Source organism: Physella acuta, unplaced genomic scaffold (genome assembly GCF_028476545.2).
Source record: "Physella acuta isolate Inbredline_101_S28 unplaced genomic scaffold, ASM2847654v3 ptg000473l, whole genome shotgun sequence".
NCBI classification, from domain to species: Eukaryota; Metazoa; Mollusca; class Gastropoda; family Physidae; genus Physella; species Physella acuta.
This window is the reverse complement of record NW_026731992.1, coordinates 302,324-364,564: the sequence shown is the minus strand read 5'-3', so window position 1 is coordinate 364,564 and position 62,241 is coordinate 302,324. Positions and strand designations below refer to the sequence as shown.

The following is a 62,241-nucleotide window of genomic DNA, read 5'->3' as shown; positions in this document are numbered from 1 at the left end:
GAGACGATATGGTCGAGTGGTTGGGCACACGATTGCTATCCCACTCGACACGGGTTCAAATCTATGTGTTCTAGTCAGTAACGTATTCAAACAACGTGTTTTTTACGAGTTGTCTTTTTACGAGTTGTCTTTTTACGAGTTGTCTTTTTACGAGTTGTCTTCGTTTACCCAAAAAAAGTGAAAAGATAAAATCGATAGCAAGATTTTAATGCAAACAAACAGACAAAGACTAAAAAGTAGAAAATAATAATCATTAAAAAAGTTTTAAAAAACCCACGTTTTCTGATTGAACTAAAAAGTAGAAAATAAATGCTATAGGCCCTACATCACAATAATGCAAGCGATCACTCTACTATAAGCGAGCAAAAACGTGGGGCGCCGTGATTTTCTTACAGTTTCTAATACTGTTGACTCTCTACAAGCTCCCTAATAAAAGTCAATAGTATTATCTAATCAATAGTAATATAACTTTTACTTCGGCGCCCCACGTTTTTCATCGCTTATAGTAGAGTGATCGCTTGCATTATTGTGATGTAGGGCCTATAGCATTTATTTTCTACTTTTTAGTTCAATCAGAAAACGTGGGTTTTTTAAAACTTTTTTAATGATTATTATTTACATTTATTCTTTGATTCAAGTTTGAATTTATTTTCTAATTTTTTTACTTACAATGTACTGTATTATACACTATATTATAATGTGCCATTCCCATATCATAAATAAACATTTATATTCACTTCCTGCACAGTTGAAAATGAATTGTATCAAATGTAAGCTGCTGACGTGCTAGTAATGCTAGTATTTATCAGAGTTTCTTCAAGGCATCTCTTCTGGGGGGGGGGGGGGGGAATAGAGTAAGGTTTGTTTATATAACGACTTAAATTTATTTTATAGTTGCTACAGTTTTTATTCTTTCGCATAACGTAAAGAAAATGTTAAATGCACGCACATTTCTAAAACATATTAAACGGATCAATGTCAAATATGATTTTCGTTTTGATTCCTAGAAAAAGTGGATACATTTTAATAATAGTAGGGTCGAAATAATTAATTAATTAATTAAACTGTTTTGTAATTTTGCCAAGGGAGGTAATTAAAAAACAAATTCAACTCAAGCTAATGCAAAAATGTGAAGCAAAATCTCCAAGAGGGAATAATTGTTGGAATAGTATAATTAGCAAAATGTGAATGAATGCAAATCTGCAGTGGACATTATTGTAAGAGGACAGTATTGTTGGAATATTATAATTAGCATGTATTGATAAAAGGCTATCTTTTATTTATTTTATTCACTTAACGTCCTGTTTACTAATTATAATTTTTAATAAACTATTCCGCATTGTTATAGACGCGTCATCACGTTCATTAGGTGCGCAATGGTTTTAGTAATGAAACTCTATTGTACATTTTTAAAATTTAAAGTACTGAAAAAAATGCACGACTTGATAGTGCAATATGGTAGGTAAAACACGGATATTTTAAATACAGCCTTTTATTTATTTTATACACTGAACGTACTGTTTTCTAATTATTAATCTACCTTTCCGTTTGCGGACAAGCTGGGGTTTTTATAGTCATTCAATGAATCAGGCGCGTCCGTCGGTGCTCGGGCAGGGTGCGATTTGGCGCCACGGGCTAAACTGTGAGCACTATGCGCTTATGTTTGCATTTAAGTTGTGTTTAAGTTATGAGGGTTGTGTTTGTTTTTTCGTTTGTATTTTATTGCGTTTGTGTTTGCATTGTGTTGGTGTTTTCATTTGTGTTTTCATTTGTGTTTGTTTTTTTCTTTTGTGTTTGTGTGTTGCATTTGTGTTTTTCTTTGTATTTTCGTTTGTGTTTGCTTTGTGTTTGTTTTTTTTTCTTTTGTGGTTGTGTTGTGTTTGTGTCTTCTTTTGTGTTTGTGTTGTGTTTAGTTTTGTTCTGTTCCCAAGTTGGTACATTTAAAAAAGATTTGCTGTGGCGAAGCACGGGTATGCAGCTAGTCTAGATATATATATATATATATATATATATATATATATATATATATATATATATATATATATATATATATATATATATATATATACAAACAGTTTTAAGCAGTGCGATAGACTATGGATACAATGTGCCATTGCAGTCGTTTACTAAACTAAATCAGGCGCGTCCGCCGACGCCCCGGTAGCGTGCGATCTGCACCGGGCTACCCTCGGACTTTCCTTTAGCCCTGGTGGGGACGGGCACGCTTGTTTCCTATACAAACAGCACATTTTCGCAAAAATCTTCTGCAAGTTTTTAAAACGTTTTTCTGGTACCTCTACTCATTAAATGGGGTTTATCTTTTGAAAGTGTCTCAGTAATTCAGCCGGTCACGTAGGAGAAATACGGACCAGCCACTACGGCCTGGCCTAAAATCTGTCTGAGAGTAAACACCTTTTTATATGATTTTGAGTCAACACATTTTTAAAGACATCAACCACAAACAATAAAACTTCGTGAGGTCAGAGAATAAAGAAAAAATAATTTATACAAACGGCTTACATTTTTTCTCTAAATATACAGCATTTTTTGTCTTGGTATCACCCCCCTAAAAGGTGTCACCTGGTACGGTCTGCATTTACACCCCTTACCCCTCCCCCTTTGCGCCGCCCCTGTATCTTTTCACGTGCTAATCTATGATGCCAGTGTGTAACAGCATCAATAATTCCCCTGAGTGAGCATGGAAATGTCAACTATTTTTGTCCCATAATCAGCCGCTGTCGTCATGACACGCCCTGATCAGCTCTCATAGGTTGATAAACATTTGGTAAGTCAACAGCTTTAGTCACACTGGACAGCTTTAGTCACACTGCACAGCTTTAGTCACACTGGACAGCTTTAGTCACACTGGACAGCTTTAGTCACACTGGACAGCTTTAGTCACACTGGACAGCTTTAGTCACACTGGACAGCTTTAGTCACACTGGACAGCTTTAGTCACACTGGACAGCTTTAGTCACACTGGACAGATTTAGTCACACTGCACAGCTTCAGTCACACTGGACAGATTTAATCATAGTCAACAATTTTAGTCACAACCAACAATTATAGTCACAGTCTATGTGGACATACACACACACACACACATATATATATATATATATATATATATATATATATATATATATATATATATATATATATATATATATATATATATATATATATAAATAATATATATATATATATATATATATATATATATATATATATATATATATATATATATATATATATATATATATATATATATATGGGGGGGGGGGGGGTGACAGGAAAATGCGCCAGGAGAAAAATGAGCAAAGAGAAATGTGCACAAGCTAAAAACCCACCCACTTAATCATCTACCAACCCGTATGGTGCGAATAAATGTTGGTGCGAAAGATTATAGCATGTTTGATGACGCGGATGAAAGAGGATGAAGTTTTAGAAAGTTCGGACAAGGGAGACAGTCCGCTTAATGCGGATATCAAGGATAGTTTTATGTTTATTTAAACGAGAATAGTAGTTGAATATTGTATCGTTGTGATGTGAATGCTCATGGTAGTGGCATTCTTTAAATGGTAGTAGATCGCGTCAGGTCAAACACGACACTCTCACAGCAGCCTTAACAATCGTGTATACATGTGTCATCTAGTCCATATATGTCTTTGTGCTAAAATTTCTCTTTGCGCATTTTCGGTGTGCGCACTTTTCTCGGTGCGCATTTTTCTGCTTGTGCAAATTTCTCTTTGCGAATTTTTCTGTATATTTTTCTCTTTGCGCATTTTCTCTTTGCGCATTGCTCTGTGTGCGCAAATTTCTGTTTGAGCATTTTTCTGTTTGCGCAAATTTCTGTTTGCTCTTTTTTCCTTTGCGCTTTTTTCTGTTGCGCATCTTTCTGGGAACCAGTGACGCCACTGCGTAGAACTCAAAAGTTTGGGGTTATACATTGACCAATGGCTGCTTAGAAATCAACACGTTAATGCTAAACAATCGTTATATCCTTGAGCACTTCTTTGCTTCGCTAGTGGTACTACTTGCCCCCCCTGTGCGGGTAATAAGTACCGTTTTGTAAAAACTTTCGTCTTTTACTGCGCCTTTAATTTTAATCATTACACATCAAAACAATGTTTTTTGGTCCAATTTACAAGAAAGATTACTCCAAGTTAGAAATAAATAATATATATATATATATATATATATATATATATATATATATATATATATATATATAGACCTACGTTTAAATTGACATCATTTTAATCTCTACCCCCATCCCCCCCCCCCCCCCCCCCCGACGACAAAATTTGGTGTTTGGTGTCAATGTTGTTTTAGGTAACTGAGGTGGCCTGTTCTTGACCTAGTTAACGCATGTATATTTGACCTACTTAACTCGTGTAGGCCCTCTACTCGACCAGGAACCGTTTAGATTACTGGATGACATTTAACGCAAGTTGACATTTATCACTGACACACTGGCACTGCCTCCGTCACTGAATTAAACACACGCCATTAGCCAGCAACCATTTTACTCACACTAGGCTAGTTGGAAAAAAAACATGGCTCGCTCCATCGATCGGCCATGTTCTGCACGCACGCGCTACGGCCGCGCTCAATAAGTGGTCGATGGCTCTAACTGCTTGAGCGCGACGCGGCAGCCAGTAGGTAGTGAATCTGTTCAAAACAAAGCCTACTTGACAGAGATAAGCTATTAGCTTGACGCTGTCCGGATCAATTCTTTCTTCGTCAATTTTCTGAGCAAATAGCAAGTGCTGGCAATTAGCCGTGACTATATAAGATGATGGAGAAAGAGGAACCCAACTCGACATACAGAGGGAACGCTACACAGAGCGGATCTAAGGGGCCGAGCTTCACGGCAGATAAAAGCAAGAATAAAATGGCGGCCAAGACAAACAAGAAATGGGTTCGGCTGGCCACTGTGTTGGCCTATGTCCTAGCGGTCTCACTAGCGGCCATAGTGTTGGCCACGTACTACAGTCTGATCTGGGAACCACGACTGAAGAAAGTGAGTCCCACAGCTGATGGTTTAAACTCCAGTACGATATCATCATTGAATGTGAGCACATCAAGCAAGTAGCACACCAGGAGGTGAGTACTTCATTCTTAACTTCTTAAATAACTCGTGTTAGTCTGATAAATGAGAGGGGGGATTTACGGTAGGGAAAATCTTTAAAAAGGTCTGCTAGAAATGAACTAGATCTATACATAATATTAGGCTACATAATACATATTATAGATCTAGATCTACATCTACATGACAATACAAAAATCTAGATCTAGCCCTAATTAGTAATTTCTGTGTCCTATGTTTATCTTGGCATCCTACACTACAAACTCTAAACCTGGCAAAGTTAACTCCCCTTGTAGCAGGTTTGTAAACATAGAACATGTCAAGTTGATGGCCTATGTACTATGTGCCATTACTAGGCAGCCCACAATCAAATAGGCCTATGTATTCTTTTTCTATTTCTTTACCCTTTACATCCTAATATTACACTACATTGAATATTACAATACAGTAATTACTATAAATATAATATGATGAGAAGTTAGGTATGGTGATGAGGGTACTGTTAGACAGCTGGGAAGAAAATCATTTCTCCATTAGCCTTGTTTGGCTTCTATCTGGGCTAATGTGAGGAAATAGAGGTATTTTCCAAAGGGCATTACACTGCATTAGATCTCAATAGAATGTGCACAATAGAATAAATCTAACAACATATGCTGATGATGAACTATGCCTCCACTACTGTCCATGGCCTGTGCCACTAGGTATTACCATATCAAGAATTTCTATAATATTGATATAAACACCCCAGTAAAACAGTTTTTTCAGTATTTTCTTTTTGGTTACATATATAATGTCAGCTGAAAATAGCCTTTCCATGCATCCCAATTCTCAATAAGGCATCACTGCTGTCCCCAGAGGTACTTCATTACACTTTGTCCCTGATCATGTTGTCCACTGAGGTACTTCATTACACTTTGTGTCTGATCATGTTGTCCCCAGAGGTACTCTATCTTCATTACACTTTGTCCCTGATCATGTTGTCCACTGAGGTACTCTATCTTCATTACACTTTGTCCCTGATCATGTTGTCCGCTGAGGTACTCTATCTTCATTACACTTTGTCCCTGATCATGTTGTCCACTGAGGTACTCTATCTTCATTACACTTTGTCCCTGATCATGTTGTCCACTGAGGTACTCTATCTTCATTACACTTTGTCCCTGATCATGTTGTCCACTGAGGTACTCTATCTTCATTACACTTTGTCCCTGATCATGTTGTCCACTGAGGTACTCTATCTTCATTACACTTTGTCCCTGATCATGTTGCCCACTGAGGTACTCTATCTTCTTTACACTTTGTCCCTGATCATGTTGTCCACCGAGGTACTTCATTACACTTTGTCCCTGATCATGTTGTCCACTGAGGTACTTCATTACACTTTGTCCCTGATCATGTTGTCCACCGAGGTACTTCATTACACTTTGTCCCTGATCATGTTGTCCACTGAGGTACTTCATTACACTTTGTCCCTGATCATGTTGTCCACCGAGGTACTTCATTACACTTTGTCCCTGATCATGTTGTCCACTGAGGTACTCTATCTTCATTACACTTTGTCCCTGATCATGTTGTCCACTGAGGTACTCTATCTTCATTACACTTTGTCCCTGATCATGTTGTCCACTGAGGTACTCTATCTTCATTACACTTTGTCCCTGATCATGTTGTCCACTGAGGTAATCTATCTTCATTACACTTTGTCCCTGATCATGTTGTCCACCGAGGTACTTCATTACACTTTGTCCCTGATCATGTTGTCCCCAGAGGTACTCTATCTTCATTACACTTTGTCCCTGATCATGTTGTCCACCGACGTACTCTATCTTCATTACACTTTGTCCCTGATCATGTTGTCCACCGAGGTACTCTATCTTCATTACACTTTGTCCCTGATCATGTTGTCCACTGAGGTACTTCATTACACTTTGTCCCTGATCATGTTGTCCACTGAGGTACTTCATTACACTTTGTCCCTGATCATGTTGTCCACTGAGGTAATCTATCTTCATTACACTTTGTCCCTGATCATGTTGTCCCCAGAGGTACTCTATCTTCATTACACTTTGTGTCTGATCATGTTGTCCACTGAGGTACTTCATTACACTTTGTCCCTGATCATGTTGTCCACTGAGGTACTTCATTACACTTTGTCCCTGATCATGTTGTCCACTGAGGTACTTCATTACACTTTGTCCCTGATCATGTCCCTTTCTGTTTCTTTGGAATCTTAAGGGATAAGACCATTCCACTCCATAATTAGTCCCAGTTGAGGACAGTGTGACTGTATTGAATTCAATTGGTATTATCATTTTTTTTTACATTTTTGGGAAGACTAACTTGTTTATTTAGTATTTTATACCTACAGGAAGGATGTATTATATTATATATATCATGAGTATGTTGGGACAGCATATGTTTGGACAAGATATGTTGTGACAGCATATAATTATAAAACCATCAAGTGATTCTTGTTAGCTCTTGCTGCACACATTATCCAGTGCATAAATAAAACATTTCCCCAACACTTGCCCTTGCCCCAAAACATTTCCCCAACACTTACCCTTGCCCCAAAACATTTCCCCAACACTTACCCCTGCGCCAAAACATTTCCCCAACACTTACCCTTGCCCCAAAACATTTCCCCAACACTTACCCTTGCCCCAAAACATTTCCCCAACACTTGCCCTTGCCCCAAAACATTTCCCCAACACTTACCCTTGCCCCAAAACATTTCCCCAACACTTACCCTTGCCCCAAAACATTTCCCCTACAATTACCACTGCGCCAAAACATTTCCCCAACACTTACCCTTGCCCCAAAACATTTCCCCAACACTTACCCTTGCCCCAAAACATTTCCCCAACAATTACCACTGCGCCAAAACATTTCCCCAACACTTACCCTTGCCCCAAAACATTTCCCCAACACTTACCCTTGCCCCAAAACATTTCCCCAACAATTACCACTGCGCCAAAACATTTCCCCTACAATTACCCCTGCTCCAAAACATTTCCCCAACAAATACCCCCCCCCCCCCCCCCCCCCCCATTAAAAATTGATCCTGAGCCATAGTTCCAACATCAAACATAACACTCACCATAAAGTAATGGTAAGGCTAGAGCAGGGATAAGAGAATTTCTGGGATGGAATAAATGAATCAAGAAACATGTTCTCCATTATGCTGGCTCCTGTTGACATTGTATGCCTAGGGAGAAAGTTAACCACTGGCTCCTGTTGACATTGTATGCCTAGGGAGAAAGTTAAGCACTGGCTCCTGTTGACATTGTATGCCTAGGGAGAAAGTTAACCACTGGCTCCTGTTGACATTGTATGCCTAGGGAGAAAGTTAACCACAATTTCTATCTTACTCTTTGCCTTTAACTTGTATGATGGGTGTTCTCAAGCCAGGGGATATTGACAGGAAGGTCATGTCTTGGACCCATTCAGAGCATCTCCTCACAACTTTGGTGTATCAAGTCTTTCCCACACTAGGGAACATTCATCTGGGGCTGCAGGGAGTTCTATTATATACAATAATAATATAGCTAAATGTTGTCGAAACATGTCAACATATTAACTGTATCAGTGGATGTTTTGTGGGGTTTTAACCTGATTGCTCTTGTTTAATTAAGTTTCTCATGTTCACCAAAGTTGAGGTAGTGGACTAATGATGTATTAGAAATTTAAGTTTTCTTAAGTACAAAAGCATGCACAACATAGGCTAAGATAGCGACTCCTAGAAATATTAAATAGTTGTTTAGAGATTAAGTCAAACAACTAAATCCATGTTATCCTTATAATTTTAGAACTTACACATGATTAACTTGGTCTTTTAACAGTGGCATAGGGAATGTTATAATGGGTTACACCCCCCCCCCCTCCTCTGCCCCATAAAATGTCCACTATTGGTGCAACAGTTTGATGTTGACAGTGCACTATTGGTGCAACATTTTGAACTGTATCACAAAACAACCAGTTACACCCCTAAAACAGTTTTGGAATATATGTATGTTTTTGTATATGTACATATATAAACATTAATTTAGGCCTACTTGGATTTACATATATATATATATATGTTTACATACAGTCCACCCTCCACCCTCTGACTACACCACTGTCTTTTATTAGGCAAACAAATTGTTATATGGATGATTCCATCAGATTTCCAACAGTTTAGTAAAACTAAAAACCCATATGGTCAAGAGCCTTGGCCATTTTTAATTTTCTAAGTCTAAGATTTTGCAAATTTGATTTTTAAATTTTGTAAATTGCAGAACAAATATTGTTAATAAAAATATATTTTGCCTATTACACCATGATATATGAGGACCACAACTACTTTCTAACCTGCACTATTAAAATATACCTAATCTAGAAGACCAGAATAGCGTTGGCGTTATTATTAGAAACGGTGTAATAAAGGCAGATTTATGGATGTGATCGCTATTTACTATTGCAAATAGATAAGAAACTAAAGAGAAACGCTACAATAAATTGTACTTTTTCTCCCCAGACATTTGTCAGTGAGGTGCAACTCCACCACTATCAACACAAGCTTTATTCTTGGATGGAAACTTTTACATGTTTTGATTGGTGGATATTTTCTTGACTCTTCCTCTGGTGTTCAAGTCACATCCTGTTCACTGTGAAATGACCAATCATTTGTTGGGCAGAAAACATTGTGATAGACTAGTTACCTAGAGTACAGCTTCTCTGTACTATTTCATGGCATGTGCAATAAGGTCTACCTAACATTGTAACCACCTTTTTTTTTTGTTTAAATTTTGAAACTTGCAGTGATATGGTTGGTCATGGGATATGTTTTCCATCAAAGTTGATCAAAACAAGAGAACTTCCCTACATTTTCTCAGTGCCATCATTCACTGAGAAATTTTTTTTTTTCAACTTAAATTTGTCATCAGTAAAATTTTTATATGTATTTTCTGTGACCTCCACAGTCTGTGCAATGTCAATTCAGCATATATATATATATATTTGTATGTTTTAAAAATTTTTTGTGAATATTTCTGAAATCAAATTTGGCTGGACCAAATTTTGAAAAGCATTAAGATGATTAAGTCCATGAAATCAATGAAGAGGGGATCTAATTTCATAGAACACAGTCAGCTAACTTAGCAAATAAAAGAATAGAATGCAAATAATTTTTACCTGTTAAAATGTCTAAAACAGGCTTGAATGAAAATAAGGATATTTTTTTAGTCTAGGCATGTTAATTCTGTGTCCTTACATTATAAATCTTGGGACTAGCTGTGTCTAGAGAAAAGGTTTGACGTGGGGTGGCACCACAGTACACTTCTGCCTGTACTATGATGAAAGCAACACACAAAAAAAAACTCAAGAGAAAATTTGAACAGAAGGAAGGCTGACACTTGAGTTCTATATTGGTCACAATTTTGTTATTTAAAAACAAAAATTTAATTTATTTATGTTGGTAAATATTGATGGATATAATATAATAAGTATGATTAAAAATTTTATTTAATTCTTTGGGGTACTTTTTTAAATGAGGGAAAGGAAACAGACACTACTGGTGGAGTGGACATTTAGTCAACAGTCTCACAGATTTGTGTAGACCATTGGTCAACAGTCTCACAGATTTGTGTAGACCATTGGTCAACAGTCTCACAGATTTGTGTAGACCATTGGTCAACAGTCTCACAGATTTGTGTAGACCATTGGTCAACAGTCTCACAGATTTGTGTAGACCATTGGTCAACAGTCTCACAGATTTGTGTAGACCATTGGTCAACAGTCTCACAGATTTGTGTAGACCATTGGTCAACAGTCTCCCAGATTTGTGTAGACCATTGGTCAACAGTCTCACAGATTTGTGTAGACCATTGGTCATCAGTCTCACAGATTTGTGTAGACCATTGGTCAACAGTCTCACAGATTTGTGTAGACCATTGGTCAACAGTCTCACAGATTTGTGTAGACCATTGGTCAACAGTCTCACAGATTTGTGTAGACCATTGGTCAACAGTCTCACAGATTTGTGTAGACCATTGGTCAACAGTCTCACAGATTTGTGTAGACCATTGGTCAACAGTCTCACAGATTTGTGTAGACCATTGGTCAACAGTCTCACAGATTTGTGTAGACCATTGGTCATTAGTTTGTCTCACAGATTAGACCAGTGGTCATCAGTTGGTCTCACACTCATGTCCAAGAAGTGAATGCCATGAGCCACCAGGCTGCTGGATAGCCCTTGTCCTGGCTATCTGTTGAATGTACTTAGTAACCCCTTGGTTTAGCACTATGCATTTGACATTATTTTACTGTGTAAACCAGGAGGCATTTTAATCATTGCTGAAAAAATCAAAAAAGGGTATCTATTATTGTGCCAGTATTTGTATAACCTTTAAAATAATTAAACAATTAATAGCTCAGTTCTTGTCTTTTTATATATCATTTGAATGGTGTGGGCAATATGTTCCAGATGTGTGTAGTATTTGTACAAGTAGTCTAGGAAGCTTTTAAGTTATGATAAATCTACAAGAAAACTTGACTGACACCAACAATTTTAGAAGTGTATAGAAGTAGGCTAAGGAAGCTATTAAGTTATGATAAATCTACAAGAAAACTTGACTGACACCAACAATTTTAGAAGTGTATAGAAGTAGGCTAAGGAAGCTATTAAGTTATGATAAATCTACAAGAAAACTTGACTGACACCAACAATTTTAGAAGTGTATAGAAGTAGGCTAGGAAGCTATTAAGTTATGATAAATCTACAAGAAAACTTGACTGACACCAACAATTTTAGAAGTGTATAGAAGTAGGCTAGGAAGCTATTAAGTTATGATAAATCTACAAGAAAACTTGACTGCCACCACACTAATTTCCTTGTCTGATTTGTAGATTTTCTTCCAAATGAAAATTTGGATTTCTTACGAATAAAGAGGGTCTTATCTCCCTTAAACTTTCTCGTATAATTTTATGTATTTTTTATGTAATAGTAAAGGGTATGCACTCCCCACAAAATCAGACTATTGAATTATTTTTTAAAAATACATTTTTAATATTTCAATTTTTAAAATAGAATCAAGGAGAAAAAAGAAGTATGCAGCAATGAAAGCAATAAAGTGTGTTTATTTTAATAGAGCGGAAAATGTGTACTTTTTTTGTAAAAATTCATGTTTTTTGCCTGATTATGTGCAATACTTCCTGAGAAAAAGAAAAAGTTAAGTCTGCTACTAGTAAGCATGTCATGAATCTAAGGGTGGTGATGACAAGGCAAAAAAAAATTACCAGGAATTTAAACTAAGAAATAACTACTTTCTGTTCTAATAGTTCTATGGAAAAACATCTTAAAATTTTAAAATAAGATTTTTGTTTAATCTTTAGATTGGTTGTAACAGTTCATGTTTCTGACCTTACATACAGAATGTGTACATACAGAACGTGTACATACAGAATGTGTACATACACAAGGTTAAATAAAGCACATGGATCAACACCAATCAGAGGCCTAGTGACCCAGGCGCATGGGGACAAACTTTCGATTTGCACCCCCTTCAAACTTTCGATTTGCACCCCCCCTTCAAACTTTCAATTTGTTTTTCCAACTCATTTTGGCACCCGGGGACATATGCAACCATTGGATAGATGTGACTGCTGACTCTAAAGGTGCAGGACATTCACTTTTGGATTCTAATTTTTTCTAACGATTGACTGGGTTATCAGAAGTAATGGCATTTTATTCAAAGCACGAATCATTCGAATTTCCTGATACCAGTCTGTCTCAGTTTTCACATATCAACAAATACAAGCCTAGTAAAATAATATAATCATGTAATCCAGTTTTGTATACCAACATAGTTTGTATGAGAAGTGATAGCAAATGATAATGATTGAAACATCTATGTTTTTGTATTAAAAGTAGGTAGTCCAAACTGGCGAAAAAGTGCGTTTTAGGGTCAGTTTTTGCGGTTTTCAAAAAAATTTTTCACTACTTCTAGTTTTCCTATAAGAATAAAAATTATATGTCAATAAAGTTTAAGTCTTTATCTGTCGTAATCTGGTATTTTTATATCTGTAACACATGTTTGAATGTGTTTTATATTTGTTTGAAAAGTATCAGTTACGTCAACAAATTTCACCGTTTTGCGAGTACCGATCGACCCCACACTGTTTCATTTGGTTGCGGCTTCGCAACGAAGCATCGTAGAAGCATAATCTTAATGTCATTTTAAAGGGCGAATTCTAGTCTATTGTTTGATGTAAAAATTGAAAAAATAACTTGCTTATTTCATTTTAAAAAATCCGTTTATAAACTTTATATACACGAAAACAAACTGATTCTGTTTCAATTTTTACACCGATGTAAAGTTCACTCTTATAACTACTTTGTGTTGTAAATTCAAGTATTTCTGATTTACGGTCGCGAAGCCGTGCCCTCAATAAACATATAACCCTCGAGTCAATTTCCAGCCCCGAGTGAGTAGCTCGCCGAACGGTTTTAAATAAAGGTTGACGACCGATGATGCTAAACGGATTTTACCCTTGCTAGAGCCTTCAAACAAGTTGTATCATTTTTAAAGTTTCATTTCCATTTTAATAAATGAATTTTAAGTTTGAATGTCAGTTTAGTTTAATTAGTAAACGTTATTAATGTAAATTTGAACGCTACTAGTCCACGGTTTTTAGCGTGTGAACTACGCTTGTACACAGGGTGTGTTTAGACGTGAAGCTATTTAATTCAGGACATTCTAGGGACTTAAAATATGGATGCGCTTAACTATTAGATGCTAGTGTTTACTAATTCTTTAAAATCTATCGAATGGGATTAATGATATGGTCGTATTACTACAGTTTATCTGGACTATCACGTCAAAATTATGAATCGACAAATTCAAAATGGCCACCTGACAATCCTGTTTACTATGTGGACGAACTCAATTATTTACAGGGAACGAATGTTAAATACTTATAAAATATTAATGAAACACAAAAGAAATGTATAATTATAATAACTATACATCTTTATCGATTTATTTAAAACAAAAGACACTAAATTTTAAGGACTAATGTGATTATTTTTTTTATTTTCTGTTGTGCACAATCTGATTCTGATTCCCCTGCTGAATAATGTGAAATGGCCTGCGCCAGTCTCCGTAATAAAATGTACCAGATAAATTTTTAGATGGTGGATGCAATTTATTAAGATTCTACATGTTGTGACAGTTTTAAATGTTATATTAGTTGTAAGTGTAAGTAGTACTAGTAGTATTTCTCACGAGAAAAATGGCCCGTTGAGGAAGGATACAACGGGCGCTAGGCTGATAGTGCTGTCTCTTTTCTCTAAACTAAAACCACCCCACCCCCCCCCCCCCCCCAAAAAAAAAACCATGTCTACCGTCCCATTCAACGAAATATAATTATATACTTTTTCCAGTGTCCGCCCCCACGCCGAAAATTCTACCCCCGCCCCCGAAAATTTCAAGTTTCCCCACCCCTCTCCGGGGAGGAAAAAGTCTGAAAGAAACACTGGTGTCGCGCTTAGCCACTACCCGAAGAATTGCATTAAAGAAATTGCGAGAAAACCATTTTTTAGATTAGACACATTAATTAGGCGGTAATTTTATTATAGAGTATCGATGAGGAAATTTCTTTTGAGTTGGGGGTGGGGGGGGGGGGGGGTGGGCTCAGACGTTCTTACGCGGGGGTGGGGCTTCGCCCCTATCCAAAGAATTGTATGCAAGAAACTCTTCACAGCAAACCATTTAGATTAGACAAAATTGCCTTTTTATTCAATGTTTACTCGAGAATCAATGACGTCATATTACTGTGTGCATTCTCCGGCTTAATATTATTGTCTACTCTATGCTCAATACGTACGACGTCATATTTCGTTTCACTGTGCAAGTTTTTAAATTGCTTATGTTTTCTCTATAGCGTTCTTGTCAGATAGATACACTGACAGCGAAACTATTAGTATTAACGAGAAAAATGGCCCGTTGAGGAAGGATACAACGGGCGCTAGGTTGATAGTGCTATTTTCTCGGTACTTTAATTTATACAAAATATAGTCATAGGCATATCCCTAAACCATGCACCTAATCTCATTCAAGACAAAAGTCGCATTTAGAGTTTCTTTCAGGCAACTCTACTTGGGAGGAGGGGGCTTCGCCCCCCTCCCCCCACACACACACTCCAAAACATGTCTACCGTCCCATTCAACGAAATATAATTATATACTTTTTCCAGTGTCCGCCGCCTCCCAGAAAATTCTACCCCCGCCCCCGAAAATTTCAAGTACCCCCACCCCTCTCCGGTAAATTAGGCGGTAATTTTATTATAGAGTATCGATGAAGAAATTTCTTTTGAGTTGGGGAGGGGGGGGGGGGGCTCAGACGTTCTTACGCGGGTGTGGGGCTTCGCCCCTACCCGAAGAATTGTATGAAAGAAACTCTTCACGCAAACCACTTAGATTAGACAAAATTGCCTTTATATTCAATGTTTACTCGATAATCAATGACGTCATATTACTGTGTGCACTCTCCGGCTTTATATTATTTTCTACTATACGACGTCATACTTCGTTTTTCGAATTACTATGCATGTTTTTGATGCTTGTGTTTTCTGTAGAGCGTTCTTGTCAGACAGATAGATAGATACACAGACAGCGAAACTATTAGTATTAATTATTTATATACATATAGTAACAATGAAGGACAGTTAAGTTGTCCTATAGGATGTTGAGAACCACAGTATGGCATCTTCATCATTGGATATCTCAAACAGTGTTGCACAAGCTACGAATATTTCATTCAGTAGAATTACTATTAAAAATATACTATCAAGTATACATTACTTTTAACAAAAAGGTGTTTTCAGGCTTTTTCATATGTTTCCAGTTATAGTCATAGGACAAATAGTAGGCCTACACCAGTGGCGTAGGCAGGGGGGGGGTTAGGGGGGGTCATAACCCCCCCCATAGACCCCTCGGTATATAGAAAAAGTATGAGGGGGGGGGGGTGCAAATCGAAAGTTTGAGGGGGGGGGGTGCAAATCGAAAGTTTGAGGGGGGGGTGCAAATCGAAAGTTTGAGGGGGGGGGGGGGGGTGCAAATCGAAAGTTTGAGGGGGGGGGTGCAAATCGAAAGTTTGTCCCCGGGTAAAAATTGGACCCCCCCCTTGAGACGATCCTGGCTACGCCACTGGCCTACACAATAAGCTAGTGGTAAATTTAATTATATTTTATTAATCACTAAATCAATTATTTATTCCATAGCTGGAGACATTTATGGTGGCCTATCAAGAACTTTCCTTACAACAAGGGAAGAAGGCCAAGCCCTCCCCCCCCCCCCCTACAGTTCCCAAAACTTATCGCTTACTCTTGATGCTCTACATTACTCTACAAGATCAAGGTTGAGGGAAACAAGACGTACAAAAATGTGGAGCTGTCGTTTTAAAAACTATTCCCCCAAAGCAGTTATCAACCCGATAGGTTTGAATGTAGCATCAACTGCTGCATCACTTGTAGACATCACGTCTTTATTAGATTACATTACTACAATAAATTTTGATTCTGTTGCTCCAGAACTAGATAACTGTGGCATTTTTAAAAATAATATTTTAACTCATGTGATTTTTTAAAATAATGAACACATTCTTCCTGTTAATATTACCAACACAATAGTTTTAAGTTATTCTATGTCCAAAGCAACAAAAAAAAAATTTGATTTTTTTTTTTTTTGGTGTATGAAAATGAAAGTGACCAAAACGCATTTTTGTCATTTTCAATTATTTTTTTACCTTAGAAAGACTCATTTTAGATGACTGAAAAAAATTGGGCATATATATTGCAAACTTTGCAGTAACTTTACCAATTTCTACACTTCTATGTTATTTAGTTTAGAAAATATGGGTTCTCAAAAATAGCCCTTTTTGAAAATCATTTTTTTTTACCAAATTTTGCTTTTATAAAAATCGCATAACTTTTTTATTTATTGAGATATTTTCATAAAATTTGTGGCATAGAGCTTACAATTAAAAGTTCTTTCATGACATAGTCACTCCAGAAGTCTGCAATCAATAGTTAATTTCAGTTTGGACTACCTATTAAAAGGTTCAAATAGTTAAGATCATCATTGCACCATAGCAACAAATTGATGATTGAAACATCTATGTTTTTGTATTAAAAGGTTCAAATAGTTAAGATCATCATTGCACCATAGCAACAAATTGATGATTGAAACATCTATGTTTTTGTATTAAAAGGTTCAAATAGTTAAGATCATCATTGCACCATAGCAACAAATTGATGATTGAAACGTCTATGTTTTTGTATCAAAAGGTTCAAATAGTTAAAATCATCATTGCACCATTGCAACAAATTGAGCTATGTTCCACTGAAGGAGTGATTGTAATAAATGGGCTAAACTTGGATTAACCACTGTCTGGTTTAAAAACCACATAATACCTCGCCTTTTCTGCAAGACTACATTCCACTTATGTAGTGATTTAATAAAATAACCATCACTTTATTGATTTATTTAAAATAATTAGCATGAATAATAATTATGTTGGTGTTACAGTAAATATTGCACATGGCTAAAATAAGTATATATACAGAGTCAAAAAATATTCGTAGCACTTTCTCCAAACAATTGAAGTCAAGCAACTTTTATACCACTTTTTTCTCCAAAATTTAAGTCAAGCAGCTTTTAAACCACTTTTTTCTTCAAACAATTTAAGTCAAGCAACTTTTATACCACTTTTTTCTCCAAATATTTTTTATTCAATTTGACATACCTGCACACAATTTCAGATAAAACAATTTTTTTTTTTTCTATTTCGAAAAAATGTTAAAAATTCCTCTTTGTGATCTGTGGAATAGAACAAAATTATTTGACCCCAATATTAAATATAATACAATCTGAAAATTTTGGCTAGTAAGTATTTGACCCCAATATTAAATATAATACAATCTGAAAATTTTGGCTAGTGAGTATTTGACCCCAATATTAAATGTAATACAATCTGAAAATTTAGGCTAGTGAGTATTTGACCCCAATATTAAATATAATACAAATCTGAAAATTTAGGCTAGTAAGTATTTGACCCCAATATTAAATATAATACAATCTGAAAATTTTGGCTAGTAAGTATTTGACCCAATATCAAATATAATGCAATCTGAAAATTTTGGCTAGTAAGTATTTGACCCAATATTAAATATAATGCAATCTGAAAATTTAGGCTAGTGAGTATTTGACCCCAATATTAAATATAATACAAATCTGAAAATTTAGGCTAGTAAGTATTTGACCCCAATATTAAATATAATACAATCTGAAAATTTTGGCTAGTGAGTAACACCTTCCACCCACCCCTTCTGACTGTATGCTACTTTACTGATCAGACAGCGATATAAGAATCAGAGATATTTATCTCTCTGTAATACAGTTGACCCAAACAAGATGTAATGCAAGTAAGTCAGAGTATTTGATCTCTCACATTGAGGTTGACAAAATTGCACAACCTTTAACTACACAGATGTAATGCAAGTAAGTCAGAGTATTTGATCTCTCATGTTGAAGTTGAGAAAATTGCACAACCTTTAACTACAAACAACTAGTCGCATCATTTCTAAAAAAACAACAACTGGCCATTGAATTAGTACATCTCTACTTGCAAATCCTTCCCATTAACCTCGGCGAAAAAATAACTCCCCCCCCCCCAAACATCTTTTTCTTATTTTACTCCTACACAATAAGCTTTAATACAACTGGTTTTTCAATTTTAAGTATTAAACGAGTTAGCTACTCACAATCTAGTGCAAAAAAGCCATTCCCCCCCCTCCCCCCCCATCTAGGAAAAAGCTGGAAAGTGATTTTTGCCTGTCACTGTTTCTTTAAGTTAAAGGTATTTATTTTATTTGACAGTTACACAATTAAGGTAAACAGCAGTTCAATCAGTATGTAAATAAAGGTGTGTAGCAGTTTAATTTAAAATATTTTTTTAACCCCTTTTGGTGCCCCACCCCTTGGCTCAATGCCCAGGGCTTAACTTTGATTAGAATAGGGAACATCAGGTGAGGCAGCACCTGGATCATGTGACATACCTGGAGTGATCTCAGGAACCTGATGATATCATTTCAGCAGTGGGATCTTTGGTGATAGAAGACTGGGTACATAGTGGGGCATCTCCTAAAACATTAGCTTCACATCTCTCAGTCATAGAAGACTGGGTACACAGTGGGGCATCTCCTAAAACATTAGCTTCACATCTCTCAGTCATAGATGACTGGGTACATAGTGGGGCATCTCCTAAAACATTAGCTTCACATCTCTCAGTCATAGATGACTGGGTACATAGTGGGGCATCTCCTAAAACATTAGCTTCACATCTCTCAGTCATAGATGACTGGGTACATAGTGGGGCATCTCCTAAAACATTAGCTTCACATCTCTCAGTCATACAAGGGACATCTTCAGCCACTTGCTCCTGCAGCTGTGTATCTTTCTCTGACTCCTGCAGCTGTGCATCTTTTTCTGACTCCTGCAGCTGTGCATCTTTCTCTGACTCCTGCAGCTGTGCATCTTTCTCTGACTCCTGCAGCTGTGTATCTTTCTCTGACTCCTGCAGCTGTGCATCTTTCTCTGACTCCTGCAGCTGTGTATCTTTTACTGACTCCTGCAGCTGTGTATCTTTTTCTGACTCCTGCAGCTTTTTCTCTGACTCCTGCTGCTGTGTATCTTTCTCTGACTCCTGCTGCCGTGCATCTTTCTCTGGCTCCTGCAGCTGTGCATGTTTCTCTGACTCCTGCAGCTTTTTCTCTGACTCTTGCAGCTGTGCATCTTTTTCTGACTGACTCTGTAGGTTGTTAGTGAACTGCTGTGACTCATCCACAGGCAGAAGGGAAGACTAAAACAAAACAAAAATTTGTTACGGAGTCATGGTGGGATTTGTATGTACAGCAAATGGAATAAAAGTACGTTTTTGCTAGGAAAAAGTCACAGAAAAAAGTTACAAATTTGTTTAAAGATATATTTTGATTTACTTTGCAAGATATGTAAAATTTTGAGTGTTTATAAAATATGAGTTTTGTTTTTAGTGACATTTATAAATTTTAAAAGCATTAGGGTTTTTAATAATAATCCTGAATTTGATATTGACAACAAGTAAAAGTGCACATTTATTTGAATACCTGGTAGAATCATTCATTATAAAAGAAATGCAGGCATGGAGTTGTGTTTTGTGTATTTCTTTTTACTTTCTCGTATATACGAAGTATAGAGAAAGTCTTGTAATCATGCAAAAAAAAAAAAATCGAGATTTTTGCAAATCTCGACGTTTTACATCTCACTGATACGGAAAAACATAATTTTGCAATCTTGTCCGTATGTCTGTGTGTGTGTGTGTGTGTGTCCGTGTGTAAACACGATAACTTGAGTACCGTTACAGCTAGGTTGATGAAATTTCATATACAAGTATTTTATCAAAATCGTAGATCCGTATCAACTTTTGAGCGATTTCGGATAACCGGAAGTGGTACTTTTTCTACTTTGAATTTTTCAAAAGCCTATAACTTGAGTACTATTTCAGATAGATAAATGAAATTTGATATGTAAGTAAAAGATCTAATTCTCTAACTTCTGTCAAATTTTGAGAATTTTTCGTTGACCGGAAGTACTTATTTACGCTACTTCCGATTTCTCAAAAAACTAATGTAAATTTTAAAAGTACTAATAATATTGCGCACTATTATGCGCTTTTTTATTCGCGTTTACTTGGTGTGCAATTAATTTGTCTACGAGATTTTATTCTATTTTTAAAACTTTAAGTATTTAAAATGGATTAAAAATCATGTCTATAGCCCGAGTTCCCATCCCCTGTTATTTTATATAAGAATATTCGAGAAAGTTTAGGGGAGATCACTCCCGGTTTATTTAAAACCATGATGAAAACTGATGTAGCATTCTACTTAATTCTATTTTATAATGGAATTAAAACCTACATACTTTAGCCATAATATTTTACATGTGTTAACAAACAAATACAATATACGCACATCTATCTAAAATGTTTACATTACTTTTAATTAATTGCATGTATATTTGCAATTTCTGAAAACAAATTCCATGCAAATACACTTTTTTCTTGTGACTTTTTTCTGTGAAATTTTTTTCCAGTAACTTTTCCTACAATCATATATGGCATGCTAAAATATTATTGACGCAGTCATGTTTGGTATGTTCATTTGATTATTCATTTACCAAATTATTTGTACTAGTCATTTCTCCATGTTTAAAACTTTCTTAAGACTTGAATATTTAAGTGTAGGGCTTGTATCATGCCATACTGCTAATTGGGGAGCCCAGGTGTCACTCAACTTTGACACCAAAATGCACCCCCCCCCCACCCCCCCAAAAAAAAAAGTAAAAAATTAAATTTTCTTAATTGCAGAAACCTTCCCAAAGTATTCTCAAAAATGTCCCAAAGTTGCACGGAAATAGCATAAATAGTGTGGTATGGATAAAAGACCCATAGACATACTTTTATTTACATATATATGGATCTGTTGGTTTTATATTAACAGATTCAAAGATTTGAGTTATTTTATGAATACTGAAAAATTTGAAGGGGAAGATAATTCTGGTCTTAAAGAAATTTTGTAGCATGTGGTCTGACAGAGGTGATACCTTTTGAGATTCCACAGTATCATGAAAATTATCTTCTTCTTCTTCTGGGCTCATGTGTTCATTCTCAGCTGGGATAAACGGTTCATCTGCAACAGGCACTGTATCTTCTGTCTCCTTTGATGGTTTGACCAGTGCATCTGCAACAGGCACTGTATCTTCTGTCTCCTTTGATGGTTTGACCGGTTCATCTGCAACAGGCACTGTATCTTCTGTCTCCTTTGATGGTTTGACCAGTGAAGCAGCTGAAGGAGGGGAGTGAGCAGAGAGCTTAGGTGAGAGATTGTGTGCAAGATGTGGAGAGGATCCTTGAGAGAGGGGAGAGGTTGGGCTCCCATCACTGGCCCAGTTTAATACTTTCACATGACCTGGTGGGGTCTTGAGGAAATCAGGGGAAGTGGGCAGAAATTCTGGGGCCTCTGGGTTTAACCTACATTCCAGATGCAAGTCCTGTCCTGCAGTGTCTGTCTCCTCCTCCAAGGCACCTGAGGACTCCGTGCAGTCCTCCCACTCTTCACTGTCTCCATAGCTGTGTGAGTGGGAGGATGTCCTGACACGACTCTCCGTGCTGCACGGCTCCACTGGCAGATCAGCTGCTGGGCCAGTCAGCTCATGATTGGAGGCACTTTTTTCTTTCTGGGGAGATTTTCTTTTGGGTGGATGTCTGCGCTGTTGTTTAGGTGCTTGGTTGGGTGTGCGGCCAGTGGGCCCCTTGCCTGGTGTACTGAGCGGTTGAGTGGGGTCGTCGTACTCTACTTCCACGCTGTTGTCTCCTGCTGTGTTGTCAAACTTGACCAGCAACACTTCCTTCTGGCACTCAACAAAACGATCATCTCCACCTGACCAGGTTCTGGGCCGAGGGGACTTTTCTCCACGCCCCCTCCCCCTCCCTCGACCTCTACCCCGCTGTGGCTTGCTGTCCACACCAGCTGGGTGATGCTGGGGTGAGGCTGGTGTGACAGGGTGATGTTGAGGTGAAGTGGGGGGCTGCTCCAGCCGCGCTGGTGTACCACTGTTTTCTGTGACTTGAAGACCACCTCAGAAATAAGAAACTATTATTGTGACAAGGATTCAAGCTTTTTGGAAAATTAATCCAACAAAAATAATGAAGCAAGAATTAAATACACCTAACTTTAAGCCAACTTTCTTAGTTTACAATGAATGTGTACTGTAAGTCTAAAGGTATTTATGACGTCATTTATTTGTCTGACCTATTGCTCCAATGGGGGCTAGAATTGGGGCAATTATAATAGGGTTATAGTGATCATTTTATAGTGGCAGTAGGTACATTGAAATAAAAAATGGTAACTATCTAATCATTTGTTAAATACTGTCCAGAATATAAAAATACAACAAAAAAAAAACTCTTATAAAAGCTAACAAGAAAAACAAAGCAAACAACAGCAACTGAAGGGTCAACAGTAAACTCTAGAAACCAAACTGGGAAAAATGAGCAAACCATTCATCAGCAGCCTGCCACTTCGCTGTTTCATAAGATAAAAAATAAAAATTTGTAAGCAAAAACAGAGCCTGCCACTTCACTGTTTCATAAGATCAAAAATAAAAATTTGTAAGCAAAAACAGAGCCTGCCACTTCACTGTTTCATAAGATCAAAAATAAAAATTTGTAAGCAAAAATAGAGCCTGCCACTTCACTGTGTCACTTGAGTTTTGCAAATACAAAATTAAAAAAAAATGTATTGCACAAAACATATTGAATCCATGCAAGCTAGGACTTTGTGGCTTCTTTCATAACTACTACATTAGAATTAGTCACATTCTTTTGCGCTTGTTTTTTATGTTTTTCAGCAAAAATGTGCTTTGTTTGATTACTATTTTTCCTTCACTGAGTTAGGTGAATCCATCAAGTTGTAAGCTGATGGTGTAACCTAAGCCTAGGGCCAATGCCAAGCCCCTCTGGAGGGGAGACAAGCCCCTATGGAAGGGAGAAGCCCCTATGAAGGGGAGACAAGCCCCTATGGAGGGGAGACAAGCCCCTATGGAGGGGAGACAAGCCCCCTGGAGGGGAGGCAAGCCTCTATGGAGGGGAGGCAAGCCCCTATGGAGGGGAGACAAGCCTCTATGGAGGGGAGACAAGCCTCTATGGAGGGGAGGCAAGCCTCTATGGAGGGGAGACAAGCCCCTATGGAGGGGAGGCAAGCCTCTATGGAGGGGAGACAAGCCCCTATGGAGGGGAGACAAGCCTCTAAGGAGGGGAGACAAGCCCCTATGGAGGGGAGACAAGCCTCTATGGAGGGGAGACAAGCCCCTATGGAGGGGAAACAAGCCTATATGGAGGGGAGACAAGCCCCTATGGAGGGGAGACAAGCCTCTATGGAGGGGAGACAAGCCTCTATGGAGGGGAGACAAGCCTCTATGGAGGGGAGACAAGCCCCTATGGAGGGGAGGCAAGCCTCTATGGAGGGGAGACAAGCCCCTATGGAGGGGAGGTAAGCCATGCTAGAGGAGACAGCACCAGCAGACACAAGCAAGCAGAACATGCCGGATACCTTTCCCAATGACAGCACTTCTAGGACGCTCATCTCTCTCTCCCCTGTCAAAGCGGCCACTACCAATTCGACCAGCTTCAAACAGATAATGACCAAATGACAGACAAGTGTAAATTGTTCAGAGTTAAATCTTTACACATTTCATGAGAAAATAAAATACCAGTCAAACATTGCTTGGTGTATTGATGACATTCATATAATACAGGGTTTTCATACTTGGTAACTATCAACTAGCAAACACTAGGGAATAGAAGAACTCAACCAGCAAATATTTACACAGGTATTTGTAGATAATCAGTCATCCATTAGTTGCATTATGTACCACCTGACCTGTCACATGACCAGTGTCAGGGTGTCACATGACCAGACATGAGAAATGGAGCCAGAGATGAAACAAGACATGAGACTCACCTGGACGTTTGCCTGGTTCAAGTCTAGAGCTGTATGGGGACATCTCATCTGATCTATTGGATACATTTAGAAAAACAACAGCTGCTGTCAATGGTCAGACCACTTACAGATGGTGGTGTAAATGGTGAGACAGCTTAAAGCTGCTGGTGTAAATGGTGAGACCTCCAAGAGATGGACTAATTAGTGACCAATTAGAGAAGATGGTGTAAATGATGAGACCACTTAGAGATGGTGATGTAAATGGTGAGATCACTTAGAGATGGTGGTGTAAATGGTGAGACCACTCAGAGATGGTGGTGTAAATGATGAGATCACTCAGAGATGGTGGTGTAAATGGTGAGATCACTTAGAGATGGTGGTGTACATGGTGAGATCACTCAGAGATGGTGGTGTACATGGTGAGACCACTCAGAGATGGTGGTGTAAATGATGAGATCACTCAGAGATGGTGGTGTAAATGGTGAGATCACTTAGAGATGGTGGTGTAAATGATGAGATCACTCAGTGATGGTGGTGTAAATGGTGAGACAGCTTAGAGATGGAGGTGTAAATGGTGAGATCACTTAGAGATGGTGGCGTAAATGGTGAGACCACTTAGGGATGGTGGTGTAAATGGTGAGACTACGCAGAGAAGGTGGTGTAAATGATGAGATCACTTAGAGATGGTGGTGTAAATGATGAGATCACTTAGAGATGGTGATGTAAATGGTGAGACCACTTAGAGATGGTGGTGTACATGGTGAGACCACTCAGAGATGGTGGTGTACATGGTGAGACCACTCAGAGATGGTGGTGTAAATGGTGAGACCACTTAGAGATGGTGGTGTTAATGGTGAGATCACTTAGAGATGGTGGTGTACATGGTGAGATCACTCAGAGATGGTGGTGTACATGGTGAGACCACTCAGAGATGGTGGTGTAAATGGTGAGATCACTTAGAGATGGTGGTGTAAATGGTGAGACCACTTAGAGATGGTGGTTTAAATGGTGAGATCACTTAGAGATGGTGGTGTAAATGGTGAGACAACTTAGAGATGGTGGTGTAAATGGTGAGACCACTTAGAGATGGTGGTGTAAATGGTGAGATCACTCAGAGAGGGTGATGTACATGGTGAGATCACTTAGAGATGGTGGTGTACATGGTGAGACCACTCAGAGAGGGTGGTGTAAATGATGAGATCACTCAGAGATGGTGGTGTAAATGGTGAGATCACTTAGAGATGGTGGTGTAAATGATGAGATCACTTAGAGATGGTGGTGTAAATGATGAGATCACTTAGAGATGGTGGCGTAAATGGCGAGAACACTTAGGGATGGTGGTGTACATGGTGAGACTACTCAGAGAAGGTGGTGTAAATGGTGAGATCACTTAGAGATGGTGATGTACATGGTGAGATCACTTAGAGATGGTGGTGTACATGGTGAGACCACTCAGAGATGGTGGTGTACATGGTGAGACCACTCACAGATGGTGGTGTTAATGGTGAGATCACTTTGAGATGGTGGTGTAAATGGTGAGACCACTCAGAGATGGTGGTGTAAATGGTGAGATCACTCAGAGAGGGTGGTGTAAATGGTGAGATCACTCAGAGATGGTGGTGTAAATGGTGAGATCACTTAGAGATGGTGGTGTAAATGATGAGATCACTCAGAGATGGTGGTGTAAATGGTGAGACAACTTAGAGATGGAGGTGTAAATGGTGAGATCACTTAGAGATGGTGGTGTAAATGATGAGATCACTCAGAGATGGTGGTGTAAATGGTGAGACCACTTAGAGATGGTGGTGTAAATGATGAGATCACTTAGAGATGGTGGCGTAAATGGTGAGACCACTTAGGGATGGTGGTGTACATGGTGAGACTACTCAGAGAAGGTGGTGTAAATGGTGAGATCGTTTAGAGATGGTGATGTAAATGGTGAGATCACTTAGAGATGGTGGTGTACATGGTGAGACCACTCAGAGATGGTGGTGTACATGGTGAGACCACTCACAGATGGTGGTGTTAATGGTGAGATCACTTAGAGATGGTGGTGTAAATGGTGAGACCACTCAGAGATGGTGGTGTAAATGGTGAGATCACTCAGAGAGGGTGGTGTAAATGGTGAGATCACTTAGAGATGGTGGTGTAAATGGTGAGATCACTTAGAGATGGTGGTGTACATGGTGAGATCACTCAGAGATGGTGGTGTAAATGGTGAGATCACTTAGAGATGGTGGTGTAAATGGTGAGACCACTTAGAGATGGTGGTGTAAATGGTGAGATCACTTAGAGATGGTGGTGTAAATGGTGAGACCACTTACTCTGGATTAACTTTTTCAGCATCCCATGCTCTCTTCCAGCTGCCAACAGAGTTCATCTGGCGCTGGATTCTCTCCTGGTCATACCGTTCCCTCTCTGCCTTCCATTCTTCATGGTTTCTTCTTTCTTTCCCTGTCATGATTATTTCTAGTGGTTTGTTTACAGTTGGCCTTTCTTTCTCCTAGCAAATAAAAGACCATATTTTTTATACTGCCCTATTAGACAACGGCATATTTTTATCCTGCTCCATTAGACAAGGGCATATTTTTTATCCTGTCCCATTAGACAAGGGCATATTTTAATCTTGCCCCATTTGACAGTTATCCTCAATTTTTAAAGATCTTGTTAGGCAAGAAGAGATTAGCACCTTTTCTCTCAGATTTTTCATTGTCTGTTTAACTCTGGTCAGATCTGCACCTCCCCCATAGTTCCTTGGATGCCTGCGGTGATCAGTCCCTTCCTCCTTCTTCTCACTGCGCCTGCGGTCAGCTAAAGGATTGAAGGATGGATCTGGAGGTGGACCCTGTATGCACAAGAGGAAATAAAATCTTATAAATCCTAATCAACACATGTCATGTTAGCCATGGAGACAGAGAGTCAAGCAGAGAAAACTGGTCAACAACACACATGTGATGTTAGCCATGGAGACAGAGAGTCAAGCAGAGAGAACTGGTCAACAACACACATGTCATGTTAGCCATGGAGACAGAGAGTCAAGCAGAGAGAACTGGTCAACAACACACATGTCATGTTAGCCATGGAGACAGAGAGTCAAGCAGAGAGAACTGGTCAACAACACACATGTCATGTTAGCCAGCCATGGAGACAGAGAGTCAAGCAGAGAGAACTGGTCAACAACTTACTTGGTCATCCTTCAGTCGGCCTTTGTAAACTTTGCCCTGCCCATCAGACTATGTCAGCATGGAGAGAACAACACACTGTTAGTAAGGGAACATGCACAAACTCACAGGACAGGCATTCAAGTCTAGGGACATGCATCAGCAGTGACGACAACATTCACACTGACGACAACATCCACAATGACAACATCCACACTGACAACAAAATCTGCACTGGCAACAACATCCACACTGACAACAACATCCACACTGACAACAACATCCACACTGACAACAACATCCACACTGACAACAACATCCACACTGACAACAACATCCACACTGACAACATCCACACTGACAACAACATCCACACTGACAACAACATCCACACTGACAACAACATCCACACTGACAACAACATCCACACTGGCAACAACATCCACACTGACAACAACATCCACACTGACAACAACATCCACACTGACAACAACATCCACACTGACAACAACATCCACACTGACAACAACATCCACACTGACAACAACATCCACACTGACAACAACATCCACACTGACAACAACATCCACACTGGCAACAACATCCACACTGACAACAACATCCACACTGACAACAACATCCACACTGACAACAACATCCACACTGACAACAACATCCGCACTGGCAACAACATCCACACTGACAACATCCACACTGACAACAACATCCACACTGACAACAACATCCACACTGACAACAACATCTGCACTGGCAACAACATCTGCACTGGCAACAACATCTGCACTGGCAACAACATCCACACTGACAACATCCACACTGACAACAACATCCACACTGACAACAACATCCGCACTGGCAACAACATCCACACTGACAACAACATCCACACTGACAACATCCACACTGACAACAACATCCACACTGACAACAACATCTGCACTGGCAACAACATCCACACTGACAACAACATCCACACTGACAACATCCACACTGACAACATCCACACTGACAACATCCACACTGACAACCACATCCACACTGACAACAACATCCACACTGACAACCACATCCACAAAATAAGCTACAATACTGAGGCATAATAAATGTTATCAATAAAATGTTTAGAAAAAGCTGGGTTAACCATTAATGTCCCATTCATTCTACCAAAACTCCACCCATGACGGCCCAATGTAAGGAGCATAACTCTGTATGATCAAGTGAATAGTTTCACAAAATATTTGTTTTTGTCTAAATGAAATTGAAAATTAAGATAAAAACTACTGCTTAATGTTGGGAATAAACCTGGCTTTCCAACAGTATTAAATAGAATATATTATATTCGGTACAAGTACAGAATCTATATACTACTAAAAGTCAAGTTTGTTTATATGTTTGAATATTTATTTGTTTTTTTGTTTGTTTGTTTGCCTGATTGACTATCTCGCATGGTTGCACTCATCGTGGAAAGCTGTAAAATAGTATGTAGGTAGAGAAAAATTTTTGTTTTAAGACAGACTGTTAATCACACATTTATTTAAAGACGTTAATTAATTTATTGATTTATTCATACGCAGAGTAACCCATTTTTTTTAAAAAGTTTAGAACGACCACTACACTCGGCGGGACCGTGACGTCACAGTTTTTTGTTTACTCTTTAGTACAATAAAATGGCGGCGTCTACCGAAGAAAATTGTGTTCCCATTCAAAAGTTTAACGCGTTCTAAATCTAATTTTCTGTCGGTCATAACTTTAACAATACGTCCGTTTGCTGTATTTATTACGTTCCAACACTTATATCAATTTTAAACTGTCTTTTTTCATTTAGTTTTACAATAAATTTCTCTAGATCTAAAGATCAGCTGTCGAAGGAAAGTTATGAATCTAGCCTAGATCTAGATCTAGGTCACTAGACTCAATGTAAATTCTAGATCTAGAATCTATTTCAGGCCTTAATACATCTAGAATCTATTTCAGGCCTTAATTATTTTATATAAATCTTTGTTTGGCTAATTTAAGATAAAATTTAATTTGAAAGTTACTAGATTCTACTACTAGACTTAGATCTAGATCTATGCGCGGAGACTCAAAAGTATAGTATAAAAATTCATTTGTGACGTCACGAGTAAATAGCTAAGTTTGTAGCGTAGTCCGCTCTCATGCGGGTGGTACAGGTTCTAGACCAATATGTCAATGATATTTTTTTTCAATTTTTTTTTTTTTTAGATGTGAATGATAAAGTTGCCTATCTGAACTTGGCAGGATACAGGGCAGGTGAAGTAGAGTTCATCTGTTTCTTTGTCCTAAGCATATGAAAGGATAGTGTGGTCAGAGACAAGCTCGGCTGGAATCGTTTTTTAAACGATAAAAACATGTTGTCTGAGACTTGGCGGGACACTGGGCAGGTGAAGTAGAGTTGAGTAGGTCACATGTGACGTCAGTATATGAAGGGATAGTCTGAAATCGGTGTTTTCGGTGTTTTTAAAAGATAAGAAACATATTTTTGAATGTGGGGTCTGTTTTTGTGACGATAAGTGACACTGCAGTAGCGTAGCGAGGAGGGGGGGGGGGGGCGGGAGGGGAGGTGGGGGGGGGGGGGAGGGGAAGGGGAGGCGGGGGGAGGTGGAGGGGGGGGGGGGGCGGGGGGACATATGTTGGGGCGCCAAAATGGTTTGGAAAAATAAATTGAAAGGTTGAGGGGGGTTCAAATCGAAAGTTTGAGTGGGGGGGGGGGGGGGGGGTGCACATCAAAAGTTTGAGGGGGGGGGGTTGAAAATCGAAATCTTGGGGGGGGGGGGGGGGGGGGGGGGGGTTAAAATCGAAAACTTTGTCCCCGGGCGCCGGGAAGGGTCGCTACGCTATGCCTCTGAGTGACAGACGTGATATTTTTTAATGGATGACCCCCGAAACCCACAGTTATCCAACGGATGACGGGTATTCTAGTAAAAATTAAAAATGTCGGAGAAAATTCAAAACAGGTCATTTTCGGTAGTCAACTTTATTTATTTTTGTCTAAACAACTATGCATCGAATTTAACAGTTAAATATCAATTTGATTATCTTTAAGATATATAATTCATAAAATACATGCCTAGATACGTTTAGAGGCATTATTTTATTTTATTTTTAATATTAAATCAACTAAAAATTGGACAGATGAGTCTAAAATTTCGAGATGGAAAGAAACTATTATTTTTTATCTTTCAAAAGCGCCATTGAAATTAGAAGACCGGAAAAGGATGCTGAAACTATCAGACTTCCTGTTTAGTTAAAAATTAGGATTTGTAGGCCAAATTTTAATGAAACAAATTTAATTTTTCTATGCGTATTGTAAGCGGGCGGCAGCGGGCGTTACGGGACATTAACGGTGTCGGGCGGCAGCGGGCGTTACGGGACATTAATGGTTAAGATCATGTATTGTTATTTTTTTAGTAAATTAGTTGATATTGAAGATTTGTAACATGGCTACATAAGAAGCAAATAATAATGACTTCATGCATATGATGTTGGAATGCCCCAAAGAAGAAGACATTGACTTGATGACCTCATGCATATGATGTTGGAATGCCCCAAAGAAGAAGACATTGACTTGATGACCTCATGCATATGATGTTGGAATGCCCCAAAGAAGAAGACATTGACTTGATAACCTCATGCATATGACGTGGGAATGCCCCAAAGAAAAAGACATTGACTTGATGACTTCATGCATATGATGTTGGAATGCCCCAAAGATGAAGACATTGACTTGATGACCTAATGCATATGATGTTGGCATGCCCCAAAGAAGAAGACATTGACTTGATGAACTCATGCATATGATGTTGGAATGCCCCAAAGAAGAAGACACTCACTTGAGCATCCCAGACTTGAGAAAATCTCTGATCCAGATCTTTAATATCTATGATGGGTTCATATTCAAACTTGTGCTCAATCCTCTCCTGCACACAGCAGTTACATTACTTAAGGATGGGGCAAAATGTTCATGGGCATGAAAAACTGAATGATGATGAACTGCACTTTGACCCATGCTTTTATACTGGACAGCAATAAATGGTAATCGAGCCATTTGCTGTTCCAGTCCAACAGGAAAACCTGTGACAGATCAGAGAGTGATTCTATTCATGGCTAAGTGCCATCAATGGTTCAACCCTGTGACAGATCAGAGAGTGATTCTATTCATGGCTAAGTGCCATCAATGGTTCAAACCTGTGACAGATCAGAGAGTGATTCTATTCATGGCTAAGTTCCATCAATGGTTCAAACCTGTGACAGATCAGAGAGTGATTCTATTCATGGCTAAGTGCCATCAATGGTTCAAACCTGTGACAGATCAGAGAGTGATTCTATTCATGGCTAAGTGCCATCAATGGTTCAAACCTGTGACAGATCAGAGAGTGATTCTATTCATGGCTAAGTGCCATCAATGGTTCAAACAACCTGCTGAGCCTGCGGCATCTAATGTGCTGTCAGGTACGTGCATTCAGAACAAGGGTTACACTATGAGAGGATTCCCTGGGATAGCAATTAGATTAGCATACACAATGTACTGACACAAATATCCAGGATGCTTTCACAGAATTGACACAACTGTACAAGATGCTCTCAGATATTGTCATAAATGAACATGATGCCCTGATACAATCTACACAAGATGCCCTTTCTAGCTGACCCAATGAACACAATGCCCTGATACAATACAAGATGCCCTTTCTAGCTGACCCAATGAACACGATGCCCTGATACAATCTACACAAGATGCCCTTTCTAGCTGATCCAATGAACATGATGCCCTGAAACAATCTACACAAGATGCCCTTTCTAGCTGACCCAATGAACACGATGCCCTGAAACAATCTACATAAGATGCCCTTTCTAGCTGACCCAATGAACACGATGCCCTGATACAATCTACATAAGATGCCCTTTCTAGCTGACCCAATGAACACGATGCCCTGAAACAATCTACATAAGATGCCCTTTCTAGCTGACCCAATGAACACGATGCCCTGATACAATCTACATAAGATGCCCTTTCTAGCTGACCCAATGAACACGATGCCCTGATACAATCTACATAAGATGCCCTTTCTAGCTGACCCAATGAACACGATGCCCTGATACAATCTACACAAGATGCCCTTTCTAGCTGACCCAATGAACACGATGCCCTGATACAATCTACACAAGATGCCCTTTCTAGCTGACCCAATGAACACGATGCAATGTGATGACATACAAGAGCTAACTCACCTCTTCTTTTGCAGCAGGTTTACGTTTGTTTTTGGGTGTGCCAGATGTCCCATCAAGCTCTGAGCGGTTTCCCCTCCCTCTTCCCTTGTGATCATGTTTATAGTTAGCTAGATCTGACGTGTCAACTATGGGTTCATAGCTACTTGAATCACGAAAGTCCTAATCAAAGAAAATATTTGAAAAATTCCTAAAAAAACTTTTTACTAACAATCTATTATATACTTATGCACTAAAATGAAGAAAATGATTTTCTTAAATATATAATTATACACTACTATTTAAATGACTATAAAGATATAAAAAAATTGTGGGAAGCTTCCTAAATTTTAGTAAAGGTATTCAACAGATAATATAGTCACCCACACTTTTCTTTATACTTATTTTATTAGTAGTGCAGAGAAAGAAAATAATTTATTTTCTCCTTTATCATTATGCATTATTATATAACACTTGTTATTAAAACATGTTTGGTAAAAAAATATCAGTACTTTAACATTATTATATAACACTTGTTATTAAAACAAGTTTGGTAAAAAAATATCAGTACTTTAACATTATTATATAACACTTGTTATTAAAACAAGTTTGGTAAAAAAATATCAGTACTTTAACATTATTATATAACACTTGTTATTAAAACAAGTTTGGTAAAAAAATATCAGTACTTTAACATTATTATATAACACTTGTTATTAAAACAAGTTTGGTAAAAAAATATCAGTACTTTAACATTATTATATAACACTTGTTATTAAAACATGTTTGGTAAAAAAATATCAGTACTTTAACATTTTTAATACAATAGAGTTGTATGATTAAAAACTATCCTGCCCCAAAGAAACATGAATAATGTGGGTATAATATTGCATAAAATTGTTGATTATATAGTCAATTTTAATTAATTCTTTAAAAATTAATTAAGTACCCAATAGGTCCATTAGAAGAGGCCAAATTTTGTTTGGCAGTTTCAACCTATGAGCACAACAGATAGTCAGAGGAAGCAAGTTCAATAAAAGCTTGTAAATACTGGTCAACTTTTCTAACATGACAATGTACACAGTTGCTAATGAGATGACCAGTTTTCTAACATGACTATGTACACAGTTGCTAATGAGATGACCAGTTTTCTAACATGACTATGTACACAGTTGCTAATGAGATGACCAGTTTTCTAACATGACTATGTACACAGTTGCTAATGAGATGACCAGTTTTCATCTCCAGCTCACTGACTGATGAAGAGACTGCTGCTACTTAATTATGTCCCCTTTGTAGACTGCTACCACCTAATTATGTCCCCTTTGTAGACTGCTGCCACCTAATTATGTCCCCTTTGTAGACTGCTATCACCTAATTATATTCCCTATATAGACTGCTACCACCTAATTATGTCCCCTTTGTAGACCGCTACCACCTAATTATGTCCCCTTTGTAGACTGCTACCACCTAATTATGTCCCCTTTAAAGACTGCTACCACCTAATTATGTCCCCTTTGTAGACTGCTGCCACCTAATTATGTCCCCTTTGTAGACTGCTACCACCTAATTATGTCCCCTATATAGACTGCTATCACCTAATTATATTCCCTTTATAGACTGCTATCACCTAATAATATTCCCTTTAAAGACTGCTACCACCTAATTATGTCCCCTTTGTAGACTTCTACCACCTAATTGTCCCCTTTGTAGACTGCTATCACCTAATTATATTCCCTTTAAAGACTGCTACCACCTAATTATGTCCCCTTTGTAGACTGCTACCACCCAATTATGTCCTCTTAGTAGATGGCTACCACTTAATTGTGTCCCCTTTGGTAATGGCCAAAAATATTCTTTAAATTTATTCTTATAGCTAATTTACAAACTTTAGATTAAAATGTAGATGATTATGCATTCTCATGAGAGATGTACTTACAACATGCCTACCCCTGTCAACCAAAAGTAGGAACAGTCATACCTAAAAGAGGAATTTGAAGTCACAAAGAGGAACATATGCGCTGGTGCATATATAACTAGCGTGCCCGTCCCCGTGCATTGCCACAGGGTTAGAAGAAAGTCTGACGAAATATTTTAAGAGGGTTCTATCAATGCGTTACCAATTCTTTATTCTTAGACGTGTGATCTTGTTTTCTAAAACAGAGTTATTTAAATGTAAACAATGCCTGCACTATATTTCTTGGATAACATTTGCGTGATGATGAAAACCTTGAGTGTACGTTAATCGTTCTCCGTAATAGTGAGGTAGAACACACTTCATTGACCGTCCAGGTGTCAGGGTAATAGAGTTACACTACCGCAGGTTTAATAATTGAATGTCGTGTGCCACTGTGTCAATATTGTAGGGTGTTCCTATAGTGCTAACAGGATAGAGCAGGGCGCCAAATGGCACCATGCCGGTGTGCTGGCGAACATGTCACTATGTTTAGTAAACAGCTCTAAAACCCCATCTTATGGCACTGTTTAAAACAAATGTAGGCATTATAGCCCTAACGGGGTAGCCCGGTGTCCCTAATTGCACCCAGCCGGGGCGCAGGCAAATGCGCATTATTCAATTTGGTGAGCGACATACATTGTCTATTGAACTGTTTAAAATTAGGTGTTATTACGCTCACAGGAAAGCCCAGGGGCCCAAATTGCCGGAGGACACGTATGATTTGATATAGTCAACAATTATTGTTGCCCAGCGTGTCTTTAGTTTTATAATTATAGACTTTTTTTAAAACAAACATAGGCGGCATAGTGCTCACAGGGGCGCCCGGGGACAAGCAATCACAGGGGCGAAGGGGGCTGTGTCTGTTGCAGTTTTACAGCTTAATATAGTAATACCCCTTTCTGGCTATGCAGGACGCCCAATTTACAGATACAAAGTGCTACGGGAAAGAATTTTTCAGCGCAGAAATGTTCTCTGGAGTATTCTCATCTGCTTTCCAAAGATTCCTGGCACTCGCATGAACCACATCAGAATTTTGTGTTCTTATCGACTCCATGAACTCCATGTATGAACTGTGTCAAACTGCAATCAACATTTTTTTAATATATATATACTGCATAAAGAGAAGAATCAAATCACGCCCTGTCTGGGCGCCACCGATGCAAATTTGAAATATTTTTTTTCAAAGATACCTTCCAGGGGTATTCTCAACAAAAAAAAAAGTAACCTGACCACCCCCCCCCCCCCCTTTAATAAAACCATAGCTTTAACATAATATTATTGATTTGATTATTCCTGACTTGGTATATTCTAGGTCATATGAACAACAAATGCTGAAAGCTTCGTATGTAATACAATTTTAAGTTAAGAGTTAAGGCCTACCTATTCAATTAAAAGTCCTAGTTAGATAGTCATGATTTTATTGTTTTTTTTCTGCCTACATGTGATTTAAGGCATAATTTAAATCTACAATTCAATTGCAAAAACTAAAAAACAATGTTCATAACCTAGCTTATACATATTATCCATTTTTAGATTATACTTATACTTGTAAATATTGTCAATAAGGAAACAAGGGAGATAATTGCTTTTCCTTGCCCTTTTTGTCAATTCAATTAAAATTTCTTAGTTTAGTTTAATAATTATTTTTTTGAAGAAGCGGAACATACTTCAACAAAAGCAGAATGGCTAAACATTTTTTTTGCAAAAAAGCGGAACAATTTTGCTCTTGGCAAGATGGTAGGCATGTCTGCACTTCTATGATACATTTGATAGAAATTATCCCATTAGAAATGAGTTAAAATGTGGTCAAGGTATTGAAAACAAACAGATGTTAAGAGCTAAATGTTTGAATCAACAATTTACCCCTGAAGACTTTGGCCTCTCTCTACCAGGTCTGTAGGAATCTTTAGAATTGACCTGTCCTCTGCCACGTGCACGAGGTTTTAAGGCCCCTTCAGCTGGCAGGCTCTGGAAAAACAGGATCAAAAGCTGGACAATAAGCTCAGGGGGGGGGGGGGTCTACATGTTTTATGCTGAGTGGGGGTCTACATGTTTTATGCTGAGTGGGGGTCTACATGTTTTATGCTGAGTGGGGGTCTACATGTTTTATGCTGAGTGGGGGTCTACATGTTTTATTATATGCTGAGTGGGGGTCTACATGTTTTATGCTGAGTGGGGGTCTATATGTTTTATTATATGCTGAGTGGGGGTCTACATGTTTTATTATATGCTGAGTGGGGGTCTACATGTTTTATTATATCACTGGAATGTGTATATATCAATACTATCTTGAGTTAGGGGTGTGTGGTATTACCTGACTGTGAGGGTGTGTGTGTGTGTGAACTATTACCTGGCTGTGAGGGTGTGTGGTGTTACCTGGCTGTGAGGGTGTGTGGTATTACCTGGCTGTGAGGGTGTGTGGTATTACCTGGCTGTGAGGGTGTGTGGTATTACCTGGGTGTGAGGGTGTGTGTTAACTATTACCTGGCTGTGAGGGTGTGTGAACTATTACCTGGCTGTGAGGGTGTGTGTGAACTATTACCTGGCTGTGAGGGTGTGTGGTATTACCTGACTGTGAGGGTGTGTGTGTGTGTGAACTATTACCTGGCTGTGAGGGTGTGTGAACTATTACCTGGCTGTGAGGGTGTGTGAACTATTACCTGACTGTGAGGGTGTGTGGTATTACCTGGCTGTGAGGGTGTGTGTAAACTATTACCTGGCTGTGAGGGTGTGTGGTATTATCTGACTGTGAGGGTGTGTGTGTGTGTGTGAACTATTACCTGGCTGTGAGGGTGTGTGAACTATTACCTGGCTGTGAGGGTGTGTGTGAACTATTACCTGGCTGTGAGGGTGTGTGGTATTACCTGACTGTGAGGGTGTGTGTGTGTGTGTGAACTATTACCTGGCTGTGAGGGTGTGTGAACTATTACCTGGCTGTGAGGGTGTGTGAACTATTACCTGACTGTGAGGGTGTGTGGTATTACCTGGCTGTGAGGGTGTGTGTGAACTATTACCTGGCTGTGAGGGTGTGTGGTATTACCTGATTGTGAGGGTGTGTGGTATTACCTGACTGTGAGGGTGTGTGTGAACTATTACCTGGCTGTGAGGGTGTGTGGTATTACCTGACTGTGAGGGTGTGTGGTATTACCTGGCTGTGAGGGTGTGTGTGTGTGTGAACCATTACCTGGCTGTGAGGGTGTGTGGTATTACCTGGCTGTGAGGGTGTGTGAACTATTACCTGGCTGTGAGGGTGTGTGGTATTACCTGGCTGTGAGGGTGTGTGGTATTACCTGGCTGTGAGGGTGTGTGGTATTACCTGGCTGTGAGGCTGTGTGAACTATTACCTGGCTGTGAGGGTGTGTGTGAACTATTACCTGGCTGTGAGGGTGTGTGGTATTGCCTGGCTGTGAGTGTGTGGTATTACCTGGCTGTGAGGGTGTGTGGTATTACCTGGCTGTGAGGGTGTGTGGTATTACCTGGCTGTGAGGGTGTGTGGTATTACCTGGCTGTGAGGGTGTGTGGTATTACCTGGCTGTGAGGGTGTGTGTGTGTGTGAACTATTACCTGACTGTGAGGGTGTGGTATTACCTGACTGTGAGGGTGTGTGGTATTACCTGGCTGTGAGGGTGTGTGTGTGTGTGAACTATTACCTGACTGTGAGGGTGTGTGTGTGTGGTATTACCTGACTGTGAGGGTGTGTGTGTGTGGTATTACCTGGCTGTGAGGGTGTGTGGTATTACCTGGCTGTGAGGGTGTGTGGTATTACCTGGCTGTGAGGGTGTGTGTGTGTGTGAACTATTACCTGACTGTGAGGGTGTGTGGTATTACCTGACTGTCTACTGCAGGTTTAACAGCTTGGCCAGACTCCTCAGCTTTTCTTCTATCTGCCTCAATAAGCTGGAACAAAAAGTATCAAATCTCTCACTCAACAGATTAGACTAAATCTGTCACTCAACAGATGAGACTAAATCTCTCACTCAACAGATTAGACTAAATCTCTCACTCAACAGATTAGACTAAATCTCTCACTTAACAGATTAGACTAAATCTCTCATTCAACAGATTAGACTTAATCTCTCACTTAACAGATTAGACTAAATCTCTCATTCAACAGATGAGACTAAATCTCTCACTCAACAGATGAGACTAAATCTCTCACTCAACAGATGAGACTAAATCTCTCACTCAACAGATTAGACTAAGCTCCGATTCAACAGATTAGACTAAACCTTTCTGAGTTGGTCTACCTTATGTCTCTCTGTTATGGCTTTATTCCTTTGGCGTATCATATCCATTTTCTTGGAGAGAAGAGCTTCTTTTTCCTCTTTAGTGAGAAAGTCAAGGTTGACATCAGTGTCAGCCTGTTGAGTTTGGATAAGTTAACTAGTGACTTCTGAATGATCCTAGGCTACAACTACTGTTGAGTTTGGATAAGTTAGCCAGTGACTTCTGAATGATCCTAGGCTACAACTACTGTTGAGTTTGGATAAGTTAACTAGTGACTTCTGAATGATCCTAGGCTACAACTACTGTTGAGTTTGGATAAGTTAGCCAGTGACTTCTGAATGATCCTAGGCTACAACTACTGTTGAGTTTGGATAAGTTAGCCAGTGACTTCTGAATGATCCTAGGCTACAACTACTGTTGAGTTTGGATAAGTTAGCCAGTGACTTCTGAATGATCCTAGGCTACAACTACTGTTGAGTTTGGATAAGTTAGCCAGTGACTTCTGAATGATCCTAGGCTACAACTACTGTTGAGTTTGGATAAGTTAGCCAGTGACTTCTGAATGATCCTAGGCTACAACTACTAGAAGGTTTAGAGACTTCAACTGGCTACAGAGGACGATACCATTGTTTCATCAGTTGATAAATTATCCCTGGTACCATCTCGCTATCTCAACTTAAAACCAGGCTCTCTTCAACTAGTGCTAGTTTGGCAAGTACTTACAGAAACGGCTGACTTTGGACGTGCAGCCATCTCTCTAAATGAAGCTGATGACAGATGACCACTGCTGATGGTTCTGGTAGAGAAAAACGTGTCTTAGTTTACTACCACAGGAGTCCACAATAGAATCACTCACCCAGGTAGGTCAAGGTTTGTACTGGCGGACATTTCACTCAATCTAGCGCAAGCTACACATATAAGACCATAGCGACCTTTGACCCAGGACAGCACCTAAAGGAATGCGCTAGGGGCTTGGAATGTGCAGGAAGAAATGAAAATTGTATGAACAAAGGTTGTTGGAAGGGAAGTTTTCTTTCCATATCACGGAGGTAGTTTTAGTCAACAAAGGGTACATACGTGTGGAGGTGGGATTAGACCAGAGGATACCCGATCGTAGGGTCTAGCCTATGGGTTAGGGCTGTGTGTGTGTGTGTATGTATGTATATATATATATATATATATATATATATATATATATATATATATATATATATATATATATATGAGCAAACAGTAGGGTAAATGCGAACTCACTGGTGGTGATTTCAGTAGAAAAAACAAACTCTAGCAGGTAAACTGAATGAGCCGGTATAATCCATTAGTTGTATAGAGTATCCATGAAAGAGTTGAGCAGCACAGTTGGCTTGTGCCAGCACGTCTAGTGAGTGGAATATGTTCACGTGTACAGGCAGCCCGACACAGCACACAGCAGGCTCGGTGTGTCGTGGCTAGATGGGAACTGTAGGTGAGGCCGATCATAGGCTAGCTACAGTCGGAGTCATATACACGTACATCAGCTGTCAGGGAAACGGGTGTGGTTTGGGAGGGCTAGCTACAGTCGGAGTCATATACACGTACATCAGCTGTGAGGGAAACGGGTGTGGTTTGGGAGGGCTAGCTACAGTCGGAGTCATATACACGTACATCAGCTGTCAGGGAAACGGGTGTGGTTTGGGAGGGGGGGGGCGAGGATGTGTGGGTTGAATGTTAGGTGTGGGGGGAAGAATGTGAGGTGTGGGAGGGAAGAATGTGAGGTGTGGGAGGGAAGAATGTGAGGTGTGGGAGGGAAGAATGTGAGGTGTGAGGGGGAAGAATGTGAAGTGTGGGGAAGTATGTGAGGTGTGAGGGGGAAGAATGTGAGGTGTGGGAGGGAAGAATGTGAGGTGTGAGGGGGAAGAATGTGAGGTGTGAGGGGGAAGAATGTGAAGTGTGGGAGGGAAGAATGTGAGGTGTGGGGGAAACGGGTGTGGTTTGGGAGGGGGGGGCGAGGATGTGTGGGTTGAATGTTAGGTGTGGGGGGAAGAATGTGAGGTGTGGGAGGGAAGAATGTGAGGTGTGGGAGGGAAGAATGTGAGGTGTGAGGGGGAAGAATGTTAGGTGTGGGGGGAAGAATGTGAGGTGTGGGAGGGAAGAATGTGAGGTGTGAGGGGGGAAGAATGTGAGGTGTGGGAGGGAAGAATGTGAGGTGTGAGGGGGGAAGAATGTGAGGTGTGAGGGGGAAGAATGTGAGGTGTGGGAGGGAAGAATGTGAAGTGTGGGGAAGTATGTGAGGTGTGAGGGGGAAGAATGTGAGGTGTGGGAGGGAAGAATGTGAGGTGTGAGGGGGAAGAATGTGAGGTGTGAGGGGGAAGAATGTGAAGTGTGGGGGAAACGGGTGTGGTTTGGGAGGGGGGGCGAGGATGTGTGGGTTGAATGTTAGGTGTGGGGGGAAGAATGTGAGGTGTGGGGGGAAGAATGTGAGGTGTGGGAGGGAAGAATGTGAGGTGTGAGGGGGGAAGAATGTGAGGTGTGAGGGGGAAGAATGTTAGGTGTGGGGGGAAGAATGTGAGGTGTGGGAGGGAAGAATGTGAGGTGTGAGGGGGAAGAATGTTAGGTGTGGGGGGAAGAATGTGAGGTGTGGAAGGGAAGAATGTGAGGTGTGAGGGGGAAGAATGTGAGGTGTGGGAGGGAAGAATGTGAGGTGTGAGGGGGAAGAATGTGAGGTGTGAGGGGGAAGAATGTGAGGTGTGGGAGGGAAGAATGTGAAGTGTGGGGAAGTATGTGAGGTGTGAGGGGGAAGAATGTGAGGTGTGGGAGGGAAGAATGTGAGGTGTGAGGGGGAAGAATGTGAGGTGTGTGGGGGAAGAATGTGAAGTGTGGGGGAAACGGGTGTGGTTTGGGAGGGGGGTGGGCGAGGATGTGTGCGTTGAATGTGAGGTGTGGGGGGAAGAATGTGAGGTGTGGGAGGGGAAGAATGTGAGGTGTGAGGGGGGAAGAATGTGAGGTGTGAGGGGGAAGAATGTTAGGTGTGGGGGGAAGAATGTGAGGTGTGTGAGGGAAGAATGTGAGGTGTGAGGGGGAAGAATGTTAGGTGTGGGGGGAAGAATGTGAGGTGTGGGAGGGAAGAATGTGAGGTGTGAGGGGGGAAGAATGTGAGGTGTGAGGGGGAAGAATGTGAGGTGTGAGGGGGAAGAATGTGAAGTGTGGGGGAAACGGGTGTGGTTTGGGAGGGGGGTGGGCGAGGATGTGTGGGTTGAATGTGAGGTGTGGGGGGAAGAATGTGAGGTGTGGGAGGGGAAGAATGTGAGGTGTGAGGGGGGAAGAATGTGAGGTGTGAGGGGGAAGAATGTTAGGTGTGGGGGGAAGAATGTGAGGTGTGGGAGGGAAGAATGTGAGGTGTGAGGGGGGAAGAATGTGAGGTGTGGGAGGGAAGAATGTGAGGTGTGAGGGGGAAGAATGTGAGGTGTGAGGGGGAAGAATGTGAGGTGTGAGGGGGAAGAATGTGAGGTGTGGGAGGGAAGAATGTGAAGTGTGGGGAAGTATGTGAGGTGTGAGGGGGAAGAATGTGAGGTGTGGGAGGGAAGAATGTGAGGTGTGAGGGGGAAGAATGTGAGGTGTGAGGGGGAAGAATGTGAAGTGTGGGGGAAACGGGTGTGGTTTGGGAGGGGGGGGGGGGCGAGGATGTGTGGGTTGAATGTGAGGTGTGGGGGGAAGAATGTGAGGTGTGGGAGGGAAGAATGTGAGGTGTGAGGGGGGAAGAATGTGAGGTGTGAGGGGGAAGAATGTTAGGTGTGGGGGGAAGAATGTGAGGTGTGGGGGAAGAATGTGAGGTGTGGGAGGGAAGAATGTGAGGTGTGAGGGGGGAAGAATGTGAGGTGTGAGGGGGAAGAATGTTAGGTGTGGGGGGAAGAATGTGAGGTGTGGGAGGGAAGAATGTGAGGTGTGAGGGGGAAGAATGTGAGGTGTGGGAGGGAAGAATGTGAGGTGTGGGGGGAAGAATGTGAGGTGTGGGAGGGAAGAATGTGAGGTGTGAGGGGGGAAGAATGTGAGGTGTGAGGGGGAAGAATGTTAGGTGTGGGGGGAAGAATGTGAGGTGTGGGAGGGAAGAATGTGAGGTGTGAGGGGGAAGAATGTTAGGTGTGGGGGGAAGAATGTGAGGTGTGGGAGGGAAGAATGTGAGGTGTGAGGGGGAAGAATGTTAGGTGTGGGGGGAAGAATGTGAGGTGTGGGAGGGAAGAATGTGAGGTGTGAGTACAATGCCTCGAATGATTTACGGTACAATACGCCAAGGCGTCAAGTGTTTAAAGATATTTGGATGCCTCGAATGTTTTACGGTACAATAGGCCAAGGCGTCAAGTGTTTGTAGATATTTGGATGCCTGGGATGTTTTACGGTACAATAGGCCAAAGCACCGACCGCGTATATCGTGCAGGTCAGCAACAAAAAGCAATGGAAAGGTAAGCAGCTGGTCTACATTAGAGCCGTGTTAGGAGTTCTTGAGGCGCGATGTTTGTTGGAAACTTGCAGTGGTCACCAAGACCAACTCCACATAAGAAGAGCTAGTCTAGTCGACTAGTGGAGGCTGCCTGATAAAGACAGGCGGCGACCTGCCAAAGTGGAACAGGTGCAAGCATGGCATGGAATGCTTCGGAAATACCAGAGACAATTATTAGTGTTGTATCTGAGTGATGACTGCTCGAACTAGGTTCCATGGACACCGATGGACTCAACTTCAAATATCAAACAGGCTCCCAAACGACAATCTGGTATTATTTGCGTCTTTTCTATGCCGAGGCAAGGTGGAGGGAGGGGCACATATAATTGAAGAGAGGCACATTGGTACATAGAATGCGCCGTCTGTCTGTCAAGTCTCAACAAGAGATCACTACAAACTTCCTTAGCCGTCTGTCTGTCAAGTCTCAACAAGGCATCACTACAAACTTCATTAACCGTCTGTCTGTCAAGTCTCAACAAGGCATCACTACAAACTTCCTTAGCCGTCTGTCTGTCAAGTCTCACCAAGGCATCACTACAAACTTCCTTAGCCGTCTGTCTGTCAAGTCTCAACAAGGTATCACTACAAACTTCCTTAGCCGTCTGTCTGTCAAGTCTCAACAAGGCATCACTACAAACTTCCTTAGCCGTCTGTCTGTCAAGTCTCAACAAGAGATCACTACAAACTTCCTTAGCCGTCTGTCTGTCAAGTCTCAACAAGGCATCACTACAAACTTCCTTAGCCGTCTGTCTGTCAAGTCTCAACAAGGCATCACTACAAACTTCATTAACCGTCTGTCTGTCAAGTCTCAACAAGGCATCACTACAAACTTCCTTAACCGTCTGTCTGTCAAGTCTCAACAAGGCATCACTACAAACTTCATTAACCGTCTGTCTGTCAAGTCTCAACACGGCATCACTACAAACTTCATTAACCGTCTGTCTGTCAAGTCTCAACAAGGCATCACTACAAACTTCATTAACCGTCTGTCTGTCAAGTCTCAACAAGGCATCACTACAAACTTCCTTAGCCGTCTGTCTGTCAAGTCTCAACACGGCATCACTACAAACTTCATTAACCGTCTGTCTGTCAAGTCTCAACAAGGCATCACTACAAACTTCCTTAGCCGTCTGTCTTTCTAGTCTCAACAAGGCATCACTACAAACTTCCTTAGCCGTCTGTCTGTCAAGTCTCAACAAGGCATCACTACAAACTTCATTAACCGTCTGTCTGTCAAGTCTCAACAAGGCATCACTACAAACTTCCTTAGCCGTCTGTCTGTTAAGTCTCAACAAGGCATCACTACAAACTTCATTAACCGTCTGTCTGTCAAGTCTCAACAAGTCATCACTACAAACTTCCTTAGCCGTCTGTCTGTCAAGTCTCAACAAGGCATCACTACAAACCTAACTGTGTGAGAACCTGATTATCATGATAGGTGTGTGCGCCTACTATACTTCATTAGGTTATAACTAGGTAGCCTCAAGTAGTGCTGGTGTTAGATGTCATCCGTATATGATGTCCGCCCCCCCCCCCCCCACACACACACAGATGATCCACTATTGACGCAACAACTACACGAGGTGACTTAACCAAGCCAGGGGTCCGGCCTGGCTAGGTGAATTCTTGTATTTGTAATATTTTATCGAAACAAGTGCTCCACACCAAACTGACCCAACTTTATATGCTGGTATTAGCAACGCGTTACCAATTGGTATTTTTAGACGTGTGATCTTTTGCCAAACTGCGATATTTAAAAGTCGGCGCTCTATTTCTTGGATCTTTGTTTTTGCGGCGGGGTTTTGTCTACCTAACAGACGCCACAGTTTTTGGGGCGGGGGGGGGGGGGGGGGGGTTCGTCCATCTAACAGACGCCAAAGTTTTTGGGCGGGGGTTTGTCTACCTAACAGACGCCAAAGGGCGTGCTGTATGACAACCGTTAGTGTAGGCAACCGCCTAGGTGCCAGTGCTGTCGTGGGTGCTCAAGACTCGGATATAGGAAGAACTAGCAGATGCATACTGGGGAACCTTGCTTGAGAAGCTCATTTTTTCTCAAGTCCAATTTTGATGCAATCAAAGATTCCATCTGTACAAAGCTCACTGATATGTTTACACTTCAATCCAATAGCAAGAATGCCTATAATGGTATAAGTATTATTAGGTTAGTTATTTTTTTTTTTATTAAATTTTAATTTGCTCACAATTGTCTGTGGGTTTTGTGGCAAATGTTGCAACTCAATTTTGACTTACTAATAATGCAGCAATTTAGTTAAAACTTTCCAAATACATTTGTATCCAATAACAACCCAAGAAAATCTAATTTTTAACCTAACCATTAATAAATTATGCATTAAATTTTAGAGATTATTATAATTAATAACATAAGGGAGGATAACTGATTGAGCAGTTGCGATCATTCACATCCTGTGGATGGAGATCGCTTAATTTTCCACACCTGAGAACTGAGCACAGTTGTTTATAAGGGGCAGATCATTGTCTTTTAGACTTTAGCCACTAGTCAAGTTTTACAGCAAATACCTGTAGCATGAGGTAATTATTTCAAAAGACCAAAAAAAAATGCAAATAAAAAAAATAAAATAAAATAAAATAAAGCACTCGTTTTTAAAAAAATAAATTAGGGAATAACATTTTTTTTTAAATATTAAAAACATTAAGAGTCAAGTAATATCTATGTTAATTATCAATATCTGTGCAAGAGTCAAGTAATACCTATATTAATCATCAATATCTGTGCAAGAGTCAAGTAATACCTATGTTAATTATCAATATCTGTGCAAGAGTCAAATAATACATCAAACATCTGTGCAGTTTTTGTTTGGTCTAGTAGGAGATTGATATACCATTTTTCTTTCTCTTTAGACTTGTTCAATCATTTATTATTACACAAATTATACAAATTTACAAAATAAAGTAATAGTATAAAACAAGGTCATGATATTTTTCTAATCAAAAATAAAATACTGCATTATTGCATTTATATTAATCAGCCATTCAGAATTTTATTTTAAAGCATGGGAAACTCTTAAAATCTAACCTTAAATCAATTTAACTGATAACTAGTGTCAGTTATTAATCTAGCAGTATATTAAAGATTTAATTTACTTTATTGCTGTACTAGACAGCTTTATATGTTACTATAAAAATTGAAACCAAATCTTTAAAATTTGAACAATAGCCAGCAGACAACAAGCACCCATCGTGCCGGCTAAAAAACATTTGCAAACATCGGAAATAGACTTGAAAGCATTTAATTAGGTCAACTACACTCAATCATAACAGAATAAAAATGAACTGTTATTGTTTATAGTAATATGTTAACCAATACGCAATAAAATACCAATGGATACAGTGTCCCCTACCGACACTGTATCCTGGTTTTACTCTTTTACTTTCTCGTATACAGAGTATAGAGGATTATTGTAATTGTGCAAAAAATCAAAATAGAGATTTTCACAAATCTCGACGTTTTACACCTCTCTGAGACGGAAAAAATTAATTTAGCAATCTTGTCTGTATGTTTGTGTGTGTCTGTATCAACTTTTCAGCGATATAGCTTAAGTACTGTTTCTGATAAATAGACGAAATTTCACATATATTTTAAGTAAAAGATCTAATTCTGTTTTCTGTCAAATTTTAAGTAATTTCAGAAGACCAGAAGTACTACTTTATGCTATTTCCAATTTCTCTAAAAACGCATATTAATTTATAAAGTACTAATGTTCCACACTATTATACACACACTGTTTGCTATTCACTTGGTGAGCAAATCTTTTTTCTCCCAGATTCTTTTCTATTTTAAAATGTTAAATTAATTAAAAAGCATGTAATATCTGGAGTTCCATCCATCTACACATAGTGTTATGTAAGAATATTTGAGAAAGTTTAGTGGAGATCACTCTCACTATATTATCCATGTGTCACCTATTATTACTATAAGGGCCTAATGCAAATAATAATAGGCCTATGGGCCTAGCAGTAGCATCTTATTCATTAGGCCTAAATGAACTGAAATTGAAAATAAGAAAGTACAACAATCTTAAATGATCTAGATCTAGCTCTGTCTTATCTTTAGTAAAAAAAGTTACAAAAGTAAACGGCTGTACCGTAAAAGATTTGGTCAGTTTTGAAATCTTTGCCTTAGGCCCTACACATTTTATTTTAGTTTTCGCAACCATTTTCAGTAGCTTTTACTCCTAGATCTATTTATATTTCTACTTTACTTTAGTAAAGTGAGAGAAGTGCCCTGTGGTCTAGTCTGAGATTTAAAGGGTCCATTCTAGATCTAAATATTTAAACAATCAGGCCTATCCCTTTACTGGCCTTTAGGCAGGGACATTTTTTTTAGTCCTATAATCATAATAGAATCTTCTTCAAAAAAGGGGTGTTAGGGTACTGGTAGATAGACACATGGCTGGCTAATGTCAATAGTCAATGCCTAATGCTAACCCTGTTTAACCCTACCCCAACCCTAGTCCTATGCCTAACCCTAATTTTAAATTTCATTTATTAGCCTAACCATAAAATATCGAGATTACAATACTACTAGATCTAGAGCTAACTAATATATAATAGAATAGTACCATTCTAGTAGAATCTAGATCAAGTACTAGATCTAGATCTAGTCTGATCTTAACTATTCTTAACTGATCTAGAATCTAGATCTAGATCTAATCTAAATGGTAAAACTCCATTTTAGCGTATTTTATTCTCAGCTTCTAGTTTACCTCCACTTGAGCGTATTTTATTATAATAACCGAAACCCACCAAAACATTAGGAAAACACGATTTATTTATTTGCATTGTATTTTTGTTTTGACAAATGAATAAAAATCAATAAAAAAAACAAAGAGACTTACTTTGTTTTAGATTTTGATTATTTACTTTTGTCAAAACTTGAGAAAAATCCAAATTTAGAATATTGAATGTGCTATGTTTGTGTGTCATTTAGGATTTTTCATGGCAATGGGTTAAGTACAAGTACGTAAATGTACCTCACAATTGCAAGGCGATTAAGTTTGTATTGTTACAAGTATCTCCCAGGCATGATACTATAAATAAACATTTATGAACTTACAATGACCCCAAAACTGAGGCCAACACAATTTCGAACAGCTATTGCCCGAGCTATGACGTATGCTGATAATTAAAGTCAATGTGAACTCATGGTGAACCCGTGACCATGTAAGGATTTTATCCCGCTGACGATCACACGATATTTAATTTGAACTGCTCTAATGCTTTTTTTATGCTTTTTTACCTTTTCTAATGGACACCAGCGAGTTGACGAGATTCCTTCCAAAATGTTGTTGACATGGAATAAAAACATGCTTTTTAGATTTAGACCGTAAAAAAAAATAAAAAATAAAAACTTAAGCCTAAAATTAATTTAGAAATTTTATATTTTTAGAAAAAATGCTATAAAAGTTGCAAATCCAGAGAACTTGAAAATAATTTGTTGAGTTTAAGGCTACATTTCTATTTATTTTTATCAAGCCTAAGTTATAACCGGATGTTTCACTTTCGTAAGATAAATATTGATTGGCTGTACAGTAGCTTAGTGATCGATAACTATTTGTTAACAAAACTTTGCAGATCAAGTTTTTAAATAACAATGCAAATTTAAACACCATGACCTAGTTTTTCTTTTTTTAGCTTACAATGTGTTCAATAAAATTTATGGCAGCCTATCGAATAACGGGATGCCATTGTTTATGTCGCCATTACTCGTGAAAACCAAATTGTTTTTGCTTTTTTAAAATTTTTTATTTAGTTACCGAAAATATTAAAAACTTCAAATACATCCAATCTTTAGTAAAGTCCGAGATAAACCAGACAGGCAGGATTTTATACCTAACCATATTAAATAGCCTATTAATTGTAACTACGCCATGCATGATTAAATTAATTTATGGACCTCTCAAATACCTTTGAGACTTTTCTCGCTGGCGTCCATTAAAAATCACATTCATGAAAAAATAAGTAGAGATCTAGAGGACCTAGAGCTCTAGCCCTAGTGTTTGTTTTCCTAACCTAACGTTTTTGTATGTTTCGGTTGTGTTTTTATAATAAAATACGCTCAACTGGAGGTGAACGTGAAGCGGGGAATAAAATACGCTAAAATGGAGTTTTGCCATCTAAATTCTAAATCTCTAGACTCTAGTACTAGAGTCTAGATCTAGATCTATCTAGATAGATCTAGATTCTAGATCTAGAATCTAGCTGTAGGCTGTAGGCCGGCAGTGCACAGAGTGTTGTAGCCTGTGTGTAGGCCACAGTAAAAAGTTAAAACTAAAAACTAAAAGTCTATCTAATAGTATCTACTATCTAACAACCCAACACACCTATTTTATGGAAAAGTCATTATCGGACATCGATATCTAAAATCATCTTCCAAAATTTACTGTAGATTTAGACTTATGCAAAAATAAAGCATAAAATAGCAAACTATAAAAACTGCACTAACCGAAAATTAAATGGATGTTTTGTAGCCAAAGTCAGCCCTGTTGTTCATTGAAACTAGAGATCTATATAAAAGTAAAAGCTTTCAATACTGTTAGTCTACTATTTTAACGAAACAATGTGAAATAAACACCTCAGGGGTGATTGATATTGTGTTAATTTTGTAAATTCTGACAGATAGAACTTTGACAGATTCTTTAAAACGGGATAAAATGATGGTTACACATATATATATTTCAATTTTTTATTCAATGCACCATTTCTACACTCGAATTCATCGATAGACGAAAGATCCTTGCACATCGTTAGTACAGGGCCGACTTAGAATCTAGATTTAGATCTATTTTATTCTTGTAGGGTAGATAACTCTTAATATTTTATCATTTTAATATTATGACTGACTTATTTCCCTTTGATCAAAGTGCTCCACAGCAAAAAGGCCAAGGCCTGAGATATTGCTCTGTAGAGCTATCGAGGCACCTACCTAACCCATCTCCGAAACATTCAGCGTGCAAAAGTGAGGAAAGCATGACAAAAAAAACAAAAACAAAAAAAAACAAAAAACAGCGAAAATTGGTGACTAAAACTAAAACTAAGTGAAAGTAACAGAAAAAATTATACAGTAACATTAAGGTTCAATTAGGTTCGGTTCGGGTAAGATTGAGTCCATTAAGTTTAGGGATAAAGTTTAGTGTTAAGTGTGTAACAGAAAGAGCTTAGCATAAACAGCAAGTAAGTGTACAAAGTGAAGCTCCACCATACACAGGCTGTATACCTCCACCAGAATCCTCCTGTTAGCTCGATGCGGCTCATTTCAAGGTAAATAATGAACTTTAATAAACGAGTAGTTTCTTTGCATTGTCCTTTATTTAATTTAACACTAATTTTCATGCATCAATACACTTTCTTATAAACCAACACGTAACAAAACAACTGGGGTGGCATTTTAGGGGTTGGAACGGATTAGTGGCATTTCACTGAAGTTTATTTAAATGGAGAAAATTGCTTTGAGATGCGAGCTAATAGACGAACGAGCAATGTATCGGAACGAATTAACTCGTATCTCGAGCTACCACTATATGTATATATATATATATATATATATATATATATATATATATATATATATATATATATATATATATATATATATATATATATATATATATATATATATATATAATACGATATAGAAATATGACACCGATCTCACTCAGGTGCACTCTATTACTATGTTGTACTGTTGCGTCATCAGCCGCGGCCGCTAGCTCTATGGTCCGCACAGACAAAATACGATCTGAACTCAATGGGTCGGGTGTGTCTTGACCACCGCCGGACCCCTGAGACTGACCCCTAAAATACGATCTGAACTGAATGGGTCGGGTGTGTCTTGACCACCGCCGGACCCCTGAGACTGACCCCTAAAATACGATCTGAACTCAATGGGTCGGGTGTGTCTTGACCACCGCCGGACCCCTGAGACTGACCCCTAAAATACGATCTGAACTCAATGGGTCGGGTGTGTCTTGACCACCGCCGGACCCCTGAGACTGACCCCTAAAATACGATCTGAACTCAATGGGTCGGGTGTGTCTTGACCACCGCCGGACCCCTGAGACTGACCCCTAAAATACGATCTGAACTGAATGGGTCGGGTGTGTCTTGACTTCCGCCGGACCCCTGAGACTGACCCCTAAAATACGATCTGAACTCAATGGGTCGGGTGTGTCTTGACCACCGCCGGACCCCTGAGACTGACCCCTCGCGGTCAATGGAACCCATGTAAACAGATCTCTCTGTCACTTGTATTTACTTGTTCCTACTTAACGCTACACCATCTCCTTCAACTGAAATCGGACATAATTGAACCTTAATGTTACTGCATTATTATGTTTTGACATCTACTTCATTTTAGTAAATATTCTTCGCTTCACGGGTGACGTCCATGTTGTGTGGTGACGTCCATGTCGTGTGGTGACGTGGTGACGTCCATGTGTGGTGACGTCCATGTGTGGTGACGTCCATGTCGTGTGGTGACGTCCATGTCGTGTGGTGACGTCCATGTTGTGTGGTGACGTCCATGATATGTGGTGACGTCCATGATATGTGGTGACGTCCATGTTGTGTGGTGACGTCCATGTTGTGTGGTGACGTCCATGTATGGTGACGTCCATGTGTGGTGACGTCCATGATATGTGGTGACGTCCATGTTATGTGGTGACGTCCATGTACGGTGACGTCCATGTGTGGTGACGTCCATGATATGTGGTGACGTCCATATCGTGTGGTGACGTCCATGTCGTGTGGTGACGTCCATGTGTGGTGACGTCCATGATATGTGGTGACGTCCATGTTGTGTGGTGACGTCCATGTTGTGTGGTGACGTCCATGATATGTGGTGACGTCCATGATATGTGGTGACGTCCATATCGTGTGGTGACGTCCATGTTATGTGGTGACGTCCATGTTTGGTGACGTCCATGTGTGGTGACGTCCATGATATGTGGTGACGTCCATATCGTGTGGTGACGTCCATGTCTTGTGGTGACGTCCATGATATGTGGTGACGTCCATGATATGTGGTGACGTCCATATCGTGTGGTGACGTCCATGTCGTGTGTTGACGTCCATGTTGTGTGGTGACGTCCATGTTGTGTGGTGACGTCCATGTTATGTGGTGACGTCCATGTATGGTGACGTCCATGTTGTGTGGTGACGTCCATGATATGTGGTGACATCCATGTCGTGTGGTGACGTCCATGTCATGTGGTGACGTCCATGTTATGTGGTGACGTCCATGTTGTGTGGTGACGTCCATGTTATGTGGTGACGTCCATGTTATGTGGTGACGTCCATATCGTGTGGTGACGTCCATGTCGTGTGGTGACGTCCATGATATGTGGTGACGTCCATGTTATGTGGTGACGTCCATGTATGGTGACGTCCATGTGTGGTGACGTCCATGATATGTGGTGACGTCCATATCATGTGGTGACGTCCATGTCGTGTGGTGACCTCCATGTTGTGTGGTGACGTCCATGTTGTGTGGTGACGTCCATGTTATGTGGTGACGTCCATGTATGGTGACGTCCATGTTATGTGGTGACGTCCATGTTATGTGGTGACGTCCATGTTGTATGGTGACGTCCATGTGTGGTGACGTCCATGTTGTATGGTGACGTCCATGTGTGGTGACGTCCATGTCGTGTGGTGACGTCCATGTTATGTGGTGACGTCCATGTTGTGTGGTGACGTCAATGTCGTGTGAGCATGTGCCGGTGACGCCCCTGTCTAACCGTGTAGAAAATGAGCTGTCTCTACACGGCCATAAGATAATGAGCTGTCTCTAAACGGCCATAAGATAATGAGCTGTCTCTACACGGCCATAAGATAATGAGCTGTCTCTAAACGGCCATAAGATAATGAGCTGTCTCTAAACGGCCATAAGATAATGAGCTGTCTCTAAACGGCCATAAGATAATGAGCTGTCTCTACACGGCCATAAGATAATGAGCTGTCTCTACACGGCCATAAGATAATGAGCTGTCTCTACACGGCCATAAGATAATGAGCTGTCTCTAAACGGCCATAAGATAATGAGCTGTCTCTACACGGCCATAAGATAATGAGCTGTCTCTAAACGGCCGTTTATCGTGGGGTTGGCACGTCACTAACCAGGCCCCGGTTTGTTTTAACCCGATTGTTACACAAGGTCAGCCTGACACCGGACCCCCGAGTCACGTGATGCTGTTTGTTGGGGGTGGCTGAGATGGCCCGGGCCATGCCTCTCAACGTGTTAGTGCTAGATGTACCGGAGCTAAGGCCGGGTAGATCTGGGGAGGTAGGCTCTTCCCCTGCCGGCCATTGTCCTAGGAGTGGGGCGAGACGTGTGTGTGTGTGTGAAGGTGCTGTCGTTTTGTCTGTCACTGGGAGTAGGGCGAGACGTGTGTGTGTGTGTGAAGGTGCTGTCGTTTTGTCTGTCACTGGGCTGTGAAGCTCCGGGCGAGTGCCGACTAAAACAGTACAAACAGGCACATCGCCCGCTTCGTGAGACTCGGCTCAATGGAGCGAATTAGCCAGATTTTTTAGCGTGTTGATCCAACGTGCTGGCGACAAACGGCGTCAACTCTGTACAAATTGATGGGTAATATTGATCCGGTTATCTCCCATAGTACTCGCGGTGGTAACTTTATCAACTTTTGGTAGACGGTGGTAATTTTATCAACCTCTGGTGGTAACTTTATCAACCTCTGGTAGCTGGTGGTAATTTTATCAACTTCTGGTAGACGGTGGTAATTTTATCAACTTCTGGTAGACGGTGGTAATTTTATCAATTTCTGGTAGGCGGTGGTAACTTTATCAACTTCTGGTAGACGGTGGTAATTTTATCAACTTCTGGTAGACGGTGGTAATTTTATCAACTTCTGATAGGCGGTGGTAATTTTATCAACTTCTGGTAGACGGTGGTAATTTTATCAACCTCTGGTGGTAATTTTATCAACTTCTGGTAGGCGATAGTAATTCTATCAACTTCTGGTAGGCGGTGGTAACTTTATCAACTTCTGGTAGGCGGTGGTAACTTTATCAACTTCTGGTAGCTGGTGGTAATTTTATCAACCTCTGGTAGGCGATGGTAATTTTATCAACTTCTGGTAGGCGATGGTAATTTTATCAACTTCTGGTAGGCGGTGGTAACTTTATCAACTTCTGGTAGGCGGTGGTAATTTTATCAACTTCTGGTAGCTGGTGGTAATTTTATCAACCTCTGGTAGGCGATGGTAATTTTATCAACTTCTGGTAGGCGGTGGTAACTTTATCAACTTCTGGTAGGCGGTGGTAACTTTATCAACTTCTGGTAGGCGGTGGTAACTTTATCAACTTCTGGTAGGCGGTGGTAATTTTATCAACTTCTGGTAGCTGGTGGTAATTTTATCAACCTCTGGTAGGCGATGGTAATTTTATCAACTTCTGGTAGGCGGTGGTAACTTTATCAACTTCTGGTAGGCGGTGGTAACTTTATCAACTTCTGGTAGGCGGTGGTAATTTTATCAACTTCTGGTAGGCGGTGGTAATTTTATCAACTTCTGGTAGCCGATGGTAATTTTATCGACTTCTGGTAGGCGGTGGTAACTTTATCAACTTCTGGTAGGCGGTGGTAATTTTATCAACTTCTGGTAGGCGATGGTAATTTTATCAACTTCTGGTAGGCGGTGGTAATTTTATCAACTTCTGGTAGGCGGTGGTAGTTTTATCAACTTCTGGTAGGCGGTGGTAATTTTATCAACTTCTGGTAGCCGATGGTAATTTTATCAACTTCTGGTAGGCGATGGTAATTTTATCAACTTCTGGTAGCCGATGGTAATTTTATCAACTTCTGGTAGCCGATGGTAATTTTATCAACTTCTGGTAGGCGGTGGTAATTTTATCAACTTCTGGTAGCCGATGGTAATTTTATCAACTTCTGGTAGACGGTGGTAATTTTATCAACTTCTGGTAGGCGGTGGTAATTTTATCAACTTCTGGTAGCCGATGGTAATTTTATCAACTTCTGGTAGACGGTGGTAATTTTATCAACTTCTGGTAGGCGGTGGTAATTTTATCAACTTCTGGTAGCCGATGGTAATTTTATCAACTTCTGGTAGACGGTGGTAATTTTATCAACTTCTGGTAGGCGGTGGTAATTTTATCAACTTCTGGTAGGCGGTGGTAATTTTATCAACTTCTGGTAGACGGTGGTAATTTTATCAACTTCTGGTAGGCGGTGGTAATTTTATCAACTTCTGGTAGACGGTGGTAATTTTATCAACTTCTGGTAGCCGATGGTAATTTTATCAACTTCTGGTAGGCGGTGGTAATTTTATCAACTTCTGGTAGGCGGTGGTAATTTTATCAACTTCTGGTAGGCGGTGGTAATTTTATCAACTTCTGGTAGCCGATGGTAATTTTATCAACTTCTGGTAGGCGATGGTAATTTTATCAACTTCTGGTAGCCGATGGTAATTTTATCAACTTCTGGTAGACGGTGGTAATTTTATCAACTTCTGGTAGGCGGTGGTAATTTTATCAACTTCTGGTAGCCGATGGTAATTTTATCAACTTCTGGTAGACGGTGGTAATTTTATCAACTTCTGGTAGGCGGTGGTAATTTTATCAACTTCTGGTAGCCGATGGTAATTTTATCAATTTCTGGTAGACGGTGGTAATTTTATCAACTTCTGGTAGGCGGTGGTAATTTTATCAACTTCTGGTAGGCGGTGGTAATTTTATCAACTTCTGGTAGACGGTGGTAATTTTATCAACTTCTGGTAGGCGGTGGTAATTTTATCAACTTCTGGTAGACGGTGGTAATTTTATCAACTTCTGGTAGGCGATGGTAATTTTATCAACTTCTGGTAGCCGATGGTAATTTTATCAACTTCTGGTAGACGGTGGTAATTTTATCAACTTCTGGTAGGCGATGGTAACTTTATCTAGATGGGTTGGCGTGGTCGGGTCGGTAAAGCTCATTGTTGTGAAACCAAATAGTGCCGAATTCGAACCCCCGGGCAGATGAGACTGATAAGTCCTAACTACCAGAGTTTCTTCCAGGCATCTCTTCGGGGGGGCAAAGCCCCCCCCCCCCCCCCCCCCCCCCCGAAAAAATTTTACCGCCCCCCCCCCCGAACGAAATGAAATTTATATAATTTATATAGAAAATATATACTTTTAACAGTGTCCGCCCCCCCGAAGAAAGTTTACCGCCCCCCCGAAAATTTCAAGTGCCCCCCCCCCCCCCCCGGAGAAAAAAGTCTGGAAGAAACACTGCTAACTACCACACTAACCTGTCCTATCTACCACACTAACCCAAGCCCTAACTACCGCAGTAACCTAAGCCCTAACTACCGCAGTAACCCAAACCCTAACTATCAGAGTAACCCAAGCCCTAACTATCAGAGTAACCCAAGCCCTAACTACCGCAGTAACCCAAACCCTAACTACCGCAGTAACCCAAACCCTAACTATCAGAGTAACCCAAGCCCTAACCTGACCCAGACTCCGCCAATGGCTGTCGACTGTTCCCGTGAGACCAATTAAAGCTTGTTTCACATGATCAGTCTCGTCAGGGTGCTGGGGTTGTTGAGGGGGGGGGGGGGGTGTGATGTGAGGGGGGGGGGGGGGTACTGATTTTTATCATCCCTAATGAATTGGGTTCAAAGAGTGGGATAATGACGGAGTTGCTGCCCCTGCTAGGTACTGCCCTTGTCAGTCCTGGCGTATTTCTGCTCAAGTTAAGGTCCTTACAAGACACATTCAATTATATATCTCACTGACTGTCATTCCTTACAAGACACATTCAATTGTTTCTCTCACTGGCTGTCATTCCTTACATGACACATTCAATTGTTTCTCTCACTGACTGTCCGGCTGTCATTTCATCGAGCAGAAAACGGTGTCCTGCATTCCCTGTGATATTCCCACACATCTACCCCACATCTACCTCACATCTACCTCACACATCTACCCCACATCTACCCCACACATCTACCCCACACATCTACCCCACACATCTACCCCACACAACTACCCCACACATCTACCCCACACAACTACCCCACACATCTACCCCACACATCTACCCCACATCTACCCCACACATCTACCCCACACAACTACCCCACACATCTACCCCACACATCTACCCCACACATCTACCCCACACATCTACCCCACACATCTACCCCACACATCTACCCCACACATCTACCCCACACATCTACCCCACACACCTACCCCACACATCTACCCCACACATCTACCCCACACATCTACCCCACACATCTACCCCACACATCTACCCCACACATCTACCCCACACATCTACCCCACATCTACCCCACATCTACCCCACACATCTACCCCACACATCTACCCCACATCTACCCCACACATCTACCCCACACATCTACCTCACATCTACCCCACACATCTACCCCACACATCTACCCCACACACCTACCCCACACATCTACCCCACACATCTACCCCACACATCTACCCCACACATCTACCCCACACATCTACCCCACACATCTACCCCACACATCTACCCCACATCTACCCCACATCTACCCCACACATCTACCCCACACATCTACCCCACATCTACCCCACACATCTACCCCACACATCTACCTCACATCTACCCCACACATCTACCTCACACATCTACCCCACACATCTACCCCACATCTACCCCACACATCTACCCCACACATCTACCCCACACATCTACCCCACACATCTACCCCACACATCTACCCCACACACCTACCCCACACATCTACCCCACACATCTACCCCACACACCTACCCCACACATCTACCCCACACACCTACCCCACACATCTACCCCACACACCTACCCCACACATTTACTCCACACATCTACCCCATCCACCAAACGACCATCCACCGGACGGCCATCCACCAGACGGCCATCCACCAGACGGCCATCCACCAGACGGCCATCCACCAGACGGCCATCCACCAGACGGCCATCCACCAGACGGCCATCCACCAGACGGCCATCCACCAGACGGCCATCCACCGAAAGGCCATCCACCAGACGGCCATCCACCGGACGGGTAATGTTCTAAAATCAGTAAGCTGAGCGCTCCCTGTCAACGTCACCATCAAATGGCGGTGATGTACGTCTCAAGCGCATGCGCAAATGTCCGTTTTCTGGATCTCAGCGTCATCAGCGCTCAATCCTTGCGTGCTGACCCTGCACGTGCAGACCGTTAGCACCTGGCTCGTGGGTGGGGCGTGGCCTGACTCACACAGTCCTGGGTGGGGCGTGTCCTGACTCACTCAGTCGTGGGTGGGGCGTGTCCTGACTCACTCAGTCATGGGCTAACTCAGCTAGAGGTCGTATGTCCGGCTAAGTCAGTGCCCACTAGATGCCGTATGTCCGGCTAAGTTAGTGCCCACTAGATGCCGTATGTCCGGCTAAGTCAGTGCCCACTAGAGGTCGTATGTCCGGCTAAGTTAGTGCCCACTAGAGGTCGTATGTCCGGCTAAGTCAGTGCCCACTAGATGCCGTATGTCCGGCTAAGTCAGTGCCCACTAGATGCCGTATGTCTGGCTAGGTCAGTGCCCACTAGAGGTCGTATGTCCGGGTAGTCAGTGCCCACTAGAGGTCGTATGTCCGGCTAAGTCAGTGCCCACTAGATGCCGTATGTCCGGCTAAGTCAGTGCCCACTAGAGGTCGTATGTCCGGGTAGTCAGTGCCCACTAGAGGTCGTATGTCCGGGTAGTCAGTGCCCACTAGAGGTCGTATGTCCGGGTAGTCAGTGCCCACTAGATGCCGTATGTCCGGGTAGTCAGTACCCACTAGATGCCGTATGTCCGGCTAAGTCAGTGCCCATTAAATGCCGTATGTCCGGCTAAGTCAGTGCCCATTAAAGGCCGTATGTCCGGCTAAGTCAGTGCCCACTAGATGCCGTATGTCCGGCTAAGTTAGTGCCCACTAGAGGTCGTATGTCCGGCTAAGATAGTGCCCACTAGAGGCCGTATGTCCGGCTAAGTCAGTGCCCATTAAAGGCCGTATGTCCGGCTAATACAGTGCCCACTAGAGGTCGTATGTCCGGCTAAGTCAGTGCCCACTAGAGGTCGTATGTCCGGCTAAGTCAGTGCCCACTAGATGCCGTATGTCCGGCTAAGTCAGTGCCCACTAGAGGCCGTATGTCCGGCTAAGTCAGTGCCCACTAGATGCCGTATGTCCGGCTAAGTCAGTGCCCACTAGATGTCGTATGTCCGGCTAAGTCAGTGCCCACTAGATGCCGTATGTCCGGCTAAGTCAGTGCCCACTAGATGCCGTATGTCCGGCTAAGTCAGTGCCCACTAGATGCCGTATGTCCGGCTAAGTCAGTGCCCACTAGATGTCGTATGTCCGGCTAAGTCAGTGCCCACTAGATGCCGTATGTCCGGCTAAGTCAGTGCCCACTAGAGATCGTATGTCCGGCTAAGTCAGTGCCCATTAAAGGCCGTATGTCCGGCTAAGTCAGTGCCCACTAGATGCCGTATGTCCGGCTAAGTCAGTGCCCATTAAAGGCCGTATGTCCGGCTAAGTCAGTGCCCACTAGATGCCGTATGTCCGGCTAAGTCAGTGCCCATTAAAGGCCGTATGTCCGGCTAAGTCAGTGCCCACTAGATGCCGTATGTCCGGCTAAGTCAGTGCCCACTAGAGGTCGTATGTCCGGCTAAGTCAGTGCCCACTAGAGATCGTATGTCCGGCTAAGTCAGTGCCCACTAGATGCCGTATGTCCGGCTAAGTCAGTGCCCACTAGATGCCGTATGTCCGGCTAAGTCAGTGCCCACTAGAGATCGTATGTCCGGCTAAGTCAGTGCCCACTAGATGCCGTATGTCCGGCTAAGTCAGTGCCCACTTGATGCCGTATGTCCGGCTAAGTCAGTGCCCACTTGATGCCGTATGTCCGGCTAAGTCAGTGCCCACTAGAGGTCGTATGTCCGGGTAGTCAGTGCCCACTAGATGCCGTATGTCTGGCTAGGTCAGTGCCCACTAGATGCCGTATGTCCGGCTAAGTCAGTGCCCACTAGATGCCGTATGTCCGGCTAAGTCAGTGCCCACTAGATGCCGTATGTCCGGCTAAGTCAGTGCCCACTAGAGATCGTATGTCCGGCTAAGTCAGTGCCCACTAGATGCCGTATGTCCGGCTAAGTCAGTGCCCACTTGATGCCGTATGTCCGGCTAAGTCAGTGCCCACTAGATGCCGTATGTCCGGCTAAGTCAGTGCCCACTTGATGCCGTATGTCCGGCTAAGTCAGTGCCCACTAGATGCCGTATGTCCGGCTAAGTCAGTGCCCACTAGATGCCGTATGTCCGGCTAAGTTAGTGCCCACTAGATGCCGTATGTCCGGCTAAGTCAGTGCCCACTAACTAAGGGGAAGTCCGGGACCGGTGGACCGCTTTAGGGATGGGATGTTAGACCATTAGAGAGATGGGATGTTAGACCGTTAGAGAGATGGGATGTTAGACCATTAGAGAGATGGGATGTTAGACCATTAGAGAGATGGGATGTTAGACCATTAGAGAGATGGGATGTTAGACCATTAGAGAGATGGGATGTTAGACCATTAGAGAGATGGGATGTTAGACCATTAGAGAGATGGGATGTTAGACCATTAGAGAGATGGGATGTTAGACCATTAGAGAGATGGGATGTTAGACCTTTAGAGAGATGGGATGTTAGACCATTAGAGAGATGGGATGTTAGACCATTAGAGAGATGGGATGTTAGACCATTAGAGAGATGGGATGTTAGACCATTAGAGAGATGGGATGTTAGACCACTAAAGGCTTGTTGGACCACTAAAGGCTTGTTGGACCACTAAAGGCTTGTTGGACCACTAAAGGCTTGTTGGACCACTAAGGCTTGTTGGACCACTAAAGGCTTGTTGGACCACTAAAGGCTTGTTGGACCACTAAAGGCTCGTTGGACCACTAAAGGCTTGTTGGACCACTAAAGGCTCGTTGGACCACTAAAGGCTCGTTGGACCACTAAAGGCTCGTTGGACCACTAAAGGCTCGTTGGACCACTAAAGGCTCGTTGGACCACTAAAGGCTCGTTGGACCACTAAAGGCTCGTTGGACCACTAAAGGCTCGTTGGACCACTAAAGTCTTGTTGGACCACTAAAGTCTTGTTGGACCACTAAAGGCTTGTTGGACCACTAAAGGCTTGTTGGACCACTAAAGGCTTGTTGGACCACTAAAGGCTCGTTGGACCACTAAAGGCTTGTTGGACCACTAAAGGCTCGTTGGACCACTAAAGTCTTGTTGGACCACTAAAGTCTTGTTGGACCACTAAAGGCTTGTTGGACCACTAAAGGCTTGTTGGACCACTAAAGGCTTGTTGGACCACTAAAGGCTTGTTGGACCACTAAAGGCTTGTTGGACCACTAAAGGCTTGTTGGACCACTAAAGGCTTGTTGGACCACTAAAGGACAGTGTTTCTCCCAGACTTTTTT

At 41.0% G+C, this 62,241-nt stretch overlaps 1 protein-coding gene and 1 long non-coding RNA gene across 7 annotated transcripts; one reads left to right on the top strand and one right to left on the bottom strand.

Moving 5' to 3' along the window:
* The first annotated feature begins 4,345 nt into the window (after positions 1 to 4,345).
* On the top strand, positions 4,346 to 11,508 carry LOC131943923 (uncharacterized). Its single transcript, XR_009386975.1, has 2 exons — positions 4,346 to 5,109; positions 9,612 to 11,508. It is a non-coding gene; the product is annotated as an uncharacterized LOC131943923 (long non-coding RNA).
* Positions 11,509 to 17,601: 6,093 nt separating this feature from the next.
* Positions 17,602 to 50,291, bottom strand: LOC131943907 (coiled-coil domain-containing protein 9). 6 transcript variants are annotated; one of them, XM_059304234.1, is made up of 15 exons: positions 50,218 to 50,291; positions 39,983 to 40,055; positions 39,280 to 39,393; positions 38,861 to 38,929; positions 36,896 to 37,000; positions 33,100 to 33,258; positions 31,701 to 31,787; positions 27,853 to 27,900; positions 27,357 to 27,512; positions 26,992 to 27,170; positions 24,689 to 24,741; positions 24,278 to 24,352; positions 21,771 to 22,804; positions 19,190 to 19,992; positions 17,602 to 17,951 (listed from the first exon to the last, which is right to left on the bottom strand). In XM_059304234.1, exons 2-14 carry the CDS (start codon positions 40,010 to 40,012, stop codon positions 19,201 to 19,203), a joined length of 2,901 nt encoding a protein of 966 aa, XP_059160217.1. In that variant the 5' UTR covers positions 40,013 to 40,055; positions 50,218 to 50,291; the 3' UTR covers positions 17,602 to 17,951; positions 19,190 to 19,200. The 6 variants fall into 6 exon arrangements, with proteins under 6 accessions (XP_059160217.1, XP_059160218.1, XP_059160220.1 ...); XM_059304235.1 differs by lacking the exon at positions 50,218 to 50,291 and adding an exon at positions 40,514 to 40,679; XM_059304237.1 differs by lacking the exon at positions 24,278 to 24,352.
* Positions 50,292 to 62,241: the final 11,950 nt, after the last annotated feature.

Bases quoted from the DNA above. Each gene is read 5' to 3' on its own strand.
- LOC131943907 (XM_059304234.1), bottom strand. From the start codon at position 40,012: ATGGCTGCACGTCCAAAGTCAGCCGTTTCT. The intron at 38,930-39,279 runs GTAGACCAACTC...TTTTTGTTCCAG, and splicing joins CCATAACAGAGAGACATAAG to CTTATTGAGGCAGATAGAAG. The intron at 22,805-24,277 runs GTATCCGGCATG...CTTATTTCTGAG, and splicing joins AAGTGCTGTCATTGGGAAAG to GTGGTCTTCAAGTCACAGAA.